General features: G+C 38.9%; 3 protein-coding genes across 7 annotated transcripts; 1 reads left to right on the forward strand and 2 right to left on the reverse strand.

Moving 5' to 3' along the window:
* The first annotated feature begins 15,141 nt into the window (after nucleotides 1-15,141).
* Nucleotides 15,142-16,914, forward strand: LOC114039327 (histone H1.4-like). Its single transcript, XM_027857023.1, has one exon. It carries the CDS (start codon nucleotides 15,145-15,147, stop codon nucleotides 15,793-15,795), a length of 651 nt encoding a protein of 216 aa, XP_027712824.1. The 5' UTR covers nucleotides 15,142-15,144; the 3' UTR covers nucleotides 15,796-16,914.
* A 4,172-nt stretch (nucleotides 16,915-21,086) lies between these two features.
* HFE (homeostatic iron regulator) lies at nucleotides 21,087-29,191 on the reverse strand. Of its 5 annotated transcripts, none has more exons than XM_027857022.1 (7): nucleotides 27,838-29,191; nucleotides 26,817-27,080; nucleotides 25,104-25,268; nucleotides 23,946-24,221; nucleotides 23,654-23,764; nucleotides 22,969-23,001; nucleotides 21,087-21,855 (listed from the first exon to the last, which is right to left on the reverse strand). In XM_027857022.1, the coding sequence occupies exons 1-7, from the start codon at nucleotides 27,908-27,910 to the stop codon at nucleotides 21,848-21,850; spliced, it is 930 nt and encodes a 309-aa protein (XP_027712823.1). In that variant the 5' UTR covers nucleotides 27,911-29,191; the 3' UTR covers nucleotides 21,087-21,847. The 5 variants fall into 5 exon arrangements, with proteins under 5 accessions (XP_027712823.1, XP_027712819.1, XP_027712820.1 ...); XM_027857018.1 differs by having other exon boundaries at nucleotides 25,104-25,382; XM_027857019.1 differs by having other exon boundaries at nucleotides 22,969-23,018; nucleotides 25,104-25,382.
* Nucleotides 29,192-31,935: 2,744 nt separating this feature from the next.
* LOC114039364 (histone H3-like centromeric protein CSE4) lies at nucleotides 31,936-50,243 on the reverse strand. The gene is made up of 2 exons (XM_027857069.1): nucleotides 49,839-50,243; nucleotides 31,936-32,690 (listed from the first exon to the last, which is right to left on the reverse strand). Exons 1-2 carry the CDS (start codon nucleotides 50,241-50,243, stop codon nucleotides 32,253-32,255), a joined length of 843 nt encoding a protein of 280 aa, XP_027712870.1. The 3' UTR covers nucleotides 31,936-32,252.
* Nucleotides 50,244-72,089: the final 21,846 nt, after the last annotated feature.

The raw sequence follows: 72,089 nt of genomic DNA on the forward strand, positions 1-72,089 counted from the left end.
GGTAAGACAATGGAGGGCTAGGCTAGGTTAAGGGTAACAGAGAATTGGGAGATTGAGTGTAGCCACAATGAAAGGCTAGTTGATGGGATTATAGCCTCAGGCAAATGCGAGATTTGGCTATGTGGGAAAGTCTAGAGTTTTTCCTTTCTGGGGTCCAGATTCCAACCCCATCATTCCCCCCTCAAACAAACGTGACCCAAATTCTTTTGGGGTAAGGGGTCTTGGCTTCTGAAATTGTTTCCTGCTGGCAAGGGGCTGTAGAGCTGTCCCTGCCTCGAGGGGGTCCCAAAGAGGAGACTGATTGCAACCAAGAGCAGGCTGCATTCAGGGAATGATGGGGTTCCCATCGTTGACTGGTGCTCGCTGTTTGCTACCAACTGTAGGTGAATGGCTTGTAGTCTAGAAAGACTGCAGGGGCCAGATATAAAGCAGAAACTATATTTAGGGCCCAAATATGAGAGGATAAAACATCCTAGCTCTGTTTGGATTCAGATAATTCAGTTTTCTAACCATGCAGTATCAAATCCACCTCATAGCCAGACTCAGGAATAGCCAGGTGGGTAACATTCCTTTTCAAAGGAACATAATGGGGAAATTGAGTCAGGAGGATCTCATCTTTGAGGCTAAAACTGTCCTCTCAGTTTTTCCCCATGCTGACTTCCCACCAGTATCACATTCTCTCTGAGTAGCCTGTGGCATTTCTCTCAGATGGTAGATCATTGATTATCAATGGATTATTATGATCCATAAGACAACTCAAAATAAAATCCCATGAACTTTTTTACCTCAAACAGCAAGTTTCACTTATTACAGTTTAGGAAAAACTTTTCCAGGATTTACATCTCAAACTTAAATTTGTCCTGGTGTAAAAAGCTAATCATTAGAAATTTATTTATGATGGGGTTGGAATCTGGGCCTGGGAAAGGAAAAACTCTAGACTTTCCCACATGGCCAAATCTCTGGCGTTCCCCTGATGCTATAATCCCCTCAACTGGCCTTTCATTGTGGCTACACCCAGTCTCCCCTCCATTGTTTTACCTCCCTATGGCTCCTGGCCATTTCCCATCCTTAATCCTAGCTAGGCTCCATTCTCCCTTGGCCACGTGGTCCAGGTCCCAGGAGCTCTGTTCACCTCAGTTTACTAGCCACTCCCATCCAGATCTCCTTAGGCCCTTCCTCCCGCCACCCCAAACTCCTACCCGCCACTCCTAGATCCCTCCCACAGTCTTTCTGTATATAAGGTCCATCTTGTCTCTATTAAGATGCTCTGATTCTTAGAATCTAGCCAATAGCCCATAGATGCTCAGATTCCTTAAGAGTCTAGCTAATATGGCAAATCTTCAATAAACCTTGTTTTTGGCTGCAAGAAGGCTTGGGTTGAATTCTTTTGGGCAGGACCTGGGTGTCGTGATTTTGGGATTTCAGGACCTCTAACCTCTAGACCGCATCATTTATACTTGCAAATTCTCAGCAAATCAAAACCCAAACAAGCTTTTTGGCAAGTTTATACATTAAAACAATAACCAACAATAGCCAAATTATTTTAGCGGTAACCAAATTATGAAAAGTTGCTTGAGACAACTGATACAAAAAGTTCACCGATTTGAAACTTGAAACAAACCCATTACCAATCAGGTGACTTCAGTTTTTTTAAATGCATTTCCAGATTACTTTACACAGAGAATCAACATCTCACCATTAACAGTTAAAACTACAACTTTAAGAAGAGTATGCTTACCCAAGTTCGGAGGCTAGCTTCTTTACCTTGAGCAGGATGTGCTAAACCTGGGTGATGCTTCCAGGCAAAGGTTGCTTCAGGGCCCAAAGCCATTGCCAGTGGGGCCCATGCTGTAGCTTCTGCCTGTCCCTCCCCCCTCCTTCTTTTCCCAGGTGGGGGAGGGCGAAATCAAAGGTGAGGGGGAAAGGGTGAAACTTTCTTCTCCTATGAGAGGGGTTAACAGATACCCTCTTGACTCAAGGGAAGAGAATGACCAGGATTGTAAGGAGGTGTTTCAAAACTCCTTAATGATTGATCACAAAATCTCCAGAATCTGCTAAGATGTTTTTAGCTGTTCTAGCTTTTCCCTATGACCTCCATGAAGGAGGATTCAGGAGTGTAGAGGGAAGGGAGTAAGTAAGCCTCAGGGAACCAAAAAGCAATTGCAGTTTTCCTCAACTCCCCAGCAGTGAGAGAATTGGCAAAATTGGGCATATGCTTCCAGATAGGAAGTCCGTCCTTGTCCTCTATACTGAGGAAGGTATACCCAGGTCCATGGCCTCAGACCAAACCAGTGGACCAAGAGCGTCAGGCTGAGTTGGAGACAGTCAGCTGTTACTATAACTGTCAGCCTGGAAAGCACCTCCAAGCCTTGGTGCTTGTAGAGCGACCCCAACTGCAGAGCAAGAAAGGGGGCGGGGAGGCTTACATACCTTCCAGTCTTGGCTGGAGAAGAATTTGGGGATAGGCAGTTTCCCTGTATGGGCCACTAAAATGTTGAGGTTTAGGGGTTTAGAGGTGCTGGAACCCCAAAATCACAAAACGTGGGTCTTGCCTGAAAGAATTTGACCCAAACGTTCTTTCAGCCAAAGACAAGGTTTATTAGAACATGCATCATATTGGGCAGACTCTTAAGGAGTCTGAACATTAATGAGCTATTGGCTAGATTATAAGAATCTGAGCAATGGCTAGATTGTAAGAATCTAAGACAGGCTAGTCTGTTTTTTAAGGTGTTATTTTCTTCAGTACTTATTTGTGTCTCCTTTACCAAGTTTTTCCATAATTTTCTTGCATCACTCTCATTTCTCTTCCTAATTTTTCCTCTACCTCTCTTACTTGATTTTCAAAATCCTTTTTGAGCTCTTCCATGGCCTAAGACCAATTCATATTTTTCTTGGAGGCTTTGGATGTCAGAGCTTTGACTTTGTTATCTTTTTCTGAGTGTGTGTTTTGATCTCCTGGTCACCATAGTAACTTTCTACGGTCAGATTTTTTTTTCTGTTGTTTACTCATTTTCCCAGCCTATTACTTGACTTTTAACTGCTAAAGTATGGCTTTGCTTCCAGGGTGGACGGTATTGTCCCAGGCTTCAGGGGTTTTGTGTAGCCGTTTTCAGAGATACCTCCAGGGACCTGTAAGTTTTCAGTTCTTCCGAGGTGGTATGATCTTAGGAGAGGTGTGTTTACTACTCTCCTGATCTGTGCTGGTCTGTGAGTGACCACAAGCACTCTTTTCTGCCCTGGAACTGTGACCAGGGTCCCAGCTCCACTGGGATTGCAAGCACTGGTGTGTCAGTGCTCCTTCTCACTCTGGGACTGGCATCCAGGACTTCAACCCAGATCCGAGTATGAGCAAAGCAACAGGATCCTGGCTCAGTGCTAGCAAAGAGACCCCTGTAATCGCCTTCTGATCAGCTGTTCTACAATCTACACCCTTATGGTCTGTGGGCTGAGAGCTCCGGAAGCAGCCGCCGCCCCCGCCGTCGCCGCCGTCGCCGCTGCCGATTCAGTGGCTCCTAAGGCCTGTGCTGGATTGTGCTCCACTCTCACACAGGTGCGACAGATCTTTCCTGCTGACCTTCTGGGTTGTCTTTGGCTAGATAATTATTTCATCCTGTTCTTTTGTGCATTCTGCTGCTCTAGGAATTGTTTTATGGCATTATTTAAAGGTATTCAGAGGGGTTTTGAGGAGAACTCAGGCAAGTTGCTGCCTTTTCTCTGTCCTGGCCCCACCCCTTGCCCAGTTTCAGTCTAAAACAAAAGAGAAAAAATTATTTTTCTTTTTAACTGATCACTGAAACTGGGGCATGCAATAACAAAATCCTGGGCAGAGATTCTCTCTAGGGAGTCTTTGTAAAGTCAAAGTGCCCCAAATTTATCCCAGACAAAATCCTCCATTTTCATTTCCCCTCTAGCTCAGTCTCTCAACTCACACGGGACTAGCAGGTTAACTTTATAGAAGGGCAATAACCTAGTCAAGATCTCACGATCATTATTCAATACAGTTTCTACCATGCTTGTGCAGTAGATATAGGGATGAAGTGATGTAAAATTGTGAGGCTATTGCTGGTAATGTGCCTTCTTTGTCTGTTGCCCTGTAAAGCAAGTGGGCACTGGTCAGTGACTGGGGACCCTCATAGGGGTGAATGTGCAGGTTGAATGCTGTGTGTGCCTTGATAGGAGGGGGAATCTGTGTGTAAGCCTCAGCCAGCCCTCACTGAGGTTTGAGGGGATTTAGGGGAGAGCACAGGTTGCACTGGTCTTGACTGACCTCATTGAAATGAGGCGTAGTTGTCCCCCCTTCAGTCCGGCCCCTGCGAGAAGGGTTGTTAGGGAATGCTGTAGGAGTTGGCGCTCCCATTATCAGCAAACTCCCTTTGAGAAGACTAGACTAGAATAAAGTAAGCTTATTTAACCCCTTATTATGACTCCATTCCTGTCTTCCCATCTGACTGGATCAAAAGAGAACCTGCTAATGAGAAAGGTGCTAGAAGCCCTCCTGTGTCTCTTTCCTAAGAAATGTCATAGTCGGTGTGTTTATTTGTCTGACAGCACCTTCTAACTCCTGGTCCTGGGAGTCCTTTTCTCCCTTCCAGGAGTCTCCACTAAGTTCACTGTGGTGCATTGCTTTGGTGATGGATGAGTCATTCTTGCTTAGCTGAGGTGGCTCTTTATCAGACTCAGCTGTTGCTATTACAGGCTCTCATTTCAGGGTAGGTACTTAGGACTGCTTTGATAAATTTCCCCATTCTCAGACTGGGAACTCCTATCTTAAGATTGTCATTCACTTAAGATCAGGAAAGAATAAATAGAAAAGCTACAGCACCAAGGTGGGTGGGGAGACATAGCCAGTGCCACCCCATTCCCACCCTTAACTCAGTGGCTCAACTTCTTTGAAAGCTACCAGGGAAGAGAGTCCAGAAGTATGGAAATTGCCCTATTAGTATAAATGCAGAATTCTTGCTCAGCAGCCAATTAAAACATTTATCCTCCCATACAGTGGGAACCCTTGAGTCATCATGGTGTCCTACAAGGGGCTTCTTAGGGACAATTAGGTGATACATTGGATATTATGCTAGATTTGGAGTCAGGAAGACCTGAGTTTGACCTCAGACACTTGGCTGTGTGAGCCTGGTTAAGTCATTTAATCTCTCTAATTCACAAGGCTCATATAAAATTTAAGTGAGATAATATGTAAAATGGTTTGTAAGCCTTCAAGTGATATATAATTTTCATTACCATTATCATCACCTGACAGGTGAAGTGAAAGATGAGGTGCTCAGCTGAGATAGGGAGGGAAGGAGAGGTCTAAGAGGTTTGAAGATAGTAGAGAAGATTTGAAATAGCTTCTGTGGGGAATGAGATAGGGATTCATTTAGGGAAGAATAAAAGGACTACTTGCTTCAGTAAGGGTCCAGTTAAAGCTAGATAACATAAAATTTTAATATACCCAGTGTAGTAGCCTCTTCACCTCCTCCCTCCTATCTTGGGTCATGCTCAGCGAACATTCAGGGCAAGCATATGGCAGCTAAGCACATGGAAGCTTGAGGAGGGTTTGCTAAGGCATGCATGACAGAGGACCTCATCTTCCTACTCCAAAGCTTCTGTCTGCTCCCTGTCAGCTATGATGATGATGATGGGTATCATTTATATATCACTTCTAGGTTTACAACCACTTTACATGTTATCTCATTTAAACTTCATACCAGCCATGTAAGATAGGTGCTGTTGCTTTTCTATTTATTCTTTCCTGATCTTAAGTGAACGAGAATCTTAAGATGAAAGTCCCCAGGCAACTGGTGAGACTGGGGAAATTCATCAAAGCAGTCCTGAGACCTACCATAAATGGGAGCCAGTAGTAGCAGCAGCTGAGTATGGTAAGAAGCCACCCTAGCTGAGCAAGGATGACTCATCTATCACTAATCCTAAAAACTGAACATATGAAAGAAATAGAGGAATATCTTGAAAAATATAAAATAACCAAACTAGCGGAAGACCAGTGTGGGCAAAATTGTCAGTGCTGCAACAAATCAGAACCAAACCTAACCCCAAATTTAGGAATCAATAAGGGTTTATGGAATTAGCCAGCAAGGGAGGAATTTCCCTCCCCTTCCCCCACTTCTGAGGGCAGAGACTCCCTTCCCCAAAGGACGAAAGGTCAAAGCTTATATGGGTTTCAACTTAGGCAGGAGATGAATTGGATATGGGGTACTTCTGGATTGTAACAGCCTGTTGCTGGGAGCTTCCAAGGTAGGAATAGGGGATGTGATATCCTTTGATTGAATAGGTCCTGTTCTTGGGCTGCTAACAACAGGAAAGGCTTCAGGTTAGCTCTCTCTCTTGTAACCAGACCATTTAATAGATAGGACTGTTTTAGTTGTTTCAGTGGAAAGGAAGGTAAAAGATAGATAGGGTGGAGGGACAATAAAAGCAGTGTCAGAGGCAAGATAGAGGAACTACAGATAAAATGGAGTTGCTTTAGTTTGTCAGCTGCCCACACCAAATAGAGCTCTTAAATAATACATTTTCAGAAAGGAAATAGATCTAACTGTAAATGAACTTCCAAAGGAAAAACTCCTAGTTCTAATGAACAATTCTGTCAATTCTTTAAAGAACAGTACCCACACTTTACAAACTATTCTCAAAAATTGAGAAGACACTCTACCGGAATTCTTTTTTGAGACAAATATAGTCCTAATGTTGTGGTTCCATGGTGTGTTGTGGTGGAAGTGTCTCAAAGAATTCAAAGCCAGACCACCTTTAATCCAAGTATAGGCATTTATTGAGATTGATGCCTCTCATGAAGTGGGCTAAGTTCCAAGAGGAACCAGCAACTTTAGTGAAAGCAAGATGGATTTTTATAGGGTAAAGATGCAATCACATGACAGAAATTATGAATATTAAAAAGGCAGGAGGGCTTTGTTAAGGGATTAGATAATAGGGGAGGGGTCCCATTGTGCGATTTCCCACAATGCATGCAGAAAAACCCATTGGGGAAGTATGTGTATATGATAATGATATTATAATAAGCCTCTCTACGTCCTAAGTTCTCCTAAAGGGCAGCTTTTGCTGTTACTGTGCAGGTGCCTCCTCACGGAAAGTCCCTTCTATTGTTTTGGGGTCCACATCCTGCTTGGGCACCCTTGTGGTGCTGCTTTCTGATTGACTGAGTATTGTGGTCCTGTCTGAGAAAAGATGGATGTGGTTGTGGTTGAATGCATGGACATACCTGCTGTTTCTGTGGGAAATATGAGTGCATGGATACACCTGTTGTTGTACTGAGGAGTGAGGCATATACGAAGAAGTTAGGACATTGAATTGGGGCGATGGTGGGGGGAAGAGGGGGCAGTGACTAGGTAGGGACAATGGGCTTGTTGTTCAGTGGGGCTTATACAGAAGTCAGAATACTTGAATTGGGTACAGCTTTATATTAGCATTCCATCACTAAGACCCAAACCACTAAAAGATAAAATACAGGGGAAAAATAAAACAACTATAGGTCCATATCATTACTTGAACATTGACTCAACATTTTTAAACAAAATCCTATCAAAAGACTACAATAATTTATCCAAGAAATCATCCATTATGATAAAGTAAGATTTATATAATGGAAAACAATCAACATAATTATTAAACATAATCAACATAATCATTAAGAACCAAACCATCCCAACACACATGATCATCTCAATAGATACAGAAACAGCATTTGACAAAGTACAACCCTCTTTTATGCTAAAACCCTACAAATATAGGCATTTAAAGTCACCAGATGCTAAGCCCTGAAATTTTAACTAGGTGAAAACAATTTTTTATTGAATCAATCTATCAATCATAGGCTTTAGACTAAGTGTTTAAAAGTCCATATATGGGAAGTGTGATCATCTTGTCTGTGGAAACTTGTTCACCTACTGTTGATCATCTAACATAGGTTCCCAAAACATCAGTCCCTGGCGGGATGCTGGGACTATGGGGGAGGGGCAGTAGTAGCCTTGGTTGCAATTGGGGGCATTGAATAAAAAATAAGGGGGTGGTGGAAGCATAAGAAAAGAAAAGAAGATAAGAAAATTTTGAAAAACTGTTCGTACATGTTTCATCTGTTGAGTAACAGAGTTAAAGTTGTAGTTATTACATTATTTTCCAAAGAAATACACAAAATGCAAGTTATAACCCAACAGTGGTCAAATTCACCAACAGGCCTTAACTAACAAGTGTTGGCAGGCGAGTGTGTTACACATTGTCAGGAAGTCCAGCATGCATCAGCAGGGATGTGTGCATGTAATGACTTGTTTACAATGTGATACTATGAGCTTATATGATGCAATATTGTGTCATCAAGATTTCAATGCAGGAAAAACCCCACAAATTTACATTAAATTATTAAATTTAAGATGTGTCATTTTAAAAAATTCATATATTTTTTGAAATGATGCATATTAAAAAAAAAACTTTTAAAGGGTTAAAGAAAGTAGATTTCCAGGGGGGTGCTGAGTAATTTTTTTTAAGGGGGTGGCAGGCCAAATAAGTTTGGGAACAGATGATCTAGAATATCCAGCAATTCTTAAACTTTTTAATCTCAGGGCTTTTTGATACTCATAAATTCTTGAGGACCCTGAAGAGCTTTTGTTTATGTGGGTTATATTTATCAATATTTTCCATGTTAGAAATAAAAAATGAAATTTAAAAATATTTATTAATTCATTTTAATAATAATTATATTCCCAGTACATGTTTACACATTACATTTTATGAAAAATAGTCATAGTTTTAAAAATACATTAGTGAGAATAGTGCGGTTGTTTTACATTTTTGCAAATCTCTTTAATGTCTGATTTAGAAGAAATTTGTATGCTCATATATGTTTCTCCATTCATTTTGTTGAAATTTGTTATTTTGGTTGAAAGGGGTGAAGAAAACCTGGCCTCATGCCTTACAGATATGTAGTTGGAAAAGGGAAGAGTATTTTAATAGTCCTTTTAGGTAATTGTGTTACACTACAACTTGACAAGTGGTAGTTTCTTAAAGTTTAGTTGCAATGTGGAATCTGAAACCTTATTAACAAACTTTTATTTTATGACAGTCTTCGACATAAAGGAGTCCCTCTTGGGAGGACTCAGGTTCCCCTACTGACCTGTAGGACTTTCTACAACTGGGCTTATGATGTAGGTTAGGCCAGGGGTGGGGAACCTGTGGCCTGGAGGCCACATGTGGCCCTCTCGGTCCTAAAGTGCAGCCCTTTGACTGAACCCAAACTTCACAGAACAAATTAATTTGTTCAGGCTATCAATAGGTTTAGTCTTTGTCCCCGTTCCCACTTTATGTCTAGGGAAAGGCCAATGGGCCAGCAATCGAGGTCAGGGAAAACAACCCCTTAATGAGTTAGGGTGCTGAGAATGAAACCATGGGAATCAGTTTATTGCAAAGCTTTATTACAGGCAATGGAGAGTGGAACAAGGGGACAGAAGAAAAAAGGACCCAGCATACAATTCAGACATACTTATTGACATAGAGCATAACTCACATAAAGGCAGTGCTACATTGGGGAGCACAGAGACATGAGTCCATTCAACAGGAAGTGGGGTGCTCCATTATAATTCATTAGGACCCCTACTCTATTCCAATCAGTATTAGTCAGTTTGATATTTTACATAAATCACACAGGGATAATTAGATATGATAGGTTCTTATAGTAGGCCTTTATAGTAGACCTCAAACTTTAATGTAATGTTCACTCTTTTTTTTACTAGTCATGAGGCTCACTTGAGCAACCACAAGAATGCAGACAAAGACATCCATCCTGTTTTACTCAAATTCCACATCCAAACCCAGCATGGGTGAGATGCTTTGATTCTTTGGAAAGTCCTCAACTTATTTTTGTACCTCCAGACTACCCTTTCTTGTCCAACAGGAGCAGGTGACCACCTTATCACTACTTGGTCACTGGACAGGACTCTTGCCTTGCCCATCTTAATTTTTGGCCCTCAAGATCAAGGTCTATCAACTAATGAGATTTTGTATTTTACCATGCCTCTTTTGCATATTTGGTTATCAAACTCTATAAAAACAAGGTCTTAGGAAACAGGGGCATCTCAGATCATGAGGAAGATCTGAGGTCCACTTTATTAGAGGAGACCATGGACTCTTTAATAAAGTGCCATTGGCTCAGAATTCTGCCTCAGTTTCTTTTATTGTAGGTTGGACAATTTTAAACTCCACATCCAGTAGGAAGGTGTATTCCTGCTGGAGGGGAGGTTGTTCTCCAAAGTACCCTTGAGAGTGGGATTGTTATACCCTCAAGCTGGCCAGATCACATCAGGGGTCAGGGCAAAGTATTATTTTAGAGATTTGTTATCAGGGAGGAAAAAGAAGCTGGTGGTAGATAAAATATTATTTTGGGGGACACAGCTATACTAACTTTTGAAAACTATTGTTAGTATTTTTCCATGAATATGTTTTATAAACTTACAGCCTCCCTGAAGGGAAGACTGTCATGATAGCTTTATACCACCAGGCCTAATCTCTCTCTCTCTCTCTTTTTTTTTTCCTTGCTTGTCAGTCAGGGTTAAGTGACTTGCCCAGGGTCATACAGCTAGTAAATGTCAAGTGTCTGAGGTTGGATTTGAATTCAGGTCCTCCTGACTCTAAGGCCAGACCTCTATCCACCTAGCTGCCCCTACCAGGCCTAATCTTTTTTTTTTTTTTTTAAATTTTTGCTAGGCAATGGGGTTAAGTGACTTGCCCAGGGTCACACAGCTAGTGTCAAGTGTTTGGTCTAAGGTTGGATTTGAACTCAGGTCCTCCTAACTCCAGGGCCTGTGCTTTATCCACTGCTCCACCTAGCTGCCCCCAGGCCTAATCTTATAAAGGGCCTCAAGCTTCACAGATAAGTATTTGGAAAAGGGAACAGTATTTTATTAGCTTTTTAATATAATTATGTTTATTCTTCGATACTATACCTCAGCTTGACAAGTGTTAGTTTCTTAAAGGTTAATTGAAATGTGGAATCTGAACCTTCATTAATGAATGTTTCATACTCAAAATCCATTGATGAAATCCACTTTGAGTGGTTCTTTTTTAAAAAATTTAGTTCTAGCATTATTTTGTTATATCATACATTGATCATATGGAGGATGAGTTATGTTTATATCTTCATTGAGTTATATTTATATTTTCAAATGGTAACACATTTCATATATAATATCAGATATTGCATTTGTTAATATCACCACCTATCTCATCAGAAAAGTCTCCACGTACTGTTGAGTTCACAATGGTGGATACAAGTTTCTCAAAATTCTACTTTTCACTTGAAATCTTGAATTTTATCATTGGCAACAAGTACTGTCAGTTATTTTCCTTGAAGTAATAGGCTTGCTTTGTTTTTTGGGAAAATGTATCTCAAATATCCAAGTCTGTATAACCATGGTTTGTCAATCGTTCTTTCAAGTAAAAATTTTCTATGAAAACAAGTTCAGCTTGCAATTCAGTCACTCAAAACAACCACTGAGGAAGTGCATATAATACTTTCTATTTCAACACATACAGATAAAAAAGATCTGTATTCAAGGGTTGGGATTTAATAAAATGAATAATTTTTATTGCTTCATCAAATGCATTCTTAAATGAAATGGCATTTAAAATTTTATCCTTGTTTGTTTGTCTTTTTATTCATTTGATTGGTGGTGAAGAACATGATGAGACTAATACAGTTTGGTACCATTGCCTTGATTCATGCTAAGGCACTAGCAGTTTTACTTAACCACTGCTTTTTCACCATGTGCAAATGTCAACACATTTGTTCTAGGATAAATTATAAGATTCAAAAAAGGCATTCAACATGTAGAATATTTCACCACCACTTGTGTTTGTTGCCAAGTATTCACATTGATTAGTTAATGCTGATATGCAACAAATAAAAGCAAAACAGCAAGTCCAGTGATGTCTGTAGATTCTTCCATTTGTAAGGCAAAAGTTCTATATAGAAGATGTTAACTTAGTTTTCATGTTTGCAGCTAAATCTTTAATTCACAGGTCATGTAGCCTTTGGAAGATTCCACTGTATACTCATGAAAGTGAATATATATAAGAGTGGAAAAGGCAAAAAAGTCTTAGTATTATTATAAAAATAGTTCTGACTTCATAGTACCCAGAATAAGGTCTCAGGGACCTTGGACCACACTTTGAGAACTACTGCCCTAGGGTGTAATTTCTGTGGGCCAGGTCATTTAAAGTCATCAAAAAGTAGCTAGGTGCTCATTTATTCTCTCCTCATTTATCCACGGTATCAACTCCCTGTTATCTATTTTTTGTTGTTGTTTTATCCTTTCCAGTCCAAACTCATCCTTTATGTTTGAGAAAATAATAGCAACTCTGAGCAACTCTGCCTCCTTTTCTTGTCAGCTGTTATCTCTCAAGGGTGTTGGGTATACTGGACCTGGAGTCTGGAAGACCTGAGTTCAAATATGACCTCAGGTACTCAGAAGTACCTGATTCTGGGCAAGTAAATTAAACCTGTTTGCCTCAGTTTCCTCATCTGTAAAATGATTTGGAGAAGGAAATGGCAAACCACTTTTGTATCTTTGCCAAGAAAACCCCAAAAGGGGTCATGAAGAATCAGACACAACTGAAAAACCACAAAATTATCTCCCATCATTCTTTCTTTGATCCTTCATTGTTCCCTAATATATCTTAAAAAACAAACAAATAAAAAACAAAAATAAAACTCTATCCTTTTTGTTATCCTTAGCTTTCCTTACCAGGCTCAGCTCATCATGAACTTTAGAAAACTTAACAATATTTTTAGAGTACCAAGTTATATTTGTGTATTCATTTTCTATTACTTACTTGCTTCCATTTAAAAAAAAAACCTTAGCTGGTTGGTGTATACCTTACATATTCATCTTCATCTTTTCAGAAAACTCCCATTTTTTCCCTTCTCATCCATAGTTTCTTTTTCCTTTCTAAAAAATTTTTGTTTTCAGAATTTCATCCTTTCTGAGCTAAGTTTAGCCCATGGCATAAGATTCTTCCTCTGAAATTCACCTTCTCCAAATCTAGAATGTCTTTACTCTCTGCTATCACAATCTGTAGGAAGGATAGAAAATTTCCTGTATAATGTTACCATTATTTAAACCCTAGTAACCATCTTTCTCATATTGGTGAGGATGAGAGAGACCCAGACTAGAATTTCTCCTTGTTGGCTTCTTCATCTTTTGAAGTTATGATGAAGTTATGATTAAGGTAAGTATAAAAATTATACTTTCATTATTAAAAAAAAGTAGTTTTTTTTCTTTTTTCGTCATACATATGCAAATTGATCACCCCAACAGTATTTTATGCTAATTTCAAATATCACTTCAACTTTTGACTTTCACTTGTTGATTTCATGCTAACCATAGTTTTATACTAAAATTTTATTTACTATGTAAAATGATAGGAATATCCACCACTATATCACACATTTGAGTAGAAAATGGTCAGGCAATGTAAAGCAAGGTTGCTTTATAAAGAAAATTGATCTATTTTCTATTATTAAGTTTTACATTTTAGATTTTGTAAGTTTGAAATTTTTCTTTCTCAGAGATAAAAATTCAAAGATAATTATTTAGAAAGGACACATGTAGAAAAATTAAGGGCCAGAACAAGGGATTTTGAAAGATCTGACAGAAGTTGGGAACAGATTTGATATAGGGGATGAGAGACAGAGTTCAAATGATTTTTCAGGTTTAAGCATGGGTGACTGGTAGTGTCATTAACAACAACAACAAAAAAAGATGTCAGGCGGAGGAGCTGATTTTCAGAAGAGATTTTTGAAACTTAGTCTTAATTTCTAGATCCACATTTTGTAGTGGTTGTTATCTTAGAAGAGAATTATCACAAAATAAAATTCTCTTTGCTTTGAGTATTTCTTTTTTTAAAATTATTTTTATTCCCTGGATGTCAGTTAATTTCACTTTATCTACCTTGTAGCATTTTTATAGCTGAAGAAGAATTTTAAGGGGCTCAGAAAAAAGTAAGGGACCTGCCCCAAGGTCTCATAGCCACTGGTTCAATTCAACTCAATTTTCCTTATTTCAACAAATATCAATTCATCACTTACTACATGGAGAACACCATTTTCATCAATGGCAAAGTTGAAGCTAGGTCTCTTGACTCTGAGTTCAAGGTACTCCCTATCACATCACCATGCTTGCCTTTTCAGCCTTCCTTTTCTCTGGATGCTCCTCTTTCCCAAAGGTCAGAATATGAGTTATTATTATTCTTACTATTGCCTATTTCTTTAATTTCCTTACTCCAAATCCCATTTATCCACAAGGCTCTCTCTACTCAAATCAGATGAGTTGAGTATTTTTTTTTTGCCCCCAAATACACAAATCAGTTAATTCTGGTAATTTTTACTTTAATTGTTAAGACCTCAGTTCTTCATAGGAAAAAGTCCCCTTACAGATTGAATGAAACAATGTAGTGTAATTACAAAGAATACAAAGATATCAGAACCTAAAAGATGAAATATTTTTTTGGATCAAGTGAATGAATACTTAAAAAAAAAATAAAAGGTTAATGCTATTTTAGTAGGAACACTAAAAGTTTGCTCTAGGTCCATGGGCTGCCCTTTAAGGAGTCTGTGTTATTTCCCTCATCTACAGAGACATTTTTAGCAAAACTCTCAAGACAAATAATTTGTTTTTTAGATAAATCAAAGGCCAGACACGTGAAGAATCATCTCTAAAAGGTCACAAAACTTATTCCTTTACCTATTCATTTTACATTTATAATGAAAAGAGCAACTTTGGTTTCTTGCCATTGAATTTTGCCTAAAGTTCCAAGTATTTTTGAAAGCTTTGGGTATCATATTTTATATTTATCAACAAGAAAAAATGTATGTAAAGCCTGAGAGGCCAGGGATGATATTCCGATAAAAACTGGACAATTTGGTGCGAGGAATATTTTGAGTTTGGGCCTTTTTTGATGTGTAACAAACACAATTTAGAAGCCAGAACAGAGACTACTGGGCCCACATGGCGGGCTAAGCAACGCACCAATCACAGCGCAGCCCCGCCCTATATATACCCCTGGTCGACGCCGTTCTCTTCCAGTTCGCGAGAGTCTAGTTTGTTGCTTCTGATTTTGTCCTCGTTGTCTGACATGTCTGAAACACTGCCTGCCTCTTCTGCAGAACCTAGCGTCACTACGACCACTGCGCCAGCTCCGGCGCCTCAAGAGAAGGCGCCAACGAAGGCCAAGCGAGGAAGCCGGCGTAAGGCTGTGTGTCGTCCTGTGTCGGAACTCATAATTAACGCCGTGGCCGCATCCACTGAGCGAAATGGGGTGTCTCTAGCGGCCCTAAAGAAGGTCTTAGCTGCCGGTGGCTACGATGTGGAGAAGAACAACAGCCGCATCAAGTTAGCCTTGAAAAGCTTGGTAAGCAAAGGTACTTTGGTGCAGACCAAAGGTACTGGGGCTTCAGGCTCCTTCAGGCTCAACAAGAAAGCGTCTCCAGCCGAAACCAAGAAGAAGGCCAAAAAGTCATCTTCGGTCAAGGCTAAGAAGCCTGCATCCAAGAAGCCGAAGAAATCTGGGTCGGTAACTGCCAAGAGCGTGAAAACTCCAAAAAAAGCCAAGAAGTCGTCCGCGGTGGGAGGCAAGAAAACAGCCAAGAGTCCTAAAGCTGGTAAAGCTGCCAAGCCTAAGAAAGTGGTCAAAAGTCCAGCCAAGACCAAGGCAGTGAAACCTAAGGCTAAGGTTGCCAGATCAAAGGCTGTTAAACCCAAGAAGGTGTTGCCCAAGAAGAAGTAAATTAGCTGTCGAATTCTTTCACAACCCCCCAAAGGCTCTTTTAAGAGCCACCCTAACAATCTTTCAGAGAGCTGCTTAGCGCTTCATGGGAAGAAAACTTGTCCGTGGTGATAGCCTACTCAGCACCTTTATGTTGAAGGCATTGCCTGGTTGCCTTAGGTGCAACCAAAGTTTAGTATTATCTTGGCACTTTATGCCATCTGAGTTAACAGGTTTTGTGATTTTTAATTTTGTCACATACGACATTTGAGTTTTTAACCACCAGTGGGGTCGTTTTTTTATTGGGTGTTGGGGTACTGGTAATTAGAAGCAAATTAGATTGAAAATGCTTAAGATAGGGAGAACTTTGAGTTAGATTTTTACCTTTGACTTGTATCTGAAAAAACTGGATTCTCCTACTGCAATAAGCTACTTGAAAGTAACTGCAGCTGGAACTTTGAGTCGTTATAGATTTTTTTCTAATGCAACCTTGGGAGAAGATTGCAGACTGCTGGAGCAACTTTTAACAATCAAATGGTTCCTCTAGGATTTAAGGAACTTGCAACTGATAATTCTAGTTTACCTTGTACTAGAAGCTGAAGGATGATTACCTATGGTAACCAGTAGTTAATGATAGAACTTGGCTAAATTTATATATTGTGTTTGTGCCTCACAGAACCCCGTTTGAATTTTTTGTTCTGCATTTTTAGAAATACTGGGAATCAACTTAATTTTACATTTGCAGGGCCCAGGGTTGGTAGGTGTTAATCTTCCTAGGTTACTAGGTCAAGAGAATTAAAATTAACGAAGAAATGGTAAAAGTTTGTGGGAGTTTTGGGATGGCATCAACACCTGGTAGGATCATAGAGCTATAATTGGAAGAGAGTTTTGCTACCATCTAGTAGTTCGATCCCATTTTATGTGTTAAGAAACTGAATCACAGATTCAGTTCAATTTTTTACTAAGCTAGGTACAGGGGAAACCAAAATGGAGTTCAGTTTTCTGCTCCTGGAGCCAGTACCATTTTTTTCTTAAATTCCTGTCTAACTTTTTGTGCTTTATTTCTGTAAAGTGCTTAGTTGTAGCAATATACTTTCTATGTGTGTGGGTGGATTCACATATATCTTATATATTGGTAATTATTCGGAGTGGAATTTTTCTATCTTGGTTTTTTTTTGTAATTTGAAAAGTATGATTTTCATGAGTTTATTATATATCTTGCTGCTTGACTGAAGATATTGTTTCACTTGAGTTAGATTGTAGTGTTTTCTAAATAAAATGTTATTGCAAAAAGTAATGTTTGTTTTCCTCTTCATTTTTTTTCTGTATTACTGTTATAGACAGCTATCATTTCTAGAGCTGTGCTAAATAATGGTGGTAACAATAGATATCCTTGCTTTACCCCTGATCTTAGAAATGTCTTGTGTTTTTCGATTACATCTAATAGCTCTTGGTTTTAGATAGACTACTCGTCATACTAAGTAGTAAGGATGGGTTCCCTCACAAACTTTAAAAAAAAATTTTGATAATTAGTCAGTGTGATTGGTTTTCTTTGCAATCTCACCTATTTTAGGGGCAGCTAAATGGTGCACTGGATAGAGCACTGGCCCTGGAGTCAGGAGGACATGAGTTAAAATTTGGCCTCAGATACTTACTAGCAGTGAGACCCTGGGCAGGTCACCTAACCCCATTTCCTAGCTCTGCCTGCCCCACCAAAAAATAATAAAATGAAATGAAAGCTAGTCTTTGGGGGCAGCTAGGTGGTACTGTAGGTAAAGCTCCAGCCTTGGAGTCAGGAAGACCTGAGTTAAAATCTAGCCTCAAACACTTGACTCTTAACTAGCTGTGTGTGACCCTGGGCCAGTCACTTAACCCTGATTGCCTCAGCAAAAAGCAAAACAAAACAAACAACAATAAAAAACCTCATCTGTTTTATTTTATGCACTTAAAAACATCTGAGAAGGGAACCAGAGGATTCACCATACTACCAATAAAGTCCACAATACAAAAAAGTTTAAGAAACCCTAATCTTTAATTTTTTTTTTTATCCTTTGCTTTATCTCTCCTTTGTTTAAGTATCAAACCCACATTTATTTCATGGAATCCTGCTTTTACTATTTTTTGAAAATATGTAATATTGGAATTGTTGCTTTAGTGTTTGGTAAAATTCATTTGTAAATCCACCTGGTCCTGGGTAAGTAATTTTTCCTTTGGGAGTTTCTTTATGACTTACTCAATTCTCTCTCTGTCGCTGTCTCCCCCCTTGCCCCCTTCTAATTTGGAGTTACTTGTATTTTTTCTTCTTCTGTTATTTTGGGTATTTTATATTTTTGTAAATATTAAGTTAATTTATCAGGTATATTGGTGTATACTTTCCCATGTAAATGTTTTTGATAACATTTTCTTCTGATAAGGTTATTAGTTTTATTTTTTTTAACCCACTTCTAGGTTTAGTTATCCAAAGTTGTGTGATTTTTAAAAAAAAGTTTCTGATTTTCAGAATTTCTATTTTGTGTTTGGTTAGATTTTTTTTTTAAATTGTTTATAACATATTTTTTGAAGTACATACTCTTTTGCTGATGAAAATGTTTAGGGATAAATTTTCTCCATAAGGACCCTTGTTTTGACTACATCTAAATTTTTTCTTTGTCATATTGCTTCATTATTATTTTATTTAATGAAATAATTGGCTTCCATTTAAATTTGTTAGCTGGCACAATGGATAGAATGCTAGACCTGGAACGAGGAAGTCCTTAGCTCAAATCCGAAATCACATTTACTGGTTGTATGAATGTGGGCAAGTCATTTTTTAACCTTTGTCTGCCTCAGTTTCCTCAGTTATAAATTGGAAATAATAATTGCACCTACTTTGTGAGAAACAACTGAGATAACTTGTAAGCAATTTGTAAACTTTAAAGAGCTATATAAATTCTAGATATTATTCATATGCTCTTTTTTGATCATATTTTTTACTGTGATGTCATTAAGCTGATATAGTCAATAGTAGTTAATATTTGGTTTTCTGGATTTGTTTATGATGTTTTATGACCTAGCACATGGTGAATTTTTGTAAAAATGCTTTGTACAGCTGTGTAATATGTATACTGTAATCTATTTCTATTCCTTAATCTTCATAGAGCAAAGTTAACCCTTCTACAATTCTATTCAGGTTCTTAACTTAAAAATTTATGTTCTAGTAATGTTCTTCTAGGTCTGAAAGGTTGATAATAAGGTTATTGGCAATTATACATCTGCTATTTATTTCTCCCTCCCAAGAGGGAATAACTCTTTACGTTTATCCTTGTGCCCTAAGACCTCAGCAGTTAGGAAGAGGATGTCCTTTTCTTCTACCCCATGCTCAAAAAAAGAAAATAAGCATTTATTTAGTATCTACTGTGTCCTAGGCACTATGCTAAGTGATTTTATAAGTATTATCTCATTTGATCTTCCTAACAACTCTGCATGGTAGAGGTGCTATTACCATTCCTGTTTTACAGTTGAGGAAAATAAGGCAGAGAGAGGTTAAGTGACTTGCCTAGAGTCACACAGCTAGCAAGTGTCTAAGGCCACATTTGAACTTAGTTCTTTCAGATTCTAGGTCCAGCACTATATCCAGTGTGCCCCCAGCTGACTCAGTGATCTCTTAGAGTACAGCATGCCTAGTAGGAAACATCATGCCCAAGAAAGCAAGCACAGAAAATCCAAATCCAGAGTGAAGTTGAGCTGTGGAGAGAAGCAGGCTCAGGGAATTTAGCAGGTGACATGTCCGATAGATAAGAAAGAGAAAGACATAGATACCATGGGAAGAGAATTGGGGTTTTTTAGTAATTGAGTTGTGAGTTGCCTTGGACATGTGTACTGGACTTAATGCCTCTTTATACTCTTGTGTTTGCTCATTCTTCCCACTGCTGCTGTCTTTATAGCAGATTGCATCCCAGGTTAATAGAGGAGATGTTTTTTAGCTCTTACCTGGCTATTTTAGTAAAGGCCTTTGCTTTGCCCTAATTCTATCCTCTAGGTGACTATTGAAAATAAATGTATCAGTGGAGGTTTGTGAGTTATAATGTTACTAGTGTGGTCCCATAGAATCCCTTGAATCTGGGGAAATCATTATCTGGAAGACCCTACCTATAAGTGTACTATAGGGGGTAAGTTCAAAGGGGGTACTATCAACAAACTGTTTTATAATGACTTTCTTGTTTCCCTTGAAATGTAACTTTCCCAAAATTATAAATGTGATTTTCAAAAGATCTTTGGGATTTAGCAAGATGGTTATGACTTTTATGTAATACCCTATACTCATTTCAAGAAATGCATATTTGAATTATGGTGGTGGTGGTGGGGAAGGTCTATACAATATGACGGTGATAACAAGGGGAACTTCAGTGAACAGCCCCTAAACCTCTACAGCTTCCTCTGCCTGTGTTCCCTTTGATTTTAGTCTTGGGTTTTTGTTCTACTAATAATACCCAAGAATAAAAAGAAATAGGAGAATGGGAGTGGGCAAGTTCTGTTTCTAAGATTATATGTCTGGGTTCATGACCTTTCTTCCTTTTCTCTACTTCAGCAGTATTCCTCCCACTCCACTGTTTAACTATTTATTGCAATTATGAGAAATTCCAGGGTTTAAACTTCATTTGAATCATATACATTTGAGGTAAATCACAAGTATAGCTTTACATAACTCAGCTTGGCACAAATTAAAAACCCTTTAAAAAGTTTGCAGCCCTTTCCAGGTACTTCTCCCTGTATTCAGTATTCTTTTTCAGTCCTGCTTTTAGGCAATCAGAAGATAACTGGAATGGTAGAAACCCCTAGTATTATGCATGGAGTCTAGAAAATCCAGAATTCAATAGTAAGAATTTGTCAGTTTGTCTATCAACATGATGTTAAAGACCAGTATCCATTAGAGAAGAACAAGTTAATAACAAACAATTCTTTTTTCCTAATTAAATGTTCACTACATAACCTTCATATCAAAAATGTAGGCTCTCAGCGCAGCTAGGTGGAGAAGTGGATAGAGCACCGGCCCTGAAGTCAGGAGGACCTGAGTTCAAATATGGCCTCAGACACGTAACACTTACTAGCTGTGTGACCCTGGGCAAGTCACTTAACCCCAATTGCCTAAACGCCCCCCCCCCAAATTTGTATGTATGTATAATATATATATACATATATATATAAATAAAAATGTAGGCTCTTACATAAACTTAATCACAAAGAGGGAGCGTCTGTTGTAAATGACCAATGTGGGTTACCTCAACTTCAACAAACGTTAAGTGGCTACTATGTGCAAGGCACTATATAAAGACAAAAACAAAATAGTCTTTCCTCAAGGAGTTTACATTCTACCAACTGTATACAGATAAGATTTATACAGATAAGTAAGTACAAAGGACATACAAAATCGTTTAAAGAGGGAGAGAATAGTATACAATTAAATCAGGAAAGGGTTTATATATGAGGTGGCATCTGAGCTGTGCTTGGTTGAATGTCAGGGACTTGTCTGAGGCAGAGAAGATGAAGGGAGTGCATTCTAGGTATGGTGGCACAACCTATGTAAAGGCACCTAGGTGGCAGATATGATGCTATGTACAGTTAGCTGGCCAATTTGACTGGAATGGAGAATGCCTGAGGGAGAGAAATATAAAAGAAGACTAGAAATGATAAGTGAGAGTCACTTGTGAAAGTAAATTAACTAAAGAGCATTCTCTTTTGAGATTGAATAAATTCTCCAGAGACTTGTTGTTTGTGGCTGAATACTATAGCAATTCCATCAAGATTCAGAAACCCTATGAAACAGACTCTGCCAATTTTATCATAACTTTAATCAGTGTCCTATGTTTATCTTCAGGGAACTGCCATTGAGGGATAACATGAACTCTAATATTGTTCAGAAGAGAGTCTGAGACCCACTCAGAGTCTGGATCCTTTGATGTCCATGGGTAATGTAGAAGGTGAAAGGATGGTGGTGATGGGTATATAGCCACCTTCCAGGGCTCTTTCCACTGGGATTATTGGCAGCTGATGATTAGCAGAATGTCCAACTCTTACTATTTCTCCTCCAGCTGGATCAGTTTACTGAAAAGAAATGCAGCATGGGAAGAGAGTTGAGACACCTCATATTACTTTCAATATCATGATCTCTCCTGTCTCCCTCCTACAGTCACTCAAGGTCTACATAGCAGCTCTCTTAAATATGGTAGAGTGATGGTTTTGGAAAATTAATCTGGTGGTGTGTGGAACAGCCTCTAATGAGACTGGAATTAAGGAAATTAGGAGATTATTGCAATAATCCAGACACAGTGATATGAATCTGGTGGTGGCAGTGGGAATGGAGAGGAAGAATTTAAGCTTAGAGACATTAAAAAGAAAAAAATAATAGGACTAGGTGACAAACTGGATAGTTGAGATAAAGGAGAGTGAGATGTTAAAGATGACTCCAGTTAGGGAAGCTGAATGACTGTGAAAATATTGGTGCCATTGAGAGAAATTGAAAAGTCAGTAAGTGAAGTGTTGGACATCTTGAATCTAAGATCATATTGGAATACCCGTAGAGGCATTTCAGTGGTCAAGGATAGAGATATAAATTTGGCATCAGTATGGAGGTGATAATACTAGGAGAGAAAATGAGCTACCTTAGGAAGTGAACAGTGCACAGAGTAGTAGTAGAAGGTATTGGAAAAAGAACCTTGGTCGACTTGAAAAACTTATTTTGAATAGTACCCTGGACCTTTCCTCTCAACATTTCCTGCCCACAACCTTTGATAGGGCAGTTAGGTTGTGTGGAGTGGATAGAGCAGAAGCCCTGGAGTTAGGAAGACCTGAGTTTAAAAGTAGCCTCAGAAACTTACTAGCTGTGTGAGCCTGGGCAAGTCACTTACCTCCTGTTAGTCTCAGTTTCATTGTCTGTAAAATAGGGATAATAATAGGACCTACTACTTCACAGGATTGTTGTGAGGATCAAATGAGATAATATTTGTAAAGGGCTTAGCATGGTACCTGGCATATAGTAAGCACTACATAAAAGTGTTATTTATTTTTATAGTAGATATTCAGATATTCAGTAAATAACTACTGATTTATAATTTTCCTGTCCCCTCAGTAGAATATACTGTAACTTCTGAGGTATGTAAAAAAAAAATGGTGTGTGACATCTTTCCTCGGGCTTCTTTATATGTCTTGCTTACTTACCTTCAGTCAGGATATAGTTCCTGATCAATCCTCCTGTGGAGATAAGAAGCCTTGTGATGACAGACAGGGAAAATGAGAGTTACAGTTAATTTTTCCCTTAATTTTAAACCTCATTTTCCCGTTTTGGGTTATTCAGCCCCAAAGACCATCTCCACATTTCAATTTTGGTGGAAACATGATTTCCTTCTCTTTCTGGGCAAAAGCCCTGGTAAATCCCGAGGAAAGCTAGGAGGGACGATGTTGGAGGGGTGTGTGGCTCCACCAGACTCAACTCCAGGGACAAGTAAGGAATAAGCAGCTTAGGCCAAGGGGCAGGGTGCTCTGGCAAGACAATAGTAGAATGATCAGTTGGAAAAAGTATTTATTAAGCCCTTACTTTTTTGCAAAGTATGTGCTAAGTACTGCGTACAGAAAAAGAAAAAGTAGTTCCTATTCTTGAGGAGCTCACAATCTAGTAGAATGAGGCATATTGGAGGTTTTAGCTGCAAATTAGAAGGAAAGTCCCCATGGTCCTTAGGGTATAGGAGCAGAGGTAATAGTAATGCATCTTATTTAATGCCATTTCCATTGATAAAACCATGCCCATTTCTGATGTTGAACCATTTAACTATGCCAAATAAGTCAGTATGTCCCAGGGGCTACTACAATCAGCGAGGTAAAAATCACTTTTCTTTTTTCGACTTACTTGACACCTTCCTCTTTTTCCAGATGATGACAACTATGGTGGTAATGATAATGCTAACAATGATCCCGGTGGTGATCCCAGTAGCCAGGGTGACAGACAGTGGACGATGCTCTGAAACAGGATAGGGAGGTTAGGGGTTTGTGATTCCACCAGCCCCAGCCCCTCCCCCCCAGCCCCTCATCAAAGCATAGTCCCCAGAATTCTTCTGGGTTCTACAGCCCAGACAGATCACTTCTTTTTTTCCCACATGGAAAGATTCCCTCTTCTCTGCGGTCTTCATTCTGGTCCATACCCCAGGTCATAATGAGGGGCTGGTCTAATCCTGGGTGCTCTACTTGGCAGGCATATCTCTGTTCTTCTCCTGGGGTAACATCCACAGCTATCCATATCTGGAAGGTTCCATCCCCGCTGGGATGGATGTCCCCAAGCTTAGTTCCTTGGTTCAGTTGCTTCCCATCCCATAACCAGGCCAATGTGATGTTCACTGGGGAGAAGTTGTGAGCTTGGCATCTCAGAGTGATAACACCTTCATGAGTGATGTGTCGGGTCACTCTCACCAATGGGGGCACTGAAAATGTAGGTAAAAGGAAAAGGTAAGGAGCCTTTCTCAAGGCTCTTTCTCTTCAGAAAACAATATAACATACAAGAAACAACATAAGGCTTTTGCTTTTTAGTAATTTTTAATTTTAGTATTTTAAGATTTATTAATGATTAATTTGTATTTATTAATATATTTTATTATTAAGAGGGACACAGCCAAAAAAATAAAATGCCAAGATAGGACTTGGGTTTCAATTGTAAGTTTTCTCATTCCCCCATCTCAGGTCCTTCCTTTTCAATTTTGCATGGGAAAAGGAGATCTGGGAAATTAAGAAGGAAAGTCCTGGATTATTTATACTAAAAAAGTGGAAGAAGACAAACTGAGTTCCTCTTTTCTGCTTCTGTCCTCTCTCTCAATGAGGTTTTCCATTTTAAATAAAGACAATGTTGTTTTAGCCTACCATTATTATTTGTTTTGAATAGTTTTACATTAGTGATTATATTAATAACTTTTCCTTGTCACCAAGCAAGGGGATCCCTTTGTAACATTGATACCCAGTGTGAATGTACAGTCTCTATCCTTGGCACACGTTATCTGTTTGTGATGTTCATCCAAGGATGAAATCTATAAACCTAATGAAATTAGCACCATGATCTCACTAGTCCTGTTAGGCATTTGCAGGGAGATTGAAGCTATCAGTTTGCCTCATCCCAGTGACTGGGGTCATAGAGAGAGATAGGCTTCAAACACACAAATGTCCTAACCTTAAAAGTGGAATATATATATATCTGTATATCTATATATAATATATACACACAAACACACACACACATATATGTATATATGTGGGGAGAGAAAGAGAATGAGAAGAAGAATGAGAACTTGGGAGGAACTTTGTCATCATTATACCTTTTTTATTCAGGATTTCACTTCCAATGTCTAAGTATCTTTGTAGCGTCTCGGGGCAGTCTCTTTCTAGGTAAGCTCGATGTTGCTTTGCTCGGATCTTGTTCATCTCCCATTCCTGCTTTGTGGCCTGGGCTTCAGGCTGAACTGCTGTCCAGTTCGTTGTCTCTGGATGGAAGATGAGATAGTCTTGACCATCATAGCCATATTTCCAGAAACTTCTGCTTCTGTTGTCTTCCACCAGGAGCTCACAGCCAAGCATTACCTGTAGTATATGAGAACCTGACAACCCCAAACCCACACCAGTTATCAAAACTGAAGAATTCTACTGTAAATGTCTCTTTAAACCTCAAAGACTATATCATATATGTAATATGCATATATACATATATATGTATGTGTGTACATACACACATATCTCAAGGGATATCATGCCTAACACTTTTTCTTTTTCAGTATAAATAATCCAGGACTTTCTTTCTAAAAAGATCTCCTTTTCCTATGCAAAACTGAAGAGGAAGGCCCTGAGGTGGGGGAATGAGAAAACTTATAGCTGAACCCCAAGTCCTATCTTGGCATTTTACTTTTTTTGGCTGTGTCCCTCTTAGGACTAATAAAAAGCAAAAGTCTTATGATATTTCTTGTATGTTGTTTACTTATATTGTTTTCTCAACTGTGGAAGAATAAATTCCTTGTGTACTCCATTTCATAATTAATTGTAAGTTCTACCCTTCCTGGTCGCCTAGAAGATGGAGGTTTCAAAGATAACTGGATCTTAGGAATAAGGCTTGTGGTTCAGTTACCAGCATATTTTTTTTAAAGGAAAGATGAAAAGATAAAAACATTATATATTCTATTCTTGACATAGAGTATGTAGAGTAGCTATGATAACTTGTAAGTAGGACACAAAATGATCCAGAAATACTACAAGTCACAGTTCTTCCATTAACTCATGTGATCTGGACAAATTATTTAAGCTTTCTGGTCCTGTTTCCTCATCTATAAATTGCACTGTATGTTCTTTTCTGGCTCTAATGTTCTGTGATTCTACCTCTCCATCATCTACCCTTCCCCATCTGGGATAGCAGTCCCTAGATCAGAGCTCCAGAGGCCTTCCCTTATCCTCCTGTCCTTCTGAGGGGTCTTAATCAGTATGTGAATGAATGGAAATTCACCTAAATCACTAAATCTAGCCAGCTCTAGATTATACTTCGTATCCACTCTAACCATCCACCCTAGGTGCAGAGCAACCAATCTCTTTCCACCTCTTGCTTTGGGAACAGTAATTAAATTAACACTATTGTTACTTTTGTAAAGGAAATGTCAGTTGACTCTCCTGTGGTTTCACTTGTCATCTCTGTATCTCCCCAGAACAAAACTTCCCTCTCTAGCTACCACTCCCCTATTTAAGCTCCTTGAGGGCAGGGATTGTCTCAGATTTATTTTTATATCCCCAGCACCTAGCATAGGGCCTGATGCATCATAGGACTTAATGCTTATTCATTCATTCTATATACAGTAATTGGGAGTCCCTCCTGCTGTGACTATTTCAGAATAGAAGTACTAATTACTATGACTACTCTGTGTTGACTGAGAAATGTAAGCTGCACCTTTCCCTGTCCTCCTAGTCTCAGATCCACCTGCTCTAGTTCCAAATTGGTACTGAGGGTACTGAAAGGAAAAGTTATGCTATTGTAAAGTACTTCAAATACTTACCCTGACCTTGGCTGTGATTGTCCATTATGGTCCAAAGGTCGATAATGAACATGTGATCCCATCCCTTCAGACTCTGAGTAAGTTTCATCCAAAACGTATCTGTTTCATCCTTCTGTATCCATGGGCCCCGGGGTTTTGCCTTTCGGCTTTCATGATCATAGTACACAAATAAGTGCTCATCCACATAGCCAAGGGCTACAAATGAAGGGAGTCCTAAATCAGGATGTGATGCCCCCATGAAGAGAAATTGAAGAGAATGAGACCCTGGAGATGACAAAGAATCTGAATCAAGCGCTTAGCAGAGATAGAGTGAGTGCAATAACTCTGAATTAGCTGCTCTTCAGATCCTTTAACCAGTGATTTATACAAATTATATAAATGTCATCTGTTACTAGGTGGAATCTACGGGGACAAAGATTGAGGCAATGACCTCTTTCCGGAAGCCATGAATTCTAGTTTGAGGATAAAGAAGATGGAACTAAGAGAAAAAAGAAAGAGGACAGAATACCTGGAATTCCTGTTACAACTCTTCCGAAATATTGTGTGACCTTGGACAAGTCCCTTAATCTCTCTGGGCCTCACTTTTCCTCAGCTGTAAAAAGAGGGGCTAGGACAAGATTGCCTGTAAAGTCCATTCTAACTCCAAATCAATGATCCTATGATTATGTAAAATCTCATAGTTTTTTTTTTCTTTTTCAGGATCAAATAAAATATGAGAAAGCACTATGCAAATTTAACTTAAAATTATTAGTAGTAAAATGATCAGGGTAGTACTAGGAGGACAGAGTTGAGAAGGAAACAGACGATAGCTATGGGATCCACCATGAGTAAGGAATAGGGGGAAATCCAAACAAGGCAGAAAAATTTAAAGAACAATAAGACCTCTTTCTCCTAATTCCTGTTCTGTAGGGAAAAGAGGTGGGGATGAGGATGAAGGTGGAGGTAGGACTCACCCACTACTTCACTCCTGTTTTCTTCCCATTGACCCACCCCACCTGCTGACCACTACCCTTAGACTCACGAGATGGTCCCTCCCGTTGGACCACTACCCTTAGGAGGAGCAGGAGAACAGCCAGTTGAGGTAGTGTCCTCATTGCAACCCTGAACCTGCCCGGTATTTCCAAGTCACAGGAATGCCCCTCTCTTTGCCTTTCCTGCTTCTGCTGGCTCCCAAATCCTAGTTTACAGGGTTTAATTTGAGAGGCCTAAAGTATTTTATTCCAGGACTAGGAGGACATTCCTTTTCAGAATGCTCCCCACCCCATGTTTTGCTGAAATGATCTGTGCACTGAAGAGGATGGACCCTGTCCTGCCCCTAGAGGAAAACATAGGAGCTGTGTTATGTGCAATTGAACTTTGACTAGCTTATCTTTGTGCCCTCTCTTGTGACCCACAGTACACATTTCTAAAGGCATTGACCAAAGCCTAGAACAAACACAGCCTGGATGAATACAAGTAAACTGAGCATGTGGTCAGCATAGATATTTGCAGGAAGCTGACATCTTTTAACTTCTGCAGTTTGATAGGTAAAACAGTGGGGCAGAGCAAGGCAAACATCCTCAGGCAAGGCAAAAGAACCAGAATGGCAGGTGTAGGGGGTTGCAGAATTCATTCATTCACTCATTCATGCAATCATTCATTCAGCAAATACTCATTGATTACCTACTTGTTAGGTCATATTTTGAACATTTGTAAAATGAAGGGGAGTAGGTAATTTCTATATTTCCTTGCATTAATGAATGCTAGGATTTAGATCTGGGAGATACTTATCTATCCCAGGAGTTCTTAACCTAGGGTCCATAGTACTTGGATCAAATATCAGGGATTCTTCTGTCAACTGGAATGGGGGAAAAAGTTGACATCTTTATTTTCACTAACCTCTAACTGAAATTTAACATTTCCTTCAATTTTGAATGCAGGTACAAAACATTATGCTTTGAAGGGGTCCGTAAAACTTCATAAAACTGATAAAGGAGTACATGACCAAAAACAAAAAAAATTAAGAACCCCTGACCTTAATCTAACCCCTTCATTTTACAGATGAAAAAAGTCTCAGAGAGATGGAATTTTGCCCAAGGTCTATTGAAGAGCCAAAATCACTACTAGAACAAATTTAGTTGTGGAGTGGGGGTGGGCCTGTAAAGGTGACTCAAAGAACAGTCTGTGGTTGCAGTCTTGTTTATATAGGGCAGCCTGACCCCTATAGACTTCTGGTGGGGAGGCAAGAGACTGGAATCCAATGGCAATAGACTCCAGATAGTCCTAACACAGAAAATCCTATCAAGCAGCCACCTAATTAAGAATTGTACCACATTTTCACACCGTATACCAAAATAAAGTCAAAATGGGTTCATGATTTAGATATAAAGGCTGATACTGTAAGCAAAGTGGGAGAGCAAGGAATAGTTTACCTATCAGATCTATGGAGAACAGAAGAATTCATGACCAAACAGGAGATAGAGAACACTAAGAAAAGCAAAATGGATAATTTTGATTACATTAAATTGAAAAGTTTTTGCACAAACAAAGCCAATGCAACTAAGATTAGAAGGAAGGTAGAGAACTGGGAAAGAATTTTTACAACCAGTCTCTCTGATAAGGGCCTCATTTCTAAAATATATAGAGAATTAAGTCAAATTTATAAGAATACAAGTCATTCCCCAATTGAGAAATGGTCAAAGGATATGCACAGGCAGTTCTCAGATGAAGAAATTAAAGCCATCTATAGTCATATGAAAAAATGCTCTAAATCACTATTGATTAGAGAAATGCAAATCAAAACAACTCTGAGGTACCACATCACATCTATCAGATTGGACAAGATGACAAAACAAGAAAATGATAAATGTTGGAGAAGATTGGAACACTAATGCATTGTTGGTGGAGTTGTGAAATGATTCAACCATTTTGGAGAGCAATTTGGAACTACGCCCAAAGGGCTATAAAAATGTGCATACCCTTTGATCCTGCAATAGCACTTCTAAGGCTATATCCCAAAGAGATCATAAAAATGGAAAAAGGACCCACTCATGTACTCATGTTACTCATGTACTCATGTACAAAAATATTTATAGCAGCTCTTTTTGTGGTGGCAAAGAATTGGAAATTGAGAGGATGCTCATCAATTGGGGAATGGCTGAACAAGTTGTGGTATATGAATATAATGGAATACTATTGTGCTGTAAGAAATGATGAACAGGCAGACTTCAGAAAAACCTGGAAAGACTTGTATGGTCTAATGCTGAATGAAGTGAGCAGAACTAGGAGAATGTTGTACACAGTAACAGCCATGTTGTGCGATGACTAATATTGATAGACTTAACTCTTCTTAGCAATGCAAGGATCTAAGACATCTCCAAAGGCCTCGTGATGGAAAATGCTATCCACAAAGAAGAAAGAACTATGGAGTTTGAATGCAGATCGAAGCATACTATTTGCTATTTTTTTTTTCTTCTGTTGAGTTTTGATTCCTCTTTCTGGTGGTTCCTCCTATTGGTTCTAATTCTTACTTACAACATCACTAATGTGAAAATATGTTTAATAAGAATGTATATTATAGCCTATATCAGATTGTGTGCCATCTTGGGGAGGGTGGTGGGGAGGAAGGGGGAGAAAAATTTTAAACTCAAAAACATATGGAAGTGATTGTTAATAAATCAAAATAAATTAATAAAAAAAAAGAATTGTACCACATTATGGGTGATTGTTAGTTCCTGTCAGAAGTAAAAGCTTTACTTTAATATGACCAAGTATATTCCAAAATCTGGGGGCCAGAACTGATTACAGATGAAGTACACACCTCTCTGTTGAATAGTCTTTCCAATAAACAGCTTTAATACACCAAGTAGTAAATGTAGCCTCCTTTCTTGATTTAAACAGGACCCTTGGATGAAAGTGATCATAAAATCCTCTGGAAGGGACATCTAAGACTATTTAATTTAATCCCTTCATTTTACAGATGAAGAAACTGAAGCTTATGAAGGTAAAATGACTTGGCCAAAGTCCTACAGGTAGGAAGGAAAGGCAGCATTTGAACCCACATCCTCTGACTACTGATCCATTGCTCTTTCCACTATACCATGTTATGCTCCCATACCCTTAGACCTAGAGATTCCACCATTAGGCATATATTTCCTTGTCATACACAGAAAGTCCCATATGAACCAAGTTACTCAAAATAAAACCATTTGTGGTAGTAACGAACTGAAAACAAAGTTGATGCCCACCAATTGCCCAGTTGTATCTCACTCTTTGTGACCCCATCTGGGGTTTTCTTGGCAAAGATACTGGAGTCATTTCTTTCTCCAGCACATTTTATAGATGAGGAAACAGGCAAACAGGATTAAATGACTTGCCCAGGGTCACATAGCTAGTAAATGTCCAAGGCCAAATATGAACTCAGGTCTTCAGGCCCAGCACTCTATCCACTGTGCCACCTAGCTGCCCCTTTGCTAGGGGGACTCATTAAAATGTTAAAATGCTTGAATACCATAGGCTAAATTATTTTGTTAATCCTTCAATCCTAATAACCCTCTTAGATCCATAATCAATTAGATATATTGGTTACAAAAAAGTTAATCAGGTCAAATAATTTTGCTACTATATCTGCTGAGAATTTTTCAGGTACATAAGGAATGTCATATAGGATTTAGAACTGGAAAGGACTTAAGACTTCTACCTCAATCTTATTTCATAGGTGAGGAAACATTTGCAGGCAAAGATTAGCTCAGTTAGATAATAAATAAATTAGAAAGTAAGTATTTGGAATTTTGCTGGGTACTCTTGACTCACATATCTTTACATTAAATGGAAGTAATTTCAGTTGAGCTTAGCCTTAGCCTAAACTTCTCAGAACAGTAATATTGGGGGTTAAAAGTCTGTGATTTGGACCCAATTCACCTCAACTAGGTGGACATGAAAGAATGTATTTGGAGATTGAGGGTACAAAGAAAAAGACATGAAGTTTCTCTGCTCATTTGTAGGTAGAAACTGAGACTTCTGTGAAGGCAAAACAAACAAAAAAACCAAATAAGCTTTCTAAGTCAGTAACACACAGAAATGTTTAGTGTAAATTTTATATCTGTACATGTGTTCATGTCTGAAATGACTGTTAGGTTTATTCCCCCCGCAGCGGTGAGCAAAAAGTCAAAGAAGCCAGTTTTTCTAGACAGCTGAGGAGCCTGTTTGAGCTAAAGCCGACCACTCTGAGAATGGACAACCAGCTGCTGAGCAATGTTCCAGAAGTGTTTTTAAAATGGCTGAAGCAGCCATTACTTTTGAGCCAGTGTGTGGCAAAGTAACCCAAAAAGCAGCAAATAAGGAAATTAATTGCTTAAAAAACACCAGCACAGGAAAGAGCGCTACAGTTATTTAGGGAAACTGTGGGTGGCTCTGAAAAGAGCCTTTGGGTACGGTATGTCAAAGACAGCCAATAGTCTAAGCCCTCTCCCCGCGGATGCGGCGAGCCAGCTGGATGTCCTTGGGCATGATAGTGACCCGCTTGGCGTGGATGGCGCACAGATTCGTGTCCTCAAACAGCCCGACCAGATAGGCTTCGCTCGCCTCCTGCAAGGCCATGACGGCCGAGCTCTGGAAGCGCAGGTCAGTCTTGAAGTCCTGCGCGATCTCGCGCACCAGCCGCTGGAAAGGCAGCTTGCGGATCAGCAGCTCGGTCGACTTCTGGTAGCGCCGGATCTCCCGCAGGGCCACGGTGCCGGGCCTGTAGCGGTGAGGCTTCTTCACGCCGCCGGTAGCCGGCGCGCTCTTGCGGGCAGCCTTCGTAGCGAGCTGCTTACGGGGCGCCTTGCCGCCGGTAGACTTACGAGCGGTCTGCTTCGTACGAGCCATCGCAATAAAATAAGAAAACCCTCCCCACTGTGGCAGAAGAAAAAAAGAGAATACTGCGTTATTTATAGACAAGGCTCTCTTCTGATTGGACTAGAGCATATTCAAAAAATCCCGCGCTGAGACCGGATTGGTCCATCGTCGAGTTTTCAACTGAAGGCGCCAACCGTTTTCAGATTTTTTTTCTTTTGTTCATTCCCTGCAAACGGAACTTTCCGACATGCTGACAAAATTCCTTTAGTACTGTGTCATAGTCTAGTTGAACAAATCTTATTTTAAATGCTATTTGACGTTTCCTGCTACTGGATAAAAGAAATATTTCTTTGGGAAAAAATACCGAGTTATTTTAGACTATTACTTAGCTGTAACCAGATTTCTCATTCTATTTCTCTCGTTTCTAATTCATTTCAGTTAATCAATCAATCATCCAAGCATTTATCACTCACCTACTATGTTCCAAATACTGTGAGATAGGAATACAAAGAAACAATCCCTATTCTAAGGAGTTTACATACTATACTAATTTATACTAAAGATTATCTTAAGGGATTGAAAAATTTTTGTAAGTCGATTTATTCCTAACTTGGAAGACATGACTCAGTAGCACCAAGGACACTGAAATCCTTGTAAATGGCTGTAAATGTGGCTGTAATCTGGTAGGGTTTCAGGAGTGTGTGTAGTTCTTAAAAAAAAATCGCCTAGAATCCCTTTGTGAAAAGATATTTATCTGCAGGAATTTTCCTTTAGAATGGCTGCCATATAGCATTTTCTTTGCAACACTTAGAAGTAGTACCTTGAGAAACTACACTTTTATCATGCTATGTGTGTCATCTCGTGTTAGAATGAGTTGGAACACTCCCTTTTACTATTTGTAACCTCAGCACACTTGTTCACTCATAGTAAGCCCTTGATAAATGCCTTTCATCCATCCATCCCCATTTTATCAAAGGTGGATCCTCAGCCTTGAAGTGCGGCAAGTGTAAAAAGGTGAAGTTGAATCCAGATCACTAAGTAGAGAACTTAATACACTACACTTCAAAGCTTGATGTTTGTTACATTTAAATGACTTGTGATTGTGCTTAAGAGAAAGGAAAAGAAACAATAAATTAACATCAGGCTAGAGTAAAACAACTAGGTTTGGAATTCAGACTGCTACTCCTTATTTCTATGATTTTGCAAGTAAGTTATTTTTACCTTACCTACAAAATGAGTTTTAGCCTTATTGGCTCCTTAACTTTTTTCAATGAAGGTGAGGTCAGTGCATTTTTTACAACTTAAGGAAGTAGCACAGCTACATCTTTTCGGAGTGGGGGAATCTCAAAAGAACCTTTGGATTTTTATCATGCTTTTCTTTTGGATTCTAACTGCCTGACAGCTCAAAATCTTTATCAGCCTTGCTTGCATTTTGTGGGGACTCTCCACCTTCTGAGGCAGCCAGCAGGGCCTGAATGTTGGGAAAGATATCAGCCTCTTATTGTTTATGGCCAGCTGAAGGTGGTGAGAGATAATGTACCACTTGTCGTTGGCCCGGTACCAATCTAGCCCAAGATTTCAACGGTCAGCTATATCAGAACAATGACTAGGTATATATGTGCCTTGACACCAAGCTTTTATACGTATTCATTGCCTTTGTGTGGCCCACAATGCAAACAGCCAATGGGGATCTGCAGATCAATAGGAGAAGACTTTTTTTGTGTGTCTTGGCAGGAAATTTTCCACTCTGCTTTCTGCAAAACTACAAAAGCAAAAGTAAATACAAAGGTAGAGAAATTAAAACACAATTTGAGTAGTGAAGCAACGTTTATAGCAGCCACAGGAAGAGAAATGTGGGCTCTGTGATTAGTCAAAAATAATCATTCAGTAAACTAACCAATAAAAAGAAAGAATTACAATATCTTTATTTGCATATGTTCTTCCCACTCAGTATGACTACTGTGACTATTGTAGTATCTCTTCCATATGCCTCCTTGTCTCCTCTGACACTTATAATACAGGCTACTTGCTGGTTGGGCTACCTACCACAAGTCTCTGCTCACTCCAGTTGAACCTCTACTTAGCTGTTTAAGTGATCTTTCCTGAAGCACAGGTCTGACCAAGTCACCAGCTGGACACCCCCCTTCCCCAGAAAATCACTGAGGAAGATCCCACATGGATACATCAAGAATAGGTCATGCCAGACTAGCCTTATTTCCTTTTGTGAGCAAGGTAAGAGTGATGGGTAAATTAGAGGAATATTATATAGTTTTATTCAAAATTACAAAAGCAAACTTAATAACATCTCATTTCTGTTCCAGGGGAAAAAATGATGATCAACCATTTTGGAAATCTACTTGGAAAAAGGTCTCTAGTGAAATACTCCAGGTATCTGTGGTTAGCTCCATTTTGTTCAACAAGTAAGCTATTGGAAATAATTTGAATTAATTAAATTAGAAATAATCAACAGAATGAAGGCACTAGAAGAAAGGGATCAAGAAAGGTTTCCTGTAAAAGCTGGGACTTGGAGGAAGCTAGGGAAGCCAGGTAGCAGAGATGAGGGCAGAGAGCATTTCAGGCATGGGGGATAGCCAGTGAAAATGTCCATATTTAGGATATAGTGTCTTGTTCAAAGGAACAGCAAGGAGGCTAGTGAATTGAAGAATGGGGTGTTAGAAGACTGAAAAGCTAAGGGGAAGGGCAAGTTTTGAAGGGTTATGAACATCAAATAGAAGAATTTATATTTGATCCTGGAGGTGATAGGGAGCAACTGGAACTGACTGAATTAGAGGTGGGGGAGTGTGACAAGATCAGACCTGTTTTAGGTAGATCGATTTGATAGCTGAGTAGAGGATAGACTGGGGTGGCGAGAGATTTCCAGCACGCAGACCAACCACCAGGCTATTGCAATAGTCCAAGCATGAGGTGATGAAGGCCTATACCAGCCTGGTGGCAGTGTCAGAGGGCACAAAGGCATATACATATGGGGAAGATGTTACAAAGGTGAAATCCACAGACCTTGGCAACAGATTGATATGGGGGATGAGAATGGAGGATGATACCTAAGTGTTGAGCCTGGGTGACTGAGAGGATGGTGGTTCCCTTTAGAGTAATATGAAAGTTTGGAAGGAGAAGAGAATGGGGGAGGAAAGATAATGAAATCAGTTTTGGACATGCTGAGTTTAAGGTATCAATAAGACATCTAGTTTGAGATGTCTAATATGTAGTTGGAAATTCAAGATTGAAAATCACCAGAAAGGGACTTGGGTTCAAAACCCAAATTCTCTGACTCCAAATCCAAAGCTCTAAGCCTTTCTTCAGGGCTGACTTGGCTATTTCCAACTGGTTGGAGATATTAGCTTCTCTAGAATTAGGGCTAGTGTTTAAAAAGAAAGGGGTAGGGATGAATAGGAGAGAGTCCAAGTTTGAATTTGGGAAGGCACCAGAGCCAGACATTGTCTTAAGCTGCAAAAAACAAATAACAAACCCTCCCACCCCTCCACCCCCTCCCCAAAAAAAACCAACCCAAAAAACCAAAAACCAAACATCTGATTTGAGAGATTAGGCTTAGCTTACTGCTTCGCTTTGGAAGAAAGTGAACATTAGACTGAAGACATGAGGTCCTATTTCAACCTGAGTTCCCTGTATATGCAGTATATACAAGAAAAGACCAAGCCAAGGTAAACTAACACAAACTTGCAAGAAAATGTTGATACCCTCTCACTTAATGAATCTCTAGTCAAGGTGCCCATCTGTACTGACTGTAGAATTCACACACACACACACACACACACACACACACACACACACACACAAATGGGGAAACACCTACTTACATTTAGACAAAGAGCTATGTTATGAAATGAGTAGGACTTCTCCCACTGAAGGGCTCTGGCTCTATGCTCAAGCAAATGAAGTTCAGTCCTAGGGGAGCCCTAAAACAAAGGAATAAGGCTTTTCTCATACTCTTGCTTACTATACACCTATCCCAGAGTAAAACTTGGGAAAATCTCTAAAACAAGGCTTAGGTTTAGTCCATATCCAGGGTTTCCCCCAAAAGTAATGGGATCATGTTTAGAATATGTACTTAATGTACAAAGTAAGAATGGCTGTTTCTTTTACCACAAAAATGTTTAAAATAAAAAAATCATATGTATACTTTGGCAAATACTTAAAACAAATGATCTCCCTATGAGGTTTATACTTACAACATTAACATGAAATACTTTTGGGGACTGATTGATATGTTTCACTATCTACTGAGACATATGCAACTGGATGAAGGTTATCTTCTGCCAAGCAATATCCTGGTTTGGGCTTTCTTAGTCCTTTCACCTGAAGTATCCTCCTGACAGTCGTCATCCCTTTGAGAAGATGTGATCACTTTCTCTAGGGCAGCCTTGGTCCAGACCCAGGGAATTCCCAGACTCTCAATCTCATGGGCTTGTTGCCATAGCCAGGAATCTCAGGATTATTGTTTAGTCACCTTTGCTCAGGAAAAGAAACACAAAACAGTTGGGGACTCAAGATTCAGCCTGTAGCTTACCTAAACACACATAACCTCTCACTAACACATTTGAGTTATTAGTGATATCATTCCTTATCCTCTTCCCCCACTGGAAGTCTTGGGGAGAACTAAGGATTCTGACACGTTCAGCAGCCAGGAATAAAGATAAAAAATGTGTAACTCCTTTTAAAGATTACTTAAGAAGTAGTTCTTCCTGGCTCAGGAGCCAATCCTCTTTGGCATAGCCCTCCCTTCTACCACTAAAGGATTATTGCGTCATTCTAAAGTGGTGACCCAGGATACATACAGAATGTGACCCAGGGCACAGAGTCATTCCTATGCATGTTCCATGTAATGGCCCTACAAAACCCAGTAGAGCAGATTAGAGAGTTCCTCTGATCACCTCCATCACACTCTACTCAGAGGTAAATATTTTCTATCCCTAGAACATCTCCTGGGATACATTTGGCACATTTGTCCCTATTTACAATTCTGGAAATTTCTCTGGAAACCTGGGGAGGTTTGTATCTTTCAAGTACCTTTAAAATGACTTACCTTTTCTCTCTCCCTGACCCATCTCCCACCATTCCTTGCATGGATTGCAGTCCATGTGACTGCAATGTGCAGACAAAATTCTTAACAGTCTACATTCCATGTAAAATGTCCCAAGCAGTCCATTCAGCGCACTTATTAGACAATGTCACAATTAATAGTCTTTTATGAGGTACAAAATCTAGCATAGCTAGTGGGCTTGGAAATAACACTAAATCCCAAATAAAAAGTTATACAATTTATACAAACAACATTTTACAAAGTTAAGCTGAGATAGCATGACATGATTGACAGAGAACTGGCCTTCGAGTTAGGAAGAAACCTCTACTTTTAAATTTCTCTGGCTTCCTTCAAGACAGCTTAAATCTTACCTTTAGTGGGAGACCTTTCCAGTTCTTCTCAGCTGCTAATGTCTCCCCCTCTCAGATTACTTTTCATCTACTCTGTAAATATCTTCTATGTAAGTCGTGATAGAGATATTGTTTAAATGTAAGCTTTTTTGTGGACAGGGGCAGTTTTGGCCTTTCATTGAATCCCTACCACTTAACACAGTGTCTGGCACATAGTAAGTACTTGCCAAATATTTCTTAACTTGACTCACTGATCAGAGTTCAAGTGCCACTTTTGACATTCTGGCTGTGTGACACACCCCTTCAGTGCTCTAGGTAACCCTGTTAAGACTATAAATTTCAAAAAAGGTTTTGCCTGTATTAGTGGAGAAAATTTCCTCTTCTGGAAGTTTCCTATACCAATGAAATCAAAGGACCAATCCTTACCCATATCTTAGGTTACTATTTGCCTTTTCACAGTGTCCTCTTCCAACCCAAAGCAATTAGAAAATGCCACAAATTAAAATCAAACAAAAATTTAATACAAGTGAAAAAATAAAGAAAATGAAAGGACAGAATGAGCCCCACATTTCAAAGGTGAAGTCTAGTTTCAAATGAAATCCTGTTATTGTGACAATCCTCTGGCAAAATGAAGTCCCTCCTGGGAAGATGAAGGATTCCCCTATTGACCCTTGCTTTCTACAAGTGGGCTCACAGTGTTCTACTTCCTCCAGTGTGGGTGATGCTGTGAATAGGGTAAGTCCTTGTCCAGGTACCCAGTTTATGTTTAAGGAGAGACCCATGGGCCATTAAGAGAAATCAGGGAATACAATCCCTCAATGATTTCAGGTGCTGAGAATAACATGTAAAAACAATGGAAGTCAGTTCAGTGCAAAGCTTTATTGCTAGCAATGGGAAGAGGAGGAAGAGGAGAGAGAATTCTGACATATACACTAACCTAGATGTAGGGCAGTGCTTCGTTAGGGAGCACAAAGCACAGAGAGTTCATTAGGAAGGCCAGGATGATTCTCCTGAAGGAAAGTATGCTCCTACTGGAGGGGAGATTATGCTCCAAAGTACCCTTCTGAGGGTATGGTTCTTATGATTTTGGATTGCCTTCCTGGAGCTAGTGGAATGCATATCAGAGGTCAGGGCAAAACATAATTTGGGGGGTTTGTTATGAGGGAGAAAAAACAAACTGGTGGGAGACAAAATATCATTTGGGGATCATAACTGTACTAACCTTAGAAAAATGTTATTGTCAGTATTTTTCCATCAGTGTACTCTATAAGCTTATAATCTCACTTTAAGAGGATACTATCACAGGGCCAATCTTATAGCAGTGCCCAAAGCATGCAAATCCCTTCCAAGGGGAACTGAGAATTTAGGGTTATCTGAAAGTTACCTCCTCCATTTTAGGTAAGAAGCCAAATTGTCCTTAGTAAAAATTCCTCCATAAGTTCTTCTGGCACGTAAGACAACCCATATTCTTCCTCAAAAGCTCTCTTGCCAATGAAGAGAACTGTCTAGATGCAATTCTAGACAAAATTTCTGCAAAGATCTCTGCAGTTCCTCAAAAAGAGGACTAAATTTACCAGATAATAGAACAAACATGCTTCATTCAAAAAGAAAACAGACTCATATGACTCCCAGACATGTGTGGGGCTCACAAAATGGTATTAAGCTCTTGGGGTTGATGAGAATCAGCTCCTCAGATCTAGGACAGGGCTCCCAGTTGTAAAGACCCATGGTCCAATGTGTGATAGGCCCAGCATTTCCCTGATGTAGCTTTTTTGAGGCAGTAGACTCCCCAACCACCTCACCCTACCCTGATTCCCTGATGACCTATTGACCAGATACATTTCCAGATGAAGATAGAGGGGGGCTTCATTTAGAGAAGCTAAGGTTCATTGTATCCTTGCTGTATAACCTTGAGGTGATGGAACAAAGTAAACTTCTTTGTTCAATGACTCACAAGTGCTTCATTAAGTCCTAACATTAAGTCCTAACATTAAGCACCAAGAGGGTGCTAGAGTTAGAACCATGCCTACAACAGGGTACCACCTGAGCTGAAGCAGATTGAACTTATTCCTAGGGCAGCCTGACTTCAAAGCCAGGGGAATCAAATAATACTTAAAACATTAAAACATGAAACACTTTTAGGCCCTGGTGGACGTCATTCCTTCCAGTGAGCTGAACTCCTAGCTATACATATGGTGAATTGTTTTTCACCAACATAGTGGGAAGTACCAAATGGTTAGGACTGTGTCATCATAAAAACTAAGAAAACAATGAAGAATCCCACTGAAGTCTTTGATAAGATGTACTTTCTTGGGGCCAACAATACTACATATATGTAATATATGTCAATGTACATCAGTTACAGAATTCCTGAAATTCAGAGTTAAAAGTGACTTCAGAGGACATATAATCCAACCTGAAAAAGAATCCACACTCTAAATTTATTTGAAAATTTGGTCATCCACTTAGTTCATCAAAGTTGTATTGATAGGAACTAGTGCATTAAGTTAAATATATTAATGATCCCATTCTACAATGGGCCCATTAGCACAGTGGACCTCTTAGGTGTTATGATCTACAGCTAGTAAGGCATGGACTCCCTATTAGCTAAGCTGATTTCCTTGAGGGGAATGTCCATTATGCTAGCAAAGCCATCCTTCCTTTCTCCCCTATGAAAGACCTAGGAGACTTCTTCATGTTTACTCACTGGAAGATAGATTATATTGGACCACTGCCCCTCCATTGGGACTTCCAGTTCATTCATCAGAATTGACATGCTCTTTGGTTTTGATTTTGTATCTCATTTAATGTGCAAATATCCTGACACCACCCAGTGTGTTGTCACAAACTTCCTTTGCAAATAAACAACTCACAAAAATGTACAAGTTTATTTATAGGTCGTAGAAAACAAATAGAATGTACAGAAAATGATGCCCAGCTGTGAACAATTCTTTCCCAAAGGCCTCTCTATCCTCTTAACCACTTATGGCAAGTGTTTTCTCTAATGTGGTTCTCCTACTTGTGGCTGTTCCTTACTGGTGTTCTCCACGGTTCTTCTGGCCATCTTCATTGTATAATTCATTGCTCTGCCTCCATTTCTCAGTAGATTACACTAGATGATTGGGTAGGGATAGGGTAGGGCTGTTGCTATTTTTTGTCACTCCCTTATTGTCCTATGAAGCATTACTTCCCCCTGCAGTTTTCTAGCAGATAGTGTTGGCTGTCTTCTACAGTTCTCAGTTATTGGCATTTTAGTAATCAGTTAGTCTGAATGGCTATGAAGGCTATTACAGTACTGCCTTCCCTTATCTGAGAGCACTTGGACGCCTGGCTCTTCTTCCTTTTTGCATTACAATTCTGCCCATCTCTGACTCATGGAAACATATCCCATGGTCAGGAATCCACCAAGTGGGTCTCCATTCCCAATACTAGGTTAGGTTTCAGTGACTTTAAAGTCTTGTGGCTTCTTTACCACAACTTTTATTTCCTGCCATCATTAGCCCTCATGTATAGGGATAGCAGAGTCCCTAATTTCCACCCTTAGTTGTACCTTCAGGCCCTGAATTCCTCTGGAATCCTGAATTGCTTTCTCAGGGGATGGAATGAGAAGGGAGTAGGCAGTTGAAAAAAAGTGATGCTGAAGAAGAAAAGACAAGTTGCCACTACATTCTCCCCCCCATAAAAAAATGAATTATCCTGATATAACATGTGTTATGTTTATTTTCCTATCAAAAATTCTGTTTTAATAAGTAAAAAACAAAAACAAATTTGCCCTTCCCTCTCCTCATATTTATTTTCACAGACATAAAAATTTTCCCATTCATTCAAGACAAAATCTGTCATCTTTTTGATGAAATTGGACCTGTGATATCCCTATAGCAATGCAGACTGGCAGTTGCCCAGAAATTTATAGTCTTAGAGTGTTTTGGGTACTGAGGGGATAGATGACTTTCATAAGATCACACAGCCAGTATATGTTAGTGACAGGACTTGAAACCAGTCTTTCTAACCTCAAAATCCCACTCTATCCTCTATGCTTAATTTCCCTAATTGGTAATTGGTCTTCCTAAGACCAGTCCCTGCCCTTTACCATCATTTAATATGCCACAGTCAGTCGACAAGTATTTTTTAAATGTTTTTTATGTCCAGGCTTATATTCTAATGGAGGATATGATCCATAAATGACTAGGTACATAAAAGATATATATAGAGTGGGTGGAAGTCAATCTGAAGGAGAAGGCACTAGCAGCTGAGGTGACTGGGCAATTCCAGGTCACAGATCCAGAGTGGAATGATGTTCCAGGGTGAGGGACAGTCACAGACCCTATAGTATGTACTGAGTGAAGCACAAGTGTCAAAACAAACAATGGTGAGTAGCTCTGACTGATCCAGAAACTGAGTCTGAAGACTGCAAGGAATTGCCAGGACAGCAATCCCAGACCAAAGGGAATCCTACAGTTTTGTCCATCTAAACCAGTAAGAGCTTTCCAGCTGGCTGAATCTGGTAGTCATCTACTGGAACTTCTAACCACTGGTAAACCAAATGGAGTATTGTGAAGACCCAAAACCAGCTCAAACCAGGAGGACAATGATCAGACTTTGCCCTGAATCACACCACTAGGCAAGTATTGAAAGTTTGCTGGTCCTGAGCCTGAGTTGGCTTGAGATCCTGGAATAACACAGTGCTCCAATGTCTCAAGAAGAGCAGCAAAAGGACCCAATACGATAAAATCTCAGTTCAGACATTCACGCCAGAAGTGCCCAGAGCCCAGCTCTAACATAAAATCCACAATCGAGAAATGGGATGGAAGAGTGAGCGAAGAAAAAAAAAACCTATGTAGAGCTATTTTGTTGACAGGGAAGCTCAGGAAACACACACACACACACACATACATACATACATACATGCATACACACACACACACACACAATATGAGTGCAAACACATATTGGATGCAAGCTCAACCAGAGTTCCTCGAAGAAATAAGGGTTTCAAAAAGAGTTTAAAAATGATTTTCAAAATAAGATGAAAGTGGTAGAGAGAAAAATGGGGAAAGAGAAAGAGAGCTATGGAAGAATGATTTGAGAATTAACAATTTGAAAGAAGATGTACAAAAACTTATCTAACAAAATTATTCCCTAAAATTAGAATCGACAAAACAGAAGTTAATGACTTTTTGAGACAATAAGAAATTTTAAAATGAAGTCAAAAGACTGCAAAAATGTAAATAAAATGTCTCATGACAAAAACAACTCGCCTGGAAGATAGATCAAAGAGAGAGAATTGATAAATCATTGGACCACCTGAGAGCCATTACAAAAAAAAAAACCTAAAAATTTAAACATCATATTTCAAAAAAACATAAAAGAAAATTGCAGATTTCTCAGAACCAGAAAATGGAAATAGAATCCACCAGTCACCTCTTGGAAGAAACCCCAAAATGAAAATTCTCAGGAATAGTATTGCCCAAATCCAGAACTTTCAGCTCAAAGAAAAAATACTGTAAGCAGTCAGAAAGAATTCAATTAGAGAAGAACCATAGTCAGGATCACACATGATTTAACAGCCGATACTATAAAAGAACAAAGAGCTTATAATATGATATTCCAGAAGATGAAAGATATAGGTTTACAACAAAGGATAACTTACCCAGAAAAACTGAGCATAATACCATGATGGGGGAAGGGGGAGGGAATGGATCTTTAATGAAATAGGGAACTTTCAAGCATTTCTGATGAAAAGAAAGACCAGAGCTGTATGAAAACTTTGAAATACAAACACAAGAGTCAAGAGAAACCTAAAAAGTGAACATGAGCAAACAATTACAAGAGATTTAAGATAAATTGTTTACAATTCAAATATGGGGAGATGATGCATGAATTCCCTCTGAACCTTATCATCATCAGGGGTCATAAAGGGAATGGGGCAGAGAGCCACAGAATGGTGCTGTTATAGGGGCAGCGAGGTGGTGCAGTGTATAAAACACCAACCCTGGAGTCAGGAGGACCTGAGTTCAAATTTGGCCTCAGATGAGTAACACTCACTAGCTGTGAGACTCTGGGCAAGTCACTTAACCCCAATTGCCTCACCAAAAAGCGAAAAAAAAAAAAAAAGAAAAGAAAAGGTTCTGTTATGTTTCAATTATCTTATAAATAATGGAAAGAGAGGGGGAAAGGAATATACCAGGTGGAAGTGGGGAGGAGTGAGAGGAAATATGGGGGGAAATAATCTTATAATTAGGGTGCATAAGTAGATATCTTTATAGGCAAGGAGAAGGGGTTGGGGGAGGTAGTCAACACTTGAATTTTACTCTCATCTGAAATGGTCAAATGAAGGAAGAATATACACACAGAGAAGCACACAAATGCACATATACACATGCATAATTGGGTATCGCTCAATTTAGAAATAAGAGGGACAGAGAAAATGGGAAAGGGGAGGCAATAAGAAAGAGAGCAGGGATTAATTTTGAGCAAAATAAACTATAATTAAGTTGGTGAATTTCAAAGAGGGGCTGAAAAGAAAAGAAAGAATAAGAGGTTGCTAATGGGCTCTGAGTCAGAGAAGCAGAAGAGGGGCAGGAGAACAGAAGAAAATTTGACCAAACTTATTTTCATCATCCTCTTTATGAAGACAAGGCAGTAACAAATAAAAGGAAAAGAATAAGAGAATAGTATGGAGGAAAATATGAAATTAACAATCATAATTTTGAATATGAATGATATGAAATCACCCATAAGTCTGAAAATAGCAAAATGGATTAGAAAATAGAATTCAGTGTCATGTTGTTTATAAGAAACACATTTAAAACAGAAAGATCCATAGAGAGTTAAAATAAGGCAAGGAAAGCAATCATGATCTCAGACAAAGCAAAAGCAAAAACGATCAAAAGAGATAAACAAGGAAACTACATTTTACTGAAATGTACCACAGACAATGAATTAATATCAATACTAAGCATATATGTACTAACTGGCACAGCATCCATATACCTAAAAGCAAAGTTAAATGAGTTACGAGAAGAAATAGTAAAATTATAATGGTCGGGGACTTCAATTTATTCCTCTCAGATCTAGTTAAGGCAAAACAAACTATAATAATAAACAAGTGAAAATCTTGAAAAGTTAGATATAATATACCTCTGGAGATTATAGAATGAGAATAGAAATGAATATACATTTTACCTATTTCTCAGCTGTTCATGGAAACTTTAAAAACATTAACCATGTATTAGGGCATAAAAATCTCACAAACAAATGCAGGAATGCAGAGATATTAAACACATCTTTTATAGATCACAATGCAATAAAAATTATATTCAAAGGGCCACTGATAGATACAATTTACACTAATTGGAGACTAAATAATCCTAAAGAATGGATGGAGCAAAAATCATAGAAACAATCAATAATTTACTTAAATGAAATAATATACCAATATTTTGGGGATGAAGTCAAAGTAGTCTTTGGAGGAAAATTTATATCTTTAAACACTTTCATCAATAAAATAAAGAACATATCAAGTTGGGCATACAACTAAAAAAAAAACCTGAAAAAACAATAAATTAAAATCCTCTAGTTAAACACTAAAATGAAAATCATGAAAATCAAAGAGATCAACAAAATTAACAGGAAAAAAATCATTGAATTAATAAAAAATTAGCTGTTTTTTTAAATCAATAAAATAAACTATTAACTACTTTGTTTTAAAAAAGAGGTAAACCAAATCATCAGAAATGAAAAAATGTTAATTTACTACCAATAAAAAATAAAATAACTTATTAAGAACTTATTATATACTTATATATAATGTAAGAACATAATCATATACCAATAATAAATAATTTAGATAAAATGGATAAATATTTACAAAAATATAAAATGCCCAGATTAATAGACAAGAAAGAAAATCTAAATAACCCAATCTTAGAAAAGAAAATTGAACAAGGCATAAATGAATTCCCAAAGAAACAAACCCAGTAGCAAATGGATGAACAAGTGAATTATATCAAACATTTACAATTAATTAATAAGTACAATTAATTTCAACATTACATTAAGTTGTTCAAGAAAAATAGGTAAAGAAAGGATCCTACCAAATTTCTTTGATACCAAAATGGTCTTGATAGCTAAACCAGGGACAGTCAAAAATGAGAAAGAAACTATAGACCAATATCCCTAACGAATATTGATATAAAAAAACTTAAATATGATATTAGTAAGGACAGTACAGCAACGGATCAAAAATTGTGCACTATGACAAGGTTAGATTTATACCAGGAATGCAGGACTGGTCCAATATTAAGAAAACTATGAAAATAATTGACCATATTAATAACAAGAACAAAAAAACTTAAAATTATAGCAATAAGTCACAGAAAAAGCTTTTGAAAAGATACTGTTTCATTTGAAATTTAACAAAGAGGCAAACTGAGGCAAATCTCCGAGTAAGACATTGTTTGTTATGACAGGCTGGTTGTTGTTTGTCCTTTGTCCTCAAAGAGGATCATGCCATCAAGAAGGAGATGCAAGTGAATTGGAGTTAAATGAGGAGCAGGTGACCTAATAAAGGATATGTCAAATGGCCCTGCCTCTGGCTAAGAAACACTGAATTAAAGATGCAGTACATTTTTATAATTGTAGAACAAAGAACAAAACAGAAAGCATCTAACTGTCCAGCAGGACAGAGATGAAAGATAATTATTGGCTGCATCAAAGAAATCTGACATAGCCCCCACATACTATGAGGACCACCTCTCATCATCTCTAAGGAATGCCTTTGTAAATTTACAGGTTCTAGCTATTCCCTGAGGTCCCTGATAAGGGTAAACTTACTAGGGATTGGGGAATTCCATAAGACCACCTTAATTGGTTAAAGATGGGACAAGGCCAGGTGTCCCTAGCTTCTCAGGAATATGCCACAAGCCTTGAAGGACGTAATGAAACAATGTTTTATGGGAGTGTTGAGAACAGAGTTTTTCTTTTAGTATCAGCATTGTATCCTTGGTATCTAACATCAGAGAGAGGGGAGGTTTGGACTTTAGCACACCTAAGCTTCTCCACCCAAACCTCAGAGAATAGGCTTCAGATTTAACAGAATTGTTACTGCACAAAGTCAAATATAAAATATAGGACCAAAAATTAATTTCCTCAATACAATGCACATTCCTATGAAAAATATTAGAAAGCGTAGGAGATCTTTTCTTAATATAAGTTGTATCTATCTAAAACCCTCAGTTAGCATTATTTCTAATGAAATTATTCCATTTTAGATAAAATGAAATCCAATAAACTGGAGGCCTTTCCAATAAGGTCAAAGGTAAAGCAAGGATGTCCATTAATATCATTACTATACAATGTAGTGCTAGAAATGCAAAGCTAGGGCAATAATATAATATGTTACTAGGTAGCCTTTGGAACTCATCAAGTAGTGAATGGGAAAACATGGTCAGATAATACACTTTAGAAAAATCATCATGGCAGCTGAATAGAGAATGGATTGGAGTGGAGAGAGATTTGAAAGACCAATTAGAGGGTTATAGTAGTTGTGAGGTAGGAGGTGATGAGGGCCTGAAATAAGTCTGTGGCTTTGTGAATGGAGAGAATGAGACACAGAAGAAATGTTAAGAAGGTAGAAATGATAAGATTTGTCAATGTATTGTATATTTGGGATGAGAAAAAATGAGGAGCTGAGGATGACATTTTTAGAGCAGTGGTTCTCAAACTGTTTGGTATTAGGATCCTTTTACACTCTTAAAAACTGAGGATCACCCCAAAGAGCTTACATTCATCTAGGTTTTATGTATTGAGATTTACCATGTTAGCAATTAAAATGTCATAGTACTATTACGGAAATTTTGTCTTCACAGATCCACTGAAAGGGTCTCTAGGATCTCCAGAGTTCTCTAGCTGACATGCTGAAAATCCCAGATTTAGAGCTTTTGTAACATTTCTAAGGCACCAATCTGACCACATCATTCCTCTGCTCAGAAACCTATAGCAATGATTGCCTACAATTTCATCTTTAAATCAGTGTAATATCTAGAGTACTTGGGCTGTAATGTCTTAATGATTCCATTGAAGTCCAAATCAATCAACAAACATTTATTTAAGTACCTACTGTAAGCTAAACATAGTGCTAGGTGCTGCATACAAATAAAAATGACAAAAATGAAAGTCTCTGTCCTCAAGGAGCTTACATGATAGAATATCATGCAGTACAACCTGTACTAGAGATGGCTACTAGACCTATGATTTCATTGGTATAGAGAACTCCCACAAGAGGAAATTCCCTCTGTCAACATAGGACTGAAACTTTTCTTCAACATGTAGTCTTAGAGAATTGCCTGGAGTGATTGGTGTTCTCCTTTCTTGAAGAGGACCAAAATGACATCACTATGTTGGAGTTAAGGTATAGTGTATCCTACTGTGGCTGATCAGACCAATACAAGCTCAGGAGGCTCTATCTAGAGTGAAGCACAAAGAGTCCATACAGTAACTGGAGTGCTGAGAGATTAAGTGATTGGCCCACAGTCACAAAGCCAGGATGTATCAGAGAGAATTTGGTCTTGCTTAGGCCTTCAAGTCTTCAAGTCTGTCTCTATATTCACTATGCCATGCTACTTCTCATACATATATGAGCATATACAAAATAAATACAAGTTAATAAGTATAAACTCATTATCTTGGCATTCAAAACTTCTTGAGGACTGAGACTTTCATTTTTGTCTTTTTTATCTGCCCACTGGGGATACAATATACAGGCATACAGTAGGTGCTTAATAAATGCTGGTTAATTATTTCTCATGACCCAGCTTTCCTCCCTCCCATTTGCATGCCTGGGGTTACACCTAGATCTATGCTTCACTTGTCTCCAACTCAGTGGCCATTTCCTCCATGAAGCCTTTTGTTGCCATGTCTAGAAGAGAGCTCTCCCTCTTTTAATTTCTCTCAAAGTATTTTGTATTTCTCCTTTGCACTTTAAACATTCTGTACTAAATTATAATTAGTTTTGCATGTCTCTTAACCTAAATAGAAAATTGTGAACTTCTTGAGGGTGGAGACAATGATCTTTTATTTTTGCTTCCTCTATAACTAATATGCCTTATGCATAAACACCTGTTTGTTCAATTAAATTAAGTATGCCTGGATCTTCCTTTTGGGTTTTTTTTTGTTGGTGAGGCAGGGGGGGTTAAGTGACTTGCCCAAAGTCACACAGCTAGTAAGTGTTAAGTATGTGAGTCTGGATTTGAACTCAGGTCCTCCTGACTCACAAGGCCAGAGCTCTACCCAATGTGCCACCTAGCAGCCCCTGGATCTTCGTTTTGGAGTAATTTATATAACAATGTTAATGTTCACTTGGGATCTGTTATGTGACAGGGCTAAGTGCTTTACAAACATCTCATTTGATCTCACAACACTTACCCAAGTTCACAAAACGCGGCTAGCAAGTATCAGGTCTTCTTGACTCTAGGCCCAGCACTCTATCCATCGCGCCACCTAGCTGCCTCAAGAGAACTGCTTAGGTCTGAAGTCGGACTATAGGTTAAAAGAGAAGTAGGAAAAAGGAGGTCAAAGCACCTCTTGTAGACGGCCTTCAAATTTAGCCGCATACAGAACTGCACAGAATACTTGGTTCAACATTAGCCTCGGCACTTAACTAGATGTATGACCACCTACATTATTCTTATTCTTACTCATTAAGGCCTGGAATGCAACAGCTGCTCTTAGCGAAAACTGTAGGTGGCTCTAAGAAGAGCCTTTGGAAAAGTTTACAAAAGACCAGCAAGTTTAAGCCCTCTCCCCGCGGATGCGGCGAGCCAGCTGGATGTCCTTGGGCATGATGGTGACCCGCTTGGCGTGGATGGCGCACAGATTCGTGTCCTCAAACAGCCCGACCAGATAGGCTTCGCTCGCCTCCTGCAAGGCCATGACGGCCGAGCTCTGGAAGCGCAGGTCAGTCTTGAAGTCCTGCGCGATCTCGCGCACCAGCCGCTGGAAGGGCAATTTCCGAACAAGAAGCTCGGTGGACTTTTGGTAGCGGCGGATCTCCCGCAGAGCCACGGTGCCAGGGCGGTAGCGGTGAGGCTTCTTCACGCCGCCGGTAGCCGGAGCACTTTTTCGAGCAGCTTTAGTAGCCAATTGCTTCCTAGGAGCCTTGCCTCCTGTAGATTTCCGAGCGGTTTGCTTAGTACGAGCCATAGTTTTATAAAAGAGAGTAAGAAACAGCAGAATCTGAGAACGTGTTTTGCTGCTCCGTATTTATAGACCCAGACGTACTGAAGCTGCTACATGATTGGATTAGGAAACTTTCGAAATCCCGCGCTGTGATAGGATTTGTCCGTTTTTCATCCCCCTGTTTCGTTGGTTTTTTTAAGCTTAGTTTAAGTAAAATATCCTTCCGGACCCTGCGTAACAGTGGGTTTTTGTTTTGATTCTTTTGTTCATTGTTTTCTCTGTGTCTTTTTAATGTCATGCATTTTGTACCATATCGCTTTATCCAAAAAGACGAAACATTTTACCCTTGATATCGAAATTTCCTCCAATTTCTAAGTGGAAATTTCAGTGATTGACTAGAAACTTGAACTGGGCATAAAAAAAAAAAAAACACAACCAAAAAACCTGGAACTTTAAAGCACAAAAGTTAGAGCAGAACTCTCTCTCTTTCTCTCTCTGTATGTATACTGTGTTTCCTCCTTTGGGGTTCTGTTTTCAATTCATAATTCCAATTATGGAATGTCTTTAATCTTAAAAAAAAAAGTAAGTAACATTCATTAACTATCTGGTATGTGCCAGGCACTGTGTTAAGCACTTCAGGAAGTAAAGAAAGGCAAAAGAAAGTATCTGTTCTAAAGATCACAATCTAATGAGACAACACGCAAACAACTAGGTGCAAACAATCTATGTAGAGAATAAATTATAGATAGTCAATATTTGGAAGGCACTAGAATGAAAAGCTTTTCTAATGAAAAGCCCTCCTGTAGAAGGTGGGATTTAAGCTGGAACCTGAAGAAAATCAAGGAAGTCAGGGGAGGATGAGGAGCAGAGCATTAAAGAGTAAAAGATCATGGATTTTTAGAGTTGGAAAGCACAGCATATTATAGTGGAAAGACTTGAAAATCAGATTTGGATTTGAATACTGCAGGCAAATCCCTACATGGGGCTATAACCACTGACAAATCTTAAGCTATCTGAATCTGTTTCCTCATTTGTAAAATAGGAATAATACTTGTGCTATTTTCTTCACGAGTTTGTTGTGACCAAAGATGAAGTGGCACACAGATATACACAGGTATAATCTTTTGTTACAAAGTCACATGGTTGAAAAAGGCTTCCTGGGCAAGAATTCCCTGTTAAACTTACCAGAAAAGTTGTCATTTGTACTTCTGTTGGATACCTCAAGGAGGACCCCCTTATCTCCAGAAAAAGCCTAGTTCACTTTTAGATACATATTATTTAGAACTTTTACCTTATCTGAAGTCTAAAGCTGCCTCTTTGTAACTGAAGATCATAGGTTCATAGATTTAGAACTGGAAGGGAGCTTAGATTAGAGTTCATATAGCCTAGCCCTCTCATTTCATAGATGAGGTCCAGAGAGTTGAACTATGTGAACTGCCAAGAGTCAAATATTAAGACACAGGGCTAATCCTCTAGACCCAAATCCTACACTCTCTCTGCTTCTTTGGACCAAGGAAGAACAAATATGCAAGGCACTCAACCTCTTAGGAGGCCTCATTTTTCTATAGGTGAGAAACATCTATATATAACATCTTCTACATGTGAGCTTTCTGAGGACAAAGGCCATCTCTTTGCCTTTCAGTGTATCCCCAGCACTTAGCACAGTGCCTGGCACATAGTAAAGATTAATAATGCCTTTTGACTTAATTATTTAAAAATTGGAGACATATGGAGAGAAATATGGCCATTAAGCTCCCTCTGAGATTTCTTTTGTCTCTAAATCTATGATCCCATGTTTCTAAGATCCTAAATCCATTTCCCTTTGCACATCACAGCTCTTTAAAAATGTGAATACCTATATACCCACCGGATCCCATCTCTCCCCCTTGCTCTGGAGGCTAAACTTTCCTATTCCTTTTACCAGGCTGATCTCTCTCCAATTTACCAGTTTCTTTTCTTGACATAGTACTCCAGTTTCTCAGTCAATGTTTAAGATTAAATTACAGAGTTACCTATCTGCATCTATGGAGGGAAAGCTTCCATATTACGAGTTTCCCCAGGAAAGAAAAGAGATATTTAGAGCAGGAAGATGCCATGGAGGCTATTGCTTGAAAAAATAAAATTTGCCTGGGTCATATATGCATATACATGTATATGTATACATGTACACACATTTTATATATCTTTTTATATATGTACACACAATTATTGATATATAAGCTAAATTAAAAGCTAACTTATTTGGGCAAAACTACTAGATTTTGCATGTATTTGGAAAGCAAGACAAATTCTCTACAGGAATGTCATGTGTATGAATAAGAAGCAGGAATGTTAGGTAATAAATGGTCAGACTGATACTTGTAAGGGAGTGGTAATCAATAAAGAACTTGTTAGGATGGAATTATATGCTGTAATTGATATACTTGTTCCTCAATGAGGCACTCAGAACTAAAAACTTTTGATAGGGATGGCCATCTTGGTTACCTGCCTCCCTCTTTCATCAATGTTAGTTGAATTCTGATTTGCAGTTAAATTCACGGGATCATAGATCATTGAAAGGACAAGAGAAATCTGGCCGAACTCTCATTTTTACAGATGAGGAACAGGGATACAAAGAAGTCAATGTGACTTGTCCAAGGTCACACAGTAAGTGATGAAACAGGATTTGAACCCAGGTCATCTGGTTCTAAATCCTTTCAATCCCAAAGCTTGAAAACTACTTCTAGCAATCAACTAACATTTATTAAGACAAAACAATAATGCAAGAGTTATGTTAGAGGGTTCTGAAAAGATTCTTTGGGTTATAGAACTCTTGTGCAAGATTTCCAGGGCACAGGAGTCTCATGGTGACTTTGAATCTTCTTAGGTGACAGTATAGATTGGATTTGGAGTAGAACACCACCCTGGGCGAGTTACTTTGCTCAAGGGCTGATTGAATTCCTGTCCCTTTCGTATGGCCCGCTGCTGATGCCGTTGCAACTATGCGAGTTATTTTTGTTGTCACGAGATGCATTACCAGCTAATTCTAAGATTTCAGCTAAGTGTTCGAGAAATGCTTTCACGTGCCCTGGCGCCAACTCATTATGTGTAGTTTCCCTCGAAGAGCCCACGGGAAACTGCAATCCAGATAATGGAGATAAAGACTTAGCTTTGGCACTTGCTTCCCGCGTCCACACATACTCAGAAGATAGGAATAAAAGCGGAGAATAGAAAAAGAGCCCGTATTTCTTGCCTTCTCAATGGGCGGGGGAGTGGCGGGAGGGGTGGAACTGAAAATAAATTTTAAAAAGCAAAATTAAAATTAAGAGCAAAATTAAAAAGATCCTACACAAAAGATCTAGGATAGAACAGTTTCTAAACGTCATTGGCTTCACATCGGGCATTCTGATTGGTTTATTATTGGCCAATAGAAAAGAAAAAAAAAATCAACATTCTTAATTTGCATACGCTCCATTATAAATTATTTTCCGAGTTGGATGAAATCTGGTGCTAGAGGGTGAGCCGTTACTTGCATACACCAAGAATATCCAGGAATCAGGCGTTTGCATTTCAGTTCTGTGATTTCATGGTTGTTTTTTGTTGGCTAGACCTGCCTGATTGGGCAAGTATGGCGCAATGGATAACATTTGCCTCCGTTCCTCACCTTGAGGTCAAACTTGGACCTCGCGAGATCCGGAAGTGTACACCCCCGCCCCCCGGCCAACGTCTAACGGTGCATAACGCTCCTTCAGGCCAATTAAAATTTCCTACGTTACAGCTATTTTCAATGAAAAGGGAAGTGGCTCTGAAAAGAGCCTTTTGGTTGGTTAATTATGGAAATTAAAACTTCGGCCTAAGCCCTCTCCCCGCGGATGCGGCGAGCCAGCTGGATGTCCTTGGGCATGATGGTGACCCGCTTGGCGTGGATGGCGCACAGATTCGTGTCCTCAAACAGCCCGACCAGATAGGCTTCGCTCGCCTCCTGCAAGGCCATGACGGCCGAGCTCTGGAAGCGCAGGTCAGTCTTGAAGTCCTGCGCGATCTCGCGCACCAGCCGCTGGAAGGGCAGCTTGCGGATCAGCAGCTCGGTCGACTTCTGGTAGCGCCGGATCTCCCGCAGAGCCACGGTGCCGGGCCGGTAGCGGTGAGGCTTCTTCACGCCGCCGGTAGCCGGCGCGCTTTTCCGCGCAGCTTTAGTAGCGAGTTGCTTGCGGGGTGCTTTACCGCCGGTAGATTTGCGAGCAGTTTGCTTGGTACGAGCCATATCGAAGAGAGTAGAACTACTCTTACAACAGACTAATAAAAAAGCGGCCCCCACTGCCGCCTTTTATAGAGGCAGAATCGTACTGATTGGACTGAAGTCACATGCGGAGACTTGTGCTTCAACCCAATTGGCTCATAGTTCAATCCCCTCTACTCTACTGATGGACTCAACAGTTGCACTGGTTAATGAAGCCTCACCTTTATAGCTTATATTTATAAGCATTTACATCCTCCCAACCCCTCGTTCTTTCTTTGTTTGGAAAATTCTTCCTTTATTTTACAAATGTCTATTCATTACTCTAGTTTTTGCATAATTTATTTCCTTTTAATATTATCTTACCTCTTTAGTTTAATTTCAATTAGTTCTAAAAGGTAAACTTAGTTTTGGGGTAGTTTGCGACCGAAATCTCTCTTATTTGAAAAAAGCACTCGGCGGTTCCTGATTGGTCAATGTTTACATCTGTTCCTTTCTCTTCCCTACCCCGATTAATTGCATTCCCTACCACCTCTTTTCTATGCTTTCCTCACATGCTCTCTAAAGCCTGCGTCCTTCTTAGTGACTTGTGGAAACTTTTTGGTATAGACTCTTTGATTTCATCTGTTAATGGACGTCTCGTATGAACAATTCTAGTTTTAGAGAGTTGACTGGGACCTCTTAAGAAGCTGTTTGACTTGCTGATAGTCACGTAGCCAGAATATATCAGAGGCATGACGAATCCCGGGGTTTTAGAATCCTCACCCCTTCACCATGCTACCTCTCAATTCGTGTTGTTTTTTTTTTAAAGAAAGAAAATAAAACTTTTTTTATCAAAAATTTATTCACATTACTCCAACAGTCAATCAGTAAGCGTTGATTAAGGTATTGTGCTGGGCATAGAAAGATAAAAATATGCCCTTAAAATGATTATATTTTACCCAGTGATATCTGAAGAAGATGATATGAAGGGATGGGAGAAAGCACTAGAACCTGGTGGGAAAAGGAAATGTCTCTTGCAGAAGGGAGTGCCTGAGGTGAACCTTAAAGGTGAACTTAAACTTAAAGGTGAACTCGGATGCAGAAGTGACAAGGGAAGATGGTCTAGCTTGGGGCAAGAGATGGAGTGTCATGTGTGAGGAACAGTTAAGACCAGTTTGGTTGGAGGATAGAGTGCATGTAATGGAGTAATGTGTGTCACAAACTTGGTAAGGTTGTTGAGGCCAATTTCTGAAGGCTTTAAATGTCAAAGGGAAGTTTGTATTTGATCCTAGGGACCCAGGTCATACAGGTGATAAAATTGAAAACCTAGGATTTGGTAACAGGTACTCAGATTCTAAATTCAGTGCTCTTTGCAATAAGCATTTATTAAGCTTTTGTAAGGCATTGAGCTAGGCCGTGGGAATATAGAGATAAGACAGGAAAAAGTAATGCCTACCTTCAAGTCTAATAGGCCAGAATGAAAACACTGGAAAGATTAATGTAATTATTAAAAATTTAAATTATTGTTCCAATGAAAAATCCCTTGATTAATTCACTGTATGCATTAGACTTTCCATTTCAGCCAATATTATAGACTGTGGTACACTTTTTATTTCAAGAACAACTTTTACCTCTTAGGATTCTAGAATTGACTTTTCCCTTCCTGTTTCTTTCATTTAAAAATTCTTTCATTCTTTCAATTAAAAAAATAGTAGCTGAAGATAGACCCCTCAACTAATATATATACAATGCAGTTTTGAATGGGACCCAACTGAAGTAGGACAGTCTATGATTCCTATGAAAGAAATATTAAACACAGGCTTACATATACACACTGATTCACAATAAGAATATAGGAACTTATAACTAGTTATATTCTCTCAGGAAGTTGACACTTAAAATCAACAATATATGAAGCAGTTCTAGGAATTGCTACATAGGGCTGTCCTTAATTTCACTTCTGTAGTGAACTTTATAGCTTCTGACTAGTCATACAGGTCATACTCAGTAATGCAGAAATTCCCTTTCCTATCAGTCAAGTCTGACCCCCCTGAGTTCTAACCTCTCAAGCTAAAGCTCCCATGTGATTATAGTTTGCTATTTCAGTTGGGATAGGGGAACTGATAAACTGCTCCTCCACAAACCCTCATGAAAAATACAGAAAACTACTTGTTAAAAGTTCCAGAAACAGAAGAGAGATAGCTGAATGCTGGCTCTCCTTTCTAAACTGATGCAGCTATTCTTCTACCACAATTTAGGGGTTAAGAGACTGATAAGAGATTTGTTTCTTTATTGTAAAGCATTTGAGTCCCTCCCAGCCTAAATCCTAGGATTTTAATTATGTTCCTCATGGTGGCTGCCTGGAAGTTTTTCATGATTTTTCAGATGGCCTTAAAACTGCTTTTACTACCAGGGGGAGATAGAATTAGAGCAGTAGGGAAGAAAATGCCTTTTAGGTGAAAAAAAAAAAGGGGGTGGTCTATTGAGTAGGTTACTTTAAGTCTGTGCCCTCAGGAAGTACTGAGGTTTTATTTCTGCTTGAAAGATAAAGTCTTAAGTGAAACTATTAGCATGAATTGCTTCTAGTTTTTAAATATTTCTGAAACACATTTTACCAGTAGAAACTTGGGTTTATTTGTTTGCTTTCCATTTTGAAAGTTTGTCTTGTCAAGCTCTATCCAAGATTCATCTTCCTGTCAGATGTTGGAAGAATAAAAAACTAACTGAGCCAACTGTGCAAAAGTCTCTTCAATAATTTTGAAACTCTGCCCACTACACCCCACTCTATCAAAACAAACAAATTAATTAATAAGGTCAGGGTGAAGTTTGGGAAAAACAGAAAAGGAGAGGGAAAAAAAATTCCAGGAGAAGGGGAAAGCTTTTGGCTGTTTTCCATTTCTATGGAGCCATACTGTCCTGCTGCCCTGGAGCCCTGGAATCTTTACTAACTGATATCTTTGGTGATGGTATGTTACTTTCTTCAACAGCTTATATATGGAACATCTACTACCCAGGTCCCACATACCTCTCTGTTTGACTAAAAGGGCCCAAAATTTGCTAAGGCCTTCTTTTAAATCTTCTCTCCATGTCCTAATCCAGGTTTATCAGATGCAGGGACACCATCTACTAGAGCATGATGAGTCCATCTCTCTAGCTAGGCAGGCAGCTAGACATTGAGTAGAGACAGACTTGGTTTCAAGGCCAGAGTTCAAGTCCTATCTAGGCAAGTTACTTAACTTCTCTCAACCTCACTTTCTGTATCTGTAAAATGGTGACAATAATAGCACCTACTTCAGGGTTTTTATGAGGAGCAAATAACATAACGTATGTAAAGTGCTTTATAAACCTTAAGACAATATATAAATGCTATTGTTATTATAATTATTATTATTATCTCCCTGGGCTCAATATCTAAGGACCTATAGAGTCCAATCAAAGTCCCTGGAAACTACTGGGACCTTACGAGAGCAGAGAGAATTCCCTCTGGTTCACCCTCTAAAATTCCAGGCCAGAAACAGTGTAAAATTCCTTGCATCCTTGTTCCCTTACCCGACTAAAGCCCAAAGAATTTCCAGTTCATCTTGCCTCACTCTAGTAAATCATCTCACCCCAAATCTTACAAAAAGTACTATAAGTTCCCAGTAAAGTGCCTGAGGTCACCCACACAACCTGGCTCATAGAAAGTTAAGTCAAGTTCTAGGTACTTTGTGGGTCAGCATCTACTCAAAACCATTGCTCAGCAACACACAATTATTTTTCCTGTTGTTAGGCAAAAACAGCCCCTGACCTTAAGGAGCTCACTAAATCATACGGTAGCAGGGGGGTAGTAAAATGAAAGAAAACTGGAAATATAGGGATAGAAAAGACTTGAAGGGTGTGTCGTCCAAGGCTCTTTTGATAGGTACTGCTGCCAGTGATAATCATCAATATTCAGAGATATGGTAAAACTGGTTTATTATAGGCTCAGAGCATAGACTCACATATACAAAAATGTGCAGTTTTAGCAACCTTATATAGGTTTCAGTCACATGGACAGAGTGGGCACAATGAAATTTTATAGAAGGCAGAAGGAGAAGGGGAAGATCAATATTAGGTAAAACTGTAAATTGATCAATAAACACTAAGGGAATAGTTGGAATTTGTAAACTAACCATTAATACTGGAGCTATAGCTAGTTACATTACTTACTCATCTTAAGTAAATGTCAGAAAGGAAAGTTAAGCCAAAATTCTTTTATCATAGTCCCTACTTTTGGTTGCAGATCACCATAGTATGTGCAACTCCACTGTATTTTTGTATATCCTGTAGAACTCTTTTCTGGATGCCGTAACAAATTTTCTGATAAGCATTTCCACAGGCAGATACAAATAATGGGAAGCATTGGACCCAACGATAAAGTAAAATCAATATAATGCAATACAATAATTATTAACATTATATGAACCAAACCTAAATATTCCAGACAGATATCCATTCATGTTTAATCTCCTCCAGAACCTTCCCAACTCCCCAGAACAATTCAGGTGCTGAGCAAATACACATGTGCAACATTCAATTAGTGTCCATTTAAGTAGCAGATTTCTCATTTTGTAATCTTGGGTTTAGCTGTCTACCTCATGAAGTCATCTGCTTCCTTGAAAGTTCTTTGTCAAAAGGGGGTCTTTGTCCACTATCCACAAAGTGTTCAGCTCAGTCCATTCAAAGAGACTTGCATCTCTAAATGAACATCCTGGTGTCTTAAATGGGGTGTCAGGTATTAACTATATCTGTAATGGTACTTGTTTTCTAGGGTGATTTTAGAGTGATATTGATCCCAATGTACACACTTTTCAGGTTCTAAGCCAGGAGGTTCCCTAGGTAATGCTGCTAAATACTAGTAGCAATAAGACAGTATAATTTTGTTGGGCCTAACAAAACCTATTCACATTGGCCTTCCAGGAATTCATTCAAGTGATAATAGCTAGTTCGAACCATATGGAGTTAACCTTGTAAACATCAGAGCTATGGGAAGAACATCAAATTAGGCTACCTATAATTCATCTGAAAGTTTCAGTCTTTACATACCACTTGTTTTTTTCTGTCTTTACTTAAGCCCTGTAGATAATAGAGAGGCTAGAGAAAGAACTTTTTAAAAAAATAAGTTCCTTGAAGATCTGACTTTGTAAAATAAGTCTTTCTGTGCCTTGATATTATCAGAGGGAGAACCCTCAAACAAACAAAAAGAAATCTCCTATTTAAGAAAAGCTCACAAAAAGATAAAATTTTTAAAAATGATTTGAAGCTTTACTAAAAATGTAGCTACAATATTAAAACTCATTCTTTATTACTAGTAACTCTTCAATGTTGTCCTCATTTGAAAACTGGCCTTTTAACTAAGTAATTAGGCCACATTGCAGATTTAAAAAAAACCCAAAAACTTTTGCCTCTGTTTAACCATTTTGTACATAATAAAATGCTATGGATAACCAGTCCATTTAATGTATGAACCTCAACAAATTGAGACAAACCTTTTTATTTTTTAAATAGTATTTTATTTTTCCCCCAGTTATGTCAAGAAAAATTTTAGCATTCATTTTTTACAAGATTTTGAGTTCCAAATTTTTCTCCTTCCCTCCTTTCTTCTGAAATGGTAGGCAGTTTGATATAGTTTATACATGTGCTAACATATAAAAATATTTTCATGTTAGTCATAGTTGTGAAAGAAGAAACAGATCAAAAGGAATAAAAAAACACAAAAAAGAATAAAGTAAGTAAAAAAAAAATATGTTTCAATCTGCATTCAGAGTCCATCAGTTTTTTATCTGGATATGGATAGCATTTTCCTTTGATGAGTCCTTTGTACTTATCTTGGATCATTGTGTTGCTGAGTCATTCATAGTTGATCATCACACAATATTGCTGATACTGTGTGCAATGTTTTCCTGGTTCTACTCATTTCACTTTGCATCAGTTTGTACAAGTCTTTTCAGGTTTCTCTGAAATCTGCCTGTTCCTTGTTTCTTATTGCACAATAGTATTCCATTACCACAACTTGTTCAGCCATTCCCCAGTTGATGGGCTTCCCCTCAATTTCCAATATTGTTGCCACCACAAAAAGGGCCGCTATAAATATTTTTGCACATGTAAGTCCTTTCCCCCTTTTTATGATCTCTTTGGGATACAACCCTAGAAGTGGTATTGCTGGGTCAAAAGGTATGCACATTTTTATAGCTTTTTGGGCGTAGTTCCAAATTGCTCTCCAAAATGGTTGGATCAGTTCACAACTCAACCAACAGTGCATCAGTGTCCCAATTTTCCCACATCTTCTCCAGCATTTATCATTTTCCTGTTTTATCATGTTGACTAATCTGATAGATATGAGGTGGCACCTCAGAGTTGTTTTAATTTGCATTTCTCTAATCAAAAGTGATTTAGAGGGGGCAGCTAGAAGGTGCAGGAGATAGAGCACTGGCCCTGGATTCAGGAAGATCGGAGTTCAAATTTGGACTCTGACATTTAACACTTACTAGCTGTGTGACCCTGGGCAAGTCACTTCACCCCAATGCCTCGCCAGAAAAAAAAAAAAGTGATTTAGAGCACTTCTTCATATTCCCATAGATAGCTTTGATTTCTTCATCTGAAAATTACCTGGTCATATCCTCTGACCATTTACAAATTAGGGGATGGCTTGTATTCTTGTAAAATTGACTCAGTTCTCTGTGTATTTGAGAAATAAGGCCTTTAACAGAGATACTTGCTGTAAAGATTGTTTCCCATCTTTCTACTTTCCTTTTAATCTTGGTTGCATTTGTTTTGTTTGTACAAAAGCTTTTTAATTTAATATTACCAAAATTATCTATTTTATACTTTATAATGCTCCCTATCTCTTGTTTGGTCATGAATTCTTCCCCTCCCCATAGATCTGACAGGTAGACTATTCCTTGCTCTTCTAGTTTGCTTATGGTGTCACCCTTTATGTCTAAATCATACCAAAGGTCTGTCATATCTTACTTTTCTAATATTCTTTGGTTTCTTTTTTGTTTATTTTTTGGTTGGATTTATCAAGTTCTGAGAGGGGACAATTGAGGTTCCCCACTAGTATAGTTTTACTGTGTATTTCTTCCTGTAACTCACTTAACTCTCCTTTAAGAATTTGGATGCTATACCACTTGGTGTGTATGTGTTTAGTATTGATATTGCTTCATTTTCTATGGTACCTTTTAGCAAGATGTAGTTTCCTTCCTTATTTCTTTTTAATTAGGTCTATTTTGGCTTTTACTTTGTCTGAAATCAGGATTGATACTCCTTTTTTTTTTTTCAACTTCAGCTGAAGCATAATAGATTCTGCTCCAGCCCCTTAACCTTTACTGTGTGTCTCTCTGCTTTAGGTGTATTTCTTATAAACAACATATTGTCTTTTGATCCACTCTACTATCTGCTTCTGTTTTATGGGTGAGTTCATCCCATTCACATTCACAGTTATGATTACTACCTGTGTATTTCCCTCTGTCCTATTGTTCCTCCTGTTTGTCCTCTGTCTCCTTTCGCCCTTTCCCTCCTCACCAGTGTTTTGCTTCTGTCCACGACCTCCCCTGATCTGCCTTCCTTTCTGTCAGTCCCCTGCCATTCCTTACTTGTTCTCCTTTTGTCAGGTAAGATAGATTTCTATATTCAACTGATTGTGTATATGATTCCCTCTTTGAGCCAATTTCAGGTGATGTTCATTGCCCACCTTCCTGTCTTCCCCTCCACTGTGATAGGTCTTTCCAGCTTCTTCATGTGAAATTTACCCCCATTCTACCTCTCCTTTCCTTCTGTACCCATTGTACTCTTCCTTTTTATCCCTTAATTTTTTTTATGTCATTCCCTCAAATTCATCTTATACCCAAACCCTCTGTCTATGTATGTTCCTTTTACCTGTACTATTAGTGACAGAGTTTTTAAGAATTATAAGTATCATCTTCCCATGTAGGGATATAAATAGTTTAGTTTTATTGAATCCTTTATGTTTTCTTTTCCATTTTTACCTGTTTATGCTTCTCTTGGGTCGTGATATTGGGTCAAATTTTTGGTTTAGTTCTGGTCTTCTTATGAAAGCTTGAAATCCTTCTATTTCATTGAATGACAAATTTTCCCTTGATGTATTGTGCTTAATTTTGCTGGGTAAGTGATTCTTGGTTGTAGTCCTAACTCCTTTGCCATGACCTCCAATCCTTTAATGTTGCAGCTGCAAAGTCCTGCATAAAGCTGCTTGTGACTCCCTGATATTTGAATTCTTTCTTTCTGGCCACTTGTACTATTTTTTCCTTGACCTGATAGTTCTGAAATTTGGCTATAATGCTCCTTGGAGTTTTTATTTTGGGATCTCTTTCCTGAGATGATCAGTGGATTTTTTCAATGCTTATTTTGTCCTCTAGTTCCAGGACATGTGGGCAGTTTTCCTTGATAATTTCTTGAAAGATATTGTCCAAGTTCTCGTTTTGTTTATGGCTTTCAGGTAGTCCAGTGATTCTGATATTGGTTCCAAGTCTGTTGTTTTTTCCCCAAGAGGTATTTTACATTTTCTATCATTTTTTTCATTCTTTTGAATTTGATTGATTCATGATGTCTCATAGAGTCATTAGCTTCCACTTGTCCAATTCTACCTTTTAAGGTATTGTTTTTCTCAATTAGCTTTTGTACTTTCATTTCCATTTGGCCAATTGTACTCTTTAAGGAGTTGTTTTCTTCAGTGGATTTTGTATCTCCTTTTCCATTTGGCCAACTTTTTAAGCATTTTTCTAAGCTGTCAACTCTTTTTTTCATAATTCTCTTGCATCACTCTCAATTCTCTTCCCATTTTTTTCTTCTACCTCTCTTCTATGATTTTTAAGTTCCTTTTTGAGCTTTTCCATGAGTTTTTTCTGGGCTTGAGACCCCTTCCCATTTTTTCTTTGAAATTTTGCCCATAGGTGTTTTGACGTTGTTGTCCTCTTCTGAGTTTGTGTCTTGGTCTTCCCTGTCACCGTAATAACTTTGAATGGTCAGATTCTTTTTATGCTTATTTTTTTTTTGCCTTTTTCCTTTCTTTTAAATTTGAGTTCTGCACCTGAGGTGAAAGGGGCACTGTCTCAGGCTTCTTGTGCCAGTGGCTGTGGCCTCTGCCTGTTTACCTGATGTTGCCCTGAGGCCTGGGGGGAACCTTCTGTCTGGTGCTGTGCTGAGGAAATGGGGTGAGAGGTGGTTGGTGCTCCTGGAGGCCTTAGGGGGTCTGGCAGCTTACCTGGTGCTGAGCTGGGGTCCTAGGGGTGGTGTCTGGCATGTGCTGAGGCCCAGTGGGGTGTTTCTATGTTTCCCTGGGTCTATACTGAAGCATGTGGAGGTCTGGCCACTGGAGGATAACTGTTTGCCTGGGCTAAGCTGAGGCATGTGGTGGTTCTTGGAGTTGGAGTCTGACAGTTCCCCTGGCTGTGCTAAGACATGTAGACAGTTCTGGTGTTGGTGTTTGCCTGCTTCACCACACTGGGACCTAGGATCTCCCACTGGTTTGCTGAGGTGGGGCTTGCTGCTGGCTTGCTGGCATGCCTCCTTTCCTGAAATGCATTCTCCTTTTACCCAAGTGAGATGGACATTTCTTGCTGATCTTTCAAGTTTCTTGGGCTAAAAGACTGCTTCACTCCATCTTTTTGCTGATTCTGTTGTTCAGGATGTTTTGGGGTGCTATTTTATGGTTGTTCAGAGGTGAATATGGGAGAGATACAGCGATTTACCCTTTTCTCTGCCATCTTGTCTCCCCAAAGTCCCAAACCTTTTCTTAAAGCTAAGTGCTTTAAGACTGCATAATTGTAAATTCCTATTGTGTGGTTTGACCAGGGGAAAGTGGTCATACAGAGGACTAGTCCTTTTTATTTTCTCTTTTCCAAATGTATGTATATATAATGTATTTACTTCCAGGTATGGTAGTTTAAAGTTTCTTGATAATTAGTTAAAACAATTCTATGCATGAATACCTATCACTAAAACAGTTACAAAAACATATCCAAAGCTTGTCACTAAAAAGTAACCAAAACTTGTTACTAAAACTTATCCAAAGCCTGTGTATTTAGACTTCTGTATAGATAAATATTTGTCAATATTCAAATGGATGTGAAAGAAGTTTAGTGATTCCCTATTTTTCCAGCATAAAATTTAAAATCTGTCATTCAGGACCATCATTATTACTTGGCCTTTTCCATTATTTTCCCTGGCACCATAGAAGAAGTTTTAGGGCTGCTAATACAATTAGAACCATCATGAGTCTTTTAAATATGTTTCTTAACCCAGTGAAATATTAGAAAGTCAATCACACATATTCTAGTTCTCAAGTGGAATCAGTCTAATCTTATTGCTATTCCCAAAGTGAAGTTTACAATTCCATTAAAAAAAAAAAACTTTTACAGCTTTATCACATCACATCTTTATCCTATCTTCCCTTTGAGGATATATGTGAGGGACTGTCTGGTGCTAGCTACTGCCAATTGCCGATTGTGCCAACATGGGACGGGAACTGGGTATTAGGAAATGACCAGAGCTCTTGCTCCTGAGGCAGAGGCGGTGCTGGGCGGAGTTGTGGCGTACTGGGATGGGATCTGGGTTCGGAGAGGTAACCGGAGCTCTTGCTCCTGAGACTGGAGCGGTGCTGGGTGGAGCTGTGACAGGCTGGGGAGGAAGCGGGGTACAGGGAAGTGGCCGGAGTGCGTGCTCCTGAGGCAAGGGCTGTGCCGCTTGGGACAGGGACGGCAGAGAACGAGCTCTCTCTGTCTAGCCTCCTTCTTTAGGTACTACGCTGACCCCAGACGCCTCCTTCCTGTGACCAAACCTGACTTCCTGAGTCACGTATGCTCCCTAGGTGTAGCACTGACCCCAGACACCTCCCCCTGGTATCTGGACCCGACTTCCTGCGTCAGGTACATTCTCCTTTGTCTATGCACTGATCCCTCACGCCTCCTTCCAAATATCTAGGTCCCACTTCCTGTGCCATGTATGCTCCCTTTGTCTGGACACTAGCGCTGGACATCCCCTTTTGATATTTGATCCTTGACGAGTCACTATGGGCGGGCTGAGGAGGAGGGACGAAGAAGGTACTAAAAGGAACTGTGGGGATGGGGGGGGCGGGTCGGCTTTTGCTCCTGCTCGTGCGTGTGTGCTTTCCTGCCTGGCCTTGCTGTGATGACCATTGAATAAAGTTCAGGTTTTTGCACCCCCTGGTCGGCTCGTCTCTGGTAAATCCGGGTGATCCTGAAGATCGGTGAGTATGACCCTGGTTGCCTGATCTGGCTGTAAGAGAGTGCGTGGTTTGGACCGGCACAGATATATATTGTCCTACGTTCCCTTTGAGTAAGCACATATATATATGTATATCATCAAGAAAAAGATGTGATCCTATATGGGCCTAATCTTATACATGAATATTCATAAACAATATTTAGTATATACAAAGGCTTTTTCATTCATCATTTTATTTTTCTAAACATATCCTGATGTAAAAATCAAGTAAGAAGAAATTTAGAAAATATTGACATTCTGGAGATTTATACATAATCACAAATCAAAGCATACTCCTTATTAAGGACAATCATTACAAAAATTTAATCACAGCATTCAGATCAAAATACGAGCTAACCTCCAACAAATGAATATTCTAGGTATCATTGTATCAGGTAGCTAGTGGCATAGTAGAACTACACAGGCTCTGAAGTCAGGAGGACCAGAGTTCAAATCCAACCTTCCTAGTTATGTGACCTTGGGCAAGTCACCTTAACCCTGTTTGCTTCAGTTTCCTCATTTGTGAAATGAGCTGGAGAAGGAAATGGCAAACCACTTCAGTATCTTTGTCATGAAAACCCCAAATGGGGTCAACCACAGCTGAAACGACTCAACAACAACAACAACAACAACAACAACAACAACAACAACAACAACAACAACACACTCAATACCTCATCCCTTACCATAGACCATCAGGGTAACACAGTTGGACATAGTTTTGTATTCTGTGATCAGCCTAACAATTATGGTGCTGCTGCAGTCTCTACCATCCTGAGGAAACAAATACTAGAACCCAACTCTGCCTCCCTGAATCCAGTGTAGCAGAGATGGCAATACAGGAGAGTGGGAAGCTTCCCATTCTTGTGGTGGCAATCTGTTGGCATTCTGTGCTGTAACAGTGCTCAACCTGGGAACTAAAGAACAGAGGGAACAGGTACGGGGTATCGGTCCTTGGGTGGGGATCTATCAGGCATAAGGAAAAGGGCCTGGCATCCAATTGAGGACAGTCCTTTCCTCATAGAAGTCACTTAGGGCAGACACTAAAGCTGGTGAAAAGTTAATTACCTAGCATCAGAGGAGGCTGAGACAATTTTGAAGTTCAGCTCTCAGGGGAATGGACTACAAAAGGGAAGTGAGCAATAGGATTATATATCTATATCTATAACTATCTATCTATCTACATATATATGTGTGTGTGTATTATATATATATATTGAGAGAGAGAGAGAGAGAGAGAGAGAGGTTAAAATTACCAAAGATCTCAGGAAGAAAATTAAAAAAAACATAAGCCAAAAGAGAAGTTAGTAATCATAGATGGGAATATGACCTTGAGATCATCTATTAAATAAATATTGCAAGACAAAAGGAAATGAATCAACAACACCTGATGGAGGCAAAGAACCCAGTGGATTCCCAAGAAACATGGAACCACAACAGATTATCCCAGAATGGTTCAAGAGATGAATAAAAATTAAAAAGAAGAATTTATGTATAGCAGGAGTGATTGCAGAAGAGAAAAACTTGAATCCAAGATGGCAAGACTTACAAAGGAACAAAAGAGAGAGAGCAATTGATTGAGAATACAAATATGCATAAGTAAAGGACAACCCAAAAGAAGGGAAGCAAAAAAGAATAATTCTAAAAAAAGACATCTCCACACAAGCAAAACACGGGGATCTCAAAGAGACAATGCATGGAGACAACTCAGACAACATAAGAACATGACTAGTCAAAAAAAAAAAACAAAAAAAACTTGATCACTGTAATACAAGAAATCATGCAAGACATAATAGAAGAAAACTACCCAGAACTTCTGAACACATAAAGTACTAATTGAAAGAATCCACAGATTGCCACCTAGGAAAAAACCCTATATTATGAACTCCAAGACACATAGTGCTTGAATGAGATATAACCCTCTGTGAAGACTTCTCAGGGTGGTGATGAAAAGACTTGTCTCAAAACTAGAGATAGGCCCTGAGACAACGAACAGGCCATAAGTTTAAATTACCTAAACCTATAGGAATTCGGTCCTAAACCCCCTCCTGATTGCCACTGCCACATCAACATTAGGTATACTAAATAAGGACATGTATGTTTGGATTGGCTATACCCTGTTTCCTTGTTCTTTGGGAATGGGAAAGATTTTCAGGCCTAGAATGTAAGCCCGCCTCCCAGCCAATGGGAGTAAGGGATAGTAGCAGGGTGGGAGTTTCTTGGTTGCGTTAAGATATATAACCTTGCTTTGTCCTTTGTGCCTCGCCTCTCTCCTGCTGGTAGTGTATTGGAGGAGTAGACGCCCCTTCTCTTGAGATTGTAATAAAGAGTAGCTTTTGCTTTCTTGAGAAGTCTCTGAGTTTAATTGTGTTAGAGTCGCTGTACCACACAGCTTTGGAGGTCCCACCAAGATTTTGCCCACTTGTGAGGAGATCCCTATCTGGACCCTGGGGGCCAGCGCACAATCAGAGACTTCTCTGACAGCCCTCAGGCCAGACTTAGGGTGCTTTCACTCTGCTTGGGTGAGAGCTCGAAGAGGGAACTCAGGGAAGCAAAAGTGAAAAAAAAAACAACTCAGGGCAGCAACAAGATTTTGTGAAGTTGGCTGGCCAAAGGCAGCAATTAAGGTGCATTGGATCAGTCACGTAAGTTGTACACATACAGCCCAGAGGTAAGCGGCTTTCATGTCCCCTTATTAGTAGGTCTCTGACCTGGGGTGATGGCAACAACCCTCAACCAAATTCACTAATTGCTGAGTCCCTGACTTGGGGTTTAGAGGCAACTCTGCCCGGCCAAATTTCTGGCGACATCGAGTGAGCCCCCAAGTGACTGTGGGGAGAGGGCGACCTCTTCTGTTGATTAATTGTTGAGTCAGTCTCTGACTGAATCTCTCTCGACCAAATTCATTTGTGTATTGCCTATAGGTAAGAGCTAAGTTAGCAAATGAGAAGTTGCCATTTGATATTTCGGAAGATAGCCCCTTAAGGGCTAGGTTTGGTGATTGGTATGAATTACCAAAAATATAGGGAACAGATTGAGTAATTAAGTATACTATCAAAACAAAAAAAGGACAAGAAAATATAAACAGGATTTGTTTCATGACTTTGTTTCTGTTTGTCATTTGTCTGTGTATCTGTGTAGTCTGAGACCCTGTGGAGTGTGGCAATGCAGCTGGATTTATTGCTTGGAAAAATGTTTTCTTTCTTTCTCTCCCCCTCTCCCTCCCTAATTATAGCAGCCTCAGAGGAGCGGATGGATGGGAGAGAGAAAGAGGGATGAATACTTTATTATTTAGGTTATATGATTGGTAACAGGGGAATCGAGAAGGATCTTTGAAGTGTCAGGTCAGAATTAGAAAGAAATAAGATATGTGAAGTTTTAAAGGGACTTTGGTCAAGGTCCATCAGAAGGAAAGGCAAGAAAGTTTAAGCATGTAGGAATGAAAGGAGTCTGGGTAGGAAGAAAAGTATAAGCTATTTGCATGAACAGTGTGAACAGAGGGTTTGAGAATAAAAGGTTTGGAAGCTTTTGGAAAATTCCTTGGGAGAAAAAAAAATCTCTCTCTCTCTCTTTACATTCTAACTCTGGCCAAGTTTTGAATGTGAAGGGAAAGACAAGAAAGAAAAGGGGAGAGTGCTTTTCTCTAGATTTGCAATTCTTATGTCCCTTCAGAGTTCAAAGCTGCCCCAGCCTTGGTGAGTGTAATTTGGGTGGGGGAAAGGTGTTTTTTGGTAAGCCACTCTTAGATATTGGTTCTGGGTGACTTCAAGGGGTTTTAAAAATGTGAGAAAGCTTGACTCTGCTTTGGGTAGAAGAATTGAAAGTGGAAATTTTGCAGCTCATTGTGATTGGATATTGTTACATAAACTGGGCTGTTCAGTTACTTATTGGAACTCTAAGGGAAGAAAATTGATTACGTCCGGTTAACATTGATTCAAATTGCTGAAGCCTGAGATTCTCAGGTGGGTGGCTCTATCTGATAAGCTGCTAAAAAGGACTGCGGACTTTTTTTTTTCTCTTTGCTCCCTTAAGGAAGTAGGAAAGAAAAGGAGAATTTAGAGCAGAAATTGTCACCACATGTCTTTTTAAGGGAATATATAAATTTGTGGAAAATATTTCCTTTTAAAGGGCCAAGAGTATTGGATTTAAAACAAAAATGTCTTTAAATGTTTATCATTAGTGATTATAAATTCAGATCTGATTGGATTTAAGTTTACTGTTCTAAAAAAATAATAATGGTTGTTATGAGATGTGGCATTATTAGTTAATGTTAAAAGTTAAAAGTGTAATAAGAGTAATAAGAGCGATCATTTCTATATGTGATAATATGGAAATGCAATTGATGTTATCTGAAGTTTACTGTTTAAGTTATTACTGTATTTCTAAATTGTATTGTATTTGTAAAACTCTTAGATTGTAAAATCTGAGGGACCACTATGAGGTAGAAATGGTGTTAAGGTAACTCTTGACCTGCAGTGTGTCTTTTAGTGATAAAGATGAGATAATTTGAAAACTGTTAAATACCTAGTGAGGTGTATTTGGTTATAAGACTAAGATAGCAGATTTTATTTAAAATCTTGACTATTATAAAAATGTATGGTGGTTTAAAGTTATAGTCTCAACATATTAATGATGAGATGAATGATTTTCTGTACAAAGTGACTTAGAAGTACATCCATCTAAGTTGATAATGGGTCGTTTCAAAGTTTATTGCAATTGCGGAAATAATTTTATAATGTATGCCCTGTGGTACAAACATATTTTATCGTGAAAACCTTATTGATATGTATTTGGAATTAATGAGGTATTCTCTCATATCAGGGCCTCAATTAGAAATTTAAAAAAAAAAAATATATATATATATATATATTTTTTTTCCCTATCCAGGCCTTCTTTAGGCTAAAGACCAGGTTTGTTGGGGACTGGGCCATATGGGCCAGGCTCTCACAGCAGGGACTAACAAGCCTGGGAAACCTAGGACCCCCCCTCCCCTCCATCCACCAAATTCCTTGATTGGGAGTGTCACTAAGCTAGAATCTGGATGTGACCCGGGGCTATGAGACCAGTAAAAAGACAATGGTGGGCTAGCATAGATAATAGGAAAAAAGCCAGTCTACAGAGGTGGGAATGGCCCCTGGAGGCTGTTGGACCAGGTGAAAGGATTCAGAAAGAAAAAAAGATTTTTATTGGGTCTGTTGCAAGTTTTAATATACTGCTGACTTGTTTCTGAATGTTCTTATATGATGTAATCTGGTAAGCAATTGTATTAGTTATGTTGCTGGAAGGGCAATTTCTTTTATAATCTAGAATGTTGTTAAATTAATTTGCCTTCAGAGAAAAGAGAAAAAGGAATGAATCGAGGCTATTGGGGCATTCTATATGGTCCTATTTTGTAACATTTCCTTTTAAATATTGTAATTTAAGAAATGAGAACTTCTAGTTTTGTCTATGTTTAAAGGGAAGTTTTAGCTGGGATTATCTGGCTTTCACTTATGAAGTTTAAAATTGTTAACTAAGCTATTTGGAGTTATTGTTAAGTCAAGCACTGGTAAAAATATTTTGAGTGTGCATGTGAAAAGAAACCTGGTAATTATGCAAAAAAAAAGAGATTTTGTAAAATGTCATAATTCTTATAGGCACCTTTTGACTAGAGAATTTAGGTAATTAGGAATTTTAGGGTAATTAGGAAATTGTAAGCTGTTTCTGAGAAAGGGAGATACTTTTATAAAAAAATGTTTTGATAAAATCTTTGATATTCTTTTAGAGGGCCTACTAAATTTCTATTTGCAAGGAAATTATGTCCAAACCTACTACGAACTGGGTTTGTTGTGTTCTTGGACTGGACTTAACTGGGTGCTTTTAGAGAAATAGTCTCAATGAAAGCAGCATCAGAGATCTAAGGCTAGTGATTAATACTAAAGCATATAAGCTATAAGTAACAAAGATCTTACTGTTTTGATCGAAATTCATTCCACGGCCTAGCAGTAGTTAAAATTACTGTTTGAACTTATCATATGTATAGGATTCAAGTCCTAAAAGTGTCTCATTCTTTCAGATTAAGAATGGTTAGAAAGGAATAAATAAGCTTGAGAAACAGAGAGGCAGATTTATTTAGAATAGCAACTTAAGATCTTAATGGAAACTTTGTTTTATTCAGGACATTATTAGGAATCAGAACATGTGTAAGAAGTTATGCAAACTACTTAGAGCTCACTTTAGAGATGTTCCCAAATTAAACTATATTCCCACCTGAAAACACTGATAAGGGGAATTTGCTATTTAAGACCTTGGAAACTGTTAATGAACTGTTGTTCTGAGTCTAACTCCAGGTATGGTTAACAAGAAACTGATTGAGTTACTGACCCACGACGTCAGCAACCTGCAAAGAGGTTTGTGAGCTGCAAGAGGTG

The sequence above is a fragment of the Vombatus ursinus genome, unplaced genomic scaffold (genome assembly GCF_900497805.2).
Source record: "Vombatus ursinus unplaced genomic scaffold, bare-nosed wombat genome assembly UNPS02011916.1, whole genome shotgun sequence".
NCBI lineage: Eukaryota > Metazoa > Chordata > Mammalia > Diprotodontia > Vombatidae > Vombatus > Vombatus ursinus.

Bases quoted from the DNA above. Each gene is read 5' to 3' on its own strand.
- LOC114039327 (XM_027857023.1), top strand. From the start codon at position 15,145: ATGTCTGAAACACTGCCTGCCTCTTCTGCAGAACCTAGCGTCACTACG.
- HFE (XM_027857018.1), bottom strand. From the start codon at position 27,910: ATGAGGACACTACCTCAACTGGCTGTTCTCCTGCTCCTCCTAAGGGTA. The intron at 27,081-27,837 runs GTGAGTCTAAGG...TGTCATCTCCAG, and splicing joins CCAACGGGAGGGACCATCTC to GGTCTCATTCTCTTCAATTT. The intron at 25,383-26,816 runs GTAAGTATTTGA...TGGGGTTGTCAG, and splicing joins CAATCACAGCCAAGGTCAGG to GTTCTCATATACTACAGGTA.
- LOC114039364 (XM_027857069.1), bottom strand. From the start codon at position 50,243: ATGGCTCGTACTAAGCAAACCGCTCGGAAATCTACAGGAGGCAAGGCT. The intron at 32,691-49,838 runs GCTTAAACTTGC...CTTCTGCCACAG, and splicing joins GCCGCATCCGCGGGGAGAGG to TGGGGAGGGTTTTCTTATTT.